This window comes from Gobio gobio (assembly GCF_949357685.1).
Source record: "Gobio gobio genome assembly, chromosome: 10".
Classification (NCBI taxonomy): domain Eukaryota; kingdom Metazoa; phylum Chordata; class Actinopteri; order Cypriniformes; family Gobionidae; genus Gobio; species Gobio gobio.
In genome coordinates, this window is record NC_137116.1 from 23,765,256 (window position 1) to 23,831,974 (window position 66,719).

At 39.5% G+C, this 66,719-nt stretch overlaps 2 protein-coding genes across 2 annotated transcripts; one reads left to right on the top strand and one right to left on the bottom strand.

Moving 5' to 3' along the window:
* Positions 1 to 6,104: 6,104 nt before the first annotated feature.
* On the bottom strand, positions 6,105 to 8,198 carry LOC307132145 (uncharacterized protein; the record flags this gene model as incomplete). Its single annotated transcript, XM_079826312.1, has 1 exon — positions 6,105 to 8,198. One exon carries the CDS (start codon positions 8,196 to 8,198, stop codon positions 7,359 to 7,361), a length of 840 nt encoding a protein of 279 aa, XP_079682438.1. The 3' UTR covers positions 6,105 to 7,358.
* A 10,012-nt stretch (positions 8,199 to 18,210) lies between these two features.
* On the top strand, positions 18,211 to 56,509 carry LOC307133138 (glycerol-3-phosphate acyltransferase 4-like). Its single transcript, XM_079827968.1, has 13 exons — positions 18,211 to 18,356; positions 19,902 to 20,406; positions 26,301 to 26,373; positions 26,800 to 27,139; positions 30,418 to 30,492; positions 30,659 to 30,748; positions 37,183 to 37,276; positions 37,348 to 37,463; positions 38,486 to 38,541; positions 44,586 to 44,671; positions 48,145 to 48,273; positions 49,601 to 49,680; positions 53,157 to 56,509. The coding sequence occupies exons 2-13, from the start codon at positions 20,239 to 20,241 to the stop codon at positions 53,263 to 53,265; spliced, it is 1,416 nt and encodes a 471-aa protein (XP_079684094.1). The 5' UTR covers positions 18,211 to 18,356; positions 19,902 to 20,238; the 3' UTR covers positions 53,266 to 56,509.
* The last annotated feature ends 10,210 nt before the right edge of the window (positions 56,510 to 66,719 follow it).

Sequence of the window (66,719 nt, forward strand, 5' to 3'; positions counted from 1 at the left end):
TCTTCATTTGTGTTCCGAATATGAACGGAGGTCTTACGGGTGTCCAACGACATGAGGGTGAGTAATTAATGACAGAATTTTCATTTTTGGGTGAACTAACCCTTTAAACCCTATGACGAGGGTCAGGGGTGGGAGAAGACGGACAGAGGGATTTTGGAGCCTGTCTGGTAGGGATGGGCGATATCTTATCGTTTGCGATATACCGGTAAAAATTCTCCCCACGATAAGAATTTGCCTTCCCGCGATAATAACGATAAAGCCTAGTTGATGGCGCGACCCATCCGCACCGTGCCACCGCTGGCCGTCTCTTGATGCCCTAAACGTTATTACTTTATGATGGCCGCGGTGGCTGCGTTCGTCACTCTGTATAGCTGAACGGGGGTTGGAGAGAGAATTTCTTGTGGTGCCCCCTCAGCACTTGGTGCTCTACGCGCAGTGCTTGATAGGAGCTGCGGCACTGAATCCGCATCTCACGTGCAGAACGAAAACAACTATGGTGGAAGCTGCGGAAGAGTTCATAGCTAAACGAGGGGCTACCTGAGGGCAATCTGAACCATACATGTCATGATACGTAATTAATGAGTCACCTATTGACACCCTGAAGCATAAATGTAATGTTGGGGTTACGGGGCGGGGCCAAGTCAGATAAAATGATGATGGCTAAAACCTTGAACAGCTCTCGTGTCTTCTCTTTACAACACAACAAAACATGGTGTCAGAAGTAAAGTACTGAATAAAACAAAGCAAGGAAAAGAATAACGAAAATGGAAGGATTAAAGCCACCTGCAGGACTTGATTTACTGCACGGTAATTTGTCAGAAAACTGGCGGAGATTTCGGCAAAGATTTGAGCTGTATCTAGACGCAACGGGAAGCGCTAGCAAGACAGACAAGGTAAAGTCCTCACTATTTCTTCATGTTGCCGGAGATGAAGCGGTTGAAGTGTATAATACCTTCACGTTCGAAGAAGACAACGATAAACAAGATCTGTCGAAAATAATGGAGAAATTTGAAGAGTACTGTAACCCAAAGAAGAACATAACCTATGAGAGATACAAGTTTTTCACGTGTGTGCAAGGTGACATGCCCATTAGCCAATACATCACAGAACTAAAGCTAAAGGCGAAATCATGCGAGTTTGGACTGTTGCAGGAATCTCTGATAAGAGATCGAGTTGTCTGTGGAATCACGTCAGATGCCATGAGAGAGAGACTTTTAAGAGAAGTTGACATTAGTCTCGAAAAAACTACTCAGCTGTGTATCGCGTCAGAAATGACAAAAGCTCAAATGAAGCAAATGCATGACGAAGATCGCAGCGCATGTGCCTCTGCACGTGAAAGCAAGCATGTTGATGCAGTGAAACATAAGCAGACACGCAAAAACGAGCAACGAAATAAATACAAACCGAATGAAAAAGACAAAGCAGGCACTTTTAATTGCAAAAGATGTGGAACAGAGCATGCATCACGCAATTGCCCCGCATATGGCAAACAGTGCAAGAACTGTGATAAAATGAATCACTTTGCTAAGATGTGTAAATCGAAAAAAGTGCACGCAGTGGATGATGACGTCACAGAACAGAGACCTAGTCTCTTCGTCGGTGCAGTGCAAACGCAGACAGGGACAGATGAATGGACAGTTGACTTGAAACTGGAGCACAAACATGTAAAATTTAAACTTGATACTGGTGCGCAAGCCAATGTAATCCCGTACAGCCTGCTGCGAAGGATTGGGAAAAAGAACATACTCAGACCCACAAATGTGAAACTGTCAACTTACACTGGAGACAAGATACCTGTGAAAGGAAAGTGTAACTGGACAGTGAAATACAAAAAGAGAACTCATGTACTGGAATTCATTGTGGTGAAATCAGATGCTAAACCAATATTAGGAATTAATGCATGTGAACAAATGGGGCTCATACAGAGAGTGATGGAATTGAGCAAAAGTGACAAGATGGATATCTTCACAGAGTATGCTGATGTGTTTGAGGGCATAGGTTGCCTGGAGGGCGAGCACACGATCCGAATAGATGAAAATGTGATTCCGAGAGTTCATCCGCCCAGGAAAATTCCAGTGACCCTGAGAGAAAACCTGAAAACAGAATTGAACAGAATGGAAAAAACTGAAAGTAATAGAAAGAATTGAAGAGCCCACTCAGTGGGTCAACCCCATAGTGATTGTGGAAAAGTCTAATGGGAAATTAAGAATATGTTTAGACCCCAGAGATCTCAACACAGCAGTAATGAGAGAACACTATCAGTTGCCAACGGTAGAAGAAATAACAAGTAGACTCTCAAAAGCCAAATACTTTACAGTGTTGGATGCAAGTTCAGGTTTTTGGCAACTCAAATTAGATGAAGCCAGCTCTCGCCTTTGTACATTCAACACTCCTTTTGGCCGCTTCAGATTCCTCCGTCTCCCATTTGGGGTCAACTCGGCTCCAGAAGTGTTCCACAGGACAGTGAAACAACTTTTTGAAGGAATTGAAGGCGTTGAGACATACATTGATGATCTTTTGATCTGGGGAGAAACAAAAGCGCAGCATGATAACAGACTGAAGCAAGTGCTGGAGAGGGCAAGGATCAAGAACTTCAAGCTGAATAAGGAGAAATGCAAGATCGGCTTAGAGGAAATCAAATATCTCGGTCACATCTTCGCACGGGATGGTTTGAAACCAGATGAGACCAAAATAGAGGCAGTCAGAAAAATGCCTACTCCTGAATGCAAAAAGGATGTGGAAAGATTTCTTGGTATGGTCACTTACCTCGCAAAGTTTATTCCAAACATGTCACAGCACACTGAGCCATTGCGTATACTGACCAGAGATGACGTTGCCTGGCAATGGAAGGAGGAACATCAGCGCGCATTCAACAAATTGAAAATAATGCTCACTGAGGCCCCCTTGCTCAGATACTATGATGTCAGTCTACCAGTAACACTTTCTGTCGATGCATCTAAAAGCGGACTGGGTGCTGTTTTACTTCAAGAAGACAAGCCAGTGGCTTACGCATCGCGTGCATTGACCGAAACAGAACAGCGTTACGCGCAAATAGAGAAGGAGATGTTGGCAATTGTGTTCGGAGCAGAACGTTTTCATCAGTATGTTTGAGTATGAAAAGTCATCTAGGCATTGAAAGCTGCAGACGGCGAGCGAGAGATGTGCTTTTTTGGCCTGGAATGTCACAAAGTATAACCGAGATGGTAAACAGCTGTGATGTGTGCAGCACTTACCAGAAACGCCAAACCAAAGAGCCATTACATCCACACAGTGTTCCTGAAAGACCCTGGCAGAAAATAGGAGCTGATTTGTTTACCTTTGACCAACAGGAGTATCTACTCTTAGTGGATTATCACTCCAAATTCATCGAAGTAGAGTGGTTGAGATCAGATACAAGAAGTACAACAGTCATTACCCATCTGAAGTCACAATTCGCCAGACATGGTATTCCTGAAACAGTAATTTCAGACAATGGGCCACAGTTTAGCTCACGTGAATTTCAAGCTTTTGCGAAGGAATGGGAATTCATGCACAAAACCTCAAGCCCCCTTCACGCACAGTCGAATGGAATGGCGGAAAGAGGAGTTCAGACTGTTAAACATATGCTAAAGAAGGCAAAGGCTGATGGAAAAGATCCTTACCTGTGTCTGTTGAACCTGAGAAGCACACCCATGGAGGATATTGGAGCATCTCCAGCCCAACTGTTGATGGGTCGAAGATTAAAAACAAGACTTCCGATGAAATCAGAGTTGCTGAAGCCTAGCATGGTAACTAACCCAGTCCAGCAGGTGTTAGAAAACAGGCAAAAGAAGCAGAAGGAATATTACGACCAAAGATCCAAACCTCTTCAGAAACTTCAGGTTGGTGACAATGTAAAAATATGGCAAGAGGGCACATGGAATCCAGCTGAAGTTACTGGACTTTCTGAGCAGCCAAGATCTTATGTTGTACAGACACCTGAGGGGCAGGTGTACAGAAGGAACAGAAAGTTTTTAATGAAATCAAAAGAACAAAGAGACACACCAAGGAAGGACGCAGACAATCAAAATGTGACTCAACAAAATGGGTGTGACAACAAAGAGGAAGAGCATGAAATGGACACTCAAACAGGGAAAGATGTCAGCCCCACCGAACTCTTAAGTCTACCTATGAAGACGGCGAGTGGACGAGTTGTCTCAAAACCAAGAAGGCTTATTGAGGAGTAGTTCTATGATTTTTTTTCCTTAAGTGTATACAGTCACAGTTCAAAGGACAGTGTTCGGTTAAATGAAAGCCTGACAGATGTAAAAAAAAAAAAAAAAATGCTGTATAGTTATGATGTGCAGTGATACACATTCGTTTTGTAATCGGGGGTTATATACAAGGTGACTGAAGTTTTTTTTTGTTTGTCAGCAGAATAAAAAACCTTAAAAAAAAAAAAAAAAAAAAAAAAAAGGGGAGATGTCATGATACGTAATTAATGAGTCACCTATTGACACCCTGAAGCATAAATGTAATGTTGGGGTTACGGGGCGGGGCCAAGTCAGATAAAATGATGATGGCTAAAACCTTGAACAGCTCTCGTGTCTTCTCTTTACAACACAACAAAACAATACAGATGTATTTTCACTCGCTGAGCACTTGGACTGAGCGCTTAAGAGATTCGCTCTGTCTCAATCGATCGGTAAAGCACACTATTTCAGTTAATCTCAATGAATGCGCAGTGTATATGACGCACATTAAACACTAGTGTGAGGCGCGCGACTGAGAGCGCTCAGTGTTTCACACACACTCAAAGAGAGAGCGAGAGAGTCTTATACCAAACAGAATTGACGTGCTACATGTAAACAATATCCTTTGTTGCATTTTCCTGTAAAGTAATGGCGTTTATTTGGAATTATTCAGCCTTTCGTGAACAGGAAGAAAGGAATGCACAAACGGGAATCTCATTGGCTGGCGCGCACCTATTACTGTGCCTGTTTTGATTTCAGCCAATCAGTTGGAATGAACGCTGACAACGTGATTAATATTCATGAACCCAGAAGCTCATTATTCCTTAGTGCAGTTTATTTTTATTAGTAGAATAATTTGTGGTATTATTATATTATCAACTCAAATTACTGAAGTTCTATCATTAAATCATTATTTTAAACTTTTTTGTAATCTGAAGACATTTTTGGGATAATTACTTTTGCTGTTTCTGCTATTTTTACCACTGTTTGCACCATGTATGAATAAATACAGAATCGGTTTACATGTAAAACTTTTCATTGATTTAAAAATTATTTTTGTTTGTATTATGTGACGTTTTTTAGCACAGTTGCACTATTTAAACATTTCCTGCACTTTTACAGAAGACAATTATATCTGCAACTTTTCAATTTCTGAAAAGGCTGGTGTGGAATTTTACATAAAAAAATTATTAAAAAATTTAAACATGGGGAATGATACTACATGTATCGTCATTGATATCGTTATCGCAATAAATACTAGAAAATATCGGGAATAATTTTTAAGTCCATATCGCCCATCCCTAGTCCATACATACCATTCTCATCTCTGTGCGTGCCATAACTCTGTCTGACCCACCCACCGCTAGCCTAGCTTAGCACAAAGACTGGAGGTAAACGGCTCCAGCTAGCCTACTGCTCAATAAGTGACAAAATAAAACCAACATTTTCCTATTTACATGTTGTGATGTTGTAAAACCCCTCCCACTGGTCCAATTCTCGGCGTCCAATGGCAGGGAGAAGGTGTTTCTGCGTATCGCTGTCTTTCCTTTTACACAATAAAACAGTTCAATTTAAACACATTCTTTTGTATGTATTTACCTTGTTGTTTCATCTGACTCCATTAAATGAAAATGTGTTAAATGATTTTGTTAACCATTAACTTTAGATTTATACTTTGTCTTTCAATTTAAATCGTTTATCTTATGTTATACTCAGCATTCAAGATTCCAGTAACGGTCTAGAGTTTCGCACCGGCCGGGTTTACGATCTCTGTTACGGACCAGTCAGTCTTGGTCATCTAGGCAGAGGCGACACACTGATATTCTGGACACCCGTGCAATACGTTTATCATTCCAGAATATTTTTATTCAGTTCCCTTAGATCTGAATTCACTTAATTAATGCAAAACTGTTTCTAATCAGAGGCCATGACCATTATCACAGAATCAAGCGACCAACTTGCTAATTCTGATGATAACTTTCTATAATCATGCCGTGGTTTCCCACGTATACGTTAATTAGAACAATATTGCAATAATCAGGAATTGAGGTTGCCCTATTTAGATTGGTCTAACAATTTACTATTGTTCTAAACGGAAAGACTTGTTTAGCCTATCAACCTCTACAGTCCAAGTATACGTTACCTAGTGCCAATGTGTTAGTCGGAGCTCTAAAGCATCGATCCGGTGTGCTCTTTAAGCTTCACCAAAACCGTGTCTTAGTCCGTGTTAAACTAACCTGAGCAGATATCCGTACTGTTATGGTTATAACATGAAATACTGAGTTAATAACACAAAATGCGTTGCAGTAAGTTTAAAGCATAACGATTTATTAACCAGGTAAGAAACATCAATCAAAAGTCAACTCAAAGAGTAAAAAAGCATCAATCAATCATATACAGAAACAATAATTCAAGAATCAAGGATTCTAGAAATGTTTACCTGGTCATGAAAAACTACACACAAGCAGTGTGGGAAATCTCAATACAGACTCCACGATTCTTGTATCACCTTCCCTTAAATACCCAGATAATTCAATAAGACCACAAATGGTGGTGTTTGAGGTTATAATTCGATTTTGGTCCCTCATCCAGGGGGGTCACAAATGGGCAACCAGGATCTGTGTTTGAATGGGTTCTAGACATCTGCAAAGGAGGGCATTTATTTACATACAGGAGGCACTTGAGTAGATGATCTGTGGGGGGTCACCTTTTGGTGAGACATAGTATTTTTATCAACTTACATAACTTCTTGGAGGTTTGCATTATGATTTAGGAGAATGAGACCATTTTACCAGACGCACTGATACGTTTCAAATGATACTAAACATGCATAGTTACACATTGTATACATTTAACGTTGCATAGATTTTGAATGAGTTTTCAGTGTGGGTGAGAGTGAGTTATACAGAGGGTGCTGTGCAGGGTGTGGATGTGTGGTGTGTGTGTCTCAGTGTGATGCGTCTCAGGTGGAGCTGTTGTGTATTTGGGGAAGTGTTCGAATGGTAATCTTTGGGAAAGTCCTTTGTTTCCGGGAAATCACGGTTTCTCTGTTCAGACTGAACGGCATCTCTCGGCCCAGACCGATCGGCACCACCTTACAGTTTGTCCCTCTTGGCACCGTGAGCCATTCACAAGGTTTCGACGGTGTCATTTCAGTCTTTGCAAGGTGGGTAGCTGCAGTGGGCTGAGGGCTAAGATCGTGTTGGTGGATGTTTTCACAGATTTGATGAGGTGTCTGAAGTAGCAGCATTGGAATACCGTGAAGATGAAGATGAGTGTGCTTCCAACAGCACATCCTCGAAGTATCCAGACCCACCAGGAATACGCACTCTGTGCCGATCTGGTGGATGTGCTAGACAGAATCTGTGCAGTCTTTCGCGCCAAGTTTGTTTCTACTTGCGCTTGGGAGAGGTGATACTCGGTTTGAAGAATAACTTTCTGTACCAAGTCCATCGTTTCGATCAATGCCTTTGTTCCATGTTCATAAAAGGTGTCATCCCACCAGGGGGCGACCTCTGCATCCTGTGGCATTCTTCCAAGGATGTTGATCTGACCCATAGAAAAGTCCTCTGTCACTTCCAAGCAGAAGGAATGATTGGCAGGGCAGGTTAGCCCCCCATATGTGAAGGAGTTCATCTCGCTGATGATGCACCACTGTGTATGAGACACTTGAACAGCATTCGAATGACCATGTAACGACTGAACATTTACAAGCTTGTTATCATTGGGAGAGAAAGGTTGTAATGTGTTACATGTACAGACAACATAATTGTGAGTTTCTTGACAACAAGTGCGGCTGGTAAATAAGGTCTCAGTACCCTTCAAAGTCATATAACCAGTGAGGTGATCCCATTTAATTACCTGATCTTTAACGACTATACCGATGGAGCGAATAGTAGTGGAATTTGGATAGACTTGGTCTGGGTGGATCAAAGGAAAAGTAGCAAAATTCAGTGCAAATGATACATTAAAAAAAATGGTACGCATCAATAAATCATAAAAGAAAAACAACAAATCAATCACATTTATGAAGGCATATATATAATAACCACTGTGTTTGTTCAGGAATCTTCCAATGTAATTAATGTAGATCTAAATATGTGTAGTCATACAATAATGGGTTTTCCTGGTAACAGAGTGTGTGTGTGTGTGTGTGTGTGTGTGTGTGTGTGAGTGTGTATGTGTGTGTGCGTGTGTGTGTGTGTGTGTGCGTGTGTGTGTGTGTGTGTGCGTGTGTGAGTGTGTGTGTGTGTGTGTGATTGTGTGTGTGTGTGTGTGTGTGTGTAGCTATCTGGATCTGTTAGTGTGAAAAGATGAGCAATAGATCTTTAGTGAAGTAACACTTTTAGACTCTGTCATCTTTGTCGTTTATGATGTGTAGTGTTCAGCCTGAATATATTTGGTCTATTCCAGGTGATGTTGTCGTGAGTGTAGGGTGTGTTCTGTGTTAATGTTTTGGAGATGGGTGGAATCTAATCAATATTAATCTGTGTTGCATAATTTAATTCCAGTTTTTTCACTGGGAGGTCATGTAGACATATTGTGAGGTGTGATTGACCCCATCAAATATATATAAAGATATTCGCACCCATCTCTCACATCTCAAGTTTTGAGATGCAGGGGGAGGGGGGCCTTTTGGCCGTCCGTCCTCCAAGGAATTGCAATTGTCATCCTGAGATAGAAACAAATTACAAATTTAAAGAGAAACAAATTTAGAGAGAAACACAGTTAATTGCTGCTGTAGTTTCTGTGTATTAACAATTAAGACTGTTCTGGCAGTCGAGCCTTCACAATCTGAGACTTCATTACAGTCATTTTGAGTGAAGGATGAATTGGTTATGAATTGGTTTTCTATTATCTGTGCCACATTTAACTATGAATTGGTTTTCTATTATCTGTGCCACATTTAACAGCACAATTCCCCTCCTTTTTGGCACTGGGAATTGAACCAATGAAGAGTATTAGAACTTGCTCAAATTAGAAATAGCAAAGGTCAGAGTTATTGAGTCCTGTTGTGATGAAGACATTTTCATGGTTAATGCAATTGTAATTCACACTGTAGCCACATGGCAATTCTATGTTCCTGTTTATGGTTTACTACAGCTATATTGTAAATAGCAGAGCTTCCACTATAGGAGACAAACAAATTCAACATCGACACATGCAACTTGAAATTGCTGTACAATTCCAGTATTAAAGTTATTCCAATTTACACAAGATACATGGCCTAGAATGCGCTGCATCTACAGCCTTTATCCTAAGTGTTTCATCACTTACAGTAAAGCAATCATGTGTTTTAAAGAATAAACTTGACTAGTCTATGTGCATCTTGTAGCACAAACAACCATAATGTGTAATCAATGCGCACAATGAGTTATACAATTACAAATTTGAAAATACAAACAGGATCATTGCAATCTGGATGTTTTACTATTAAACTCCTTGCTGAGAGGCTGCTAGCCTGCTCGCAAGTGAAGTTAATAGCTGAAGCCCTTGCATGAACACTGCAGTTAGCTCAAAAGTTTCATCCAGTGCTGCTTGTTTTACTGCGGCCACTGGAAATCCTGCATTATCACAACAATCTTCGAGAGCAGATATGTGATTACTGCCGGTTTAAAGTTTTCTTTGTAACTGATCGATTTTTGTCGCCATTTCGTCACGCTGTCTAGCCCAGTCTAGTTGCTCATATGAGACCGCTTCGACTTTTGATCTTAACTTTTGTAATTCGTCAGATCGCAATCTTTCAATTTCTTTGCTATTTGCTATCGTTCGTTCGTTCTCGACCATTGTCTTGAGATTGTTACGACGAAGCAAATAAACAATTGCAGCGGGGATTTTCTTGTATTTTGATTCAGATTTTAGTTGTGCGCCTTTAGCAGAATACCAGGATATCATTTCGTTGTTACTCCATTTCAGGTTCAATCCTTTATCGCTTAATCGAATGAGGAGTAATTGTACGCCTAAGATTGCCATAATTTCCTCATCTGCACTGCTGCTGTTATTTCCCTGAAAAGTCATGTTTCACGTCTAATTCTTACACAATATCGGATTTCCGTTCTAGAAATGTGTCTATATGTGTGAGTTGTAAATAACTTTCCCTCAACAATTCTAAAAGGCAAATAAAGTTTACTTACCACAGCATTTGAAGAGAGAGGAGAAGTTCAAACCTCATGGTCCGTATAGGCTACATGTAAACTGAATTTCGCGCTGGAAAGACGTTCCTTGTCTCAATGTTGACAAGATCACGTCGCGGTCACCACCTGTAAAACCCCTCCCACTGGTCCAATTCTCGGCGTCCAATGGCAGGGAGAAGGTGTTTCTGCGTATCGCTGTCTTTCCTTTTACACAATAAAACAGTTCAATTTAAACACATTCTTTTGTATGTATTTACCTTGTTGTTTCATCTGACTCCATTAAATGAAAATGTGTTAAATGATTTTGTTAACCATTAACTTTAGATTTATACTTTGTCTTTCAATTTAAATCGTTTATCTTATGTTATACTCAGCATTCAAGATTCCAGTAACGGTCTAGAGTTTCGCACCGGCCGGGTTTACGATCTCTGTTACGGACCAGTCAGTCTTGGTCATCTAGGCAGAGGCGACACACTGATATTCTGGACACCCGTGCAATACGTTTATCATTCCAGAATATTTTTATTCAGTTCCCTTAGATCTGAATTCACTTAATTAATGCAAAACTGTTTCTAATCAGAGGCCATGACCATTATCACAGAATCAAGCGACCAACTTGCTAATTCTGATGATAACTTTCTATAATCATGCCGTGGTTTCCCACGTATACGTTAATTAGAACAATATTGCAATAATCAGGAATTGAGGTTGCCCTATTTAGATTGGTCTAACAATTTACTATTGTTCTAAACGGAAAGACTTGTTTAGCCTATCAACCTCTACAGTCCAAGTATACGTTACCTAGTGCCAATGTGTTAGTCGGAGCTCTAAAGCATCGATCCGGTGTGCTCTTTAAGCTTCACCAAAACCGTGTCTTAGTCCGTGTTAAACTAACCTGAGCAGATATCCGTACTGTTATGGTTATAACATGAAATACTGAGTTAATAACACAAAATGCGTTGCAGTAAGTTTAAAGCATAACGATTTATTAACCAGGTAAGAAACATCAATCAAAAGTCAACTCAAAGAGTAAAAAAGCATCAATCAATCATATACAGAAACAATAATTCAAGAATCAAGGATTCTAGAAATGTTTACCTGGTCATGAAAAACTACACACAAGCAGTGTGGGAAATCTCAATACAGACTCCACGATTCTTGTATCACCTTCCCTTAAATACCCAGATAATTCAATAAGACCACAAATGGTGGTGTTTGAGGTTATAATTCGATTTTGGTCCCTCATCCAGGGGGGTCACAAATGGGCAACCAGGATCTGTGTTTGAATGGGTTCTAGACATCTGCAAAGGAGGGCATTTATTTACATACAGGAGGCACTTGAGTAGATGATCTGTGGGGGGTCACCTTTTGGTGAGACATAGTATTTTTATCAACTTACATAACTTCTTGGAGGTTTGCATTATGATTTAGGAGAATGAGACCATTTTACCAGACGCACTGATACGTTTCAAATGATACTAAACATGCATAGTTACACATTGTATACATTTAACGTTGCATAGATTTTGAATGAGTTTTCAGTGTGGGTGAGAGTGAGTTATACAGAGGGTGCTGTGCAGGGTGTGGATGTGTGGTGTGTGTGTCTCAGTGTGATGCGTCTCAGGTGGGGCTGTTGTGTATTTGGGGAAGTGTTCGAATGGTAATCTTTGGGAAAGTCCTTTGTTTCCGGGAAATCACGGTTTCTCTGTTCAGACTGAACGGCATCTCTCGGCCCAGACCGATCGGCACCACCTTACAATGTGTATAGTTACACCGTGTACTAAGGCCGACGGAAAATGAAAAGTTGCGATTTTCTAGTCCGATATGGCTAGGAACTATACGGACTACTGGCACATCCGGGAACTTAGCTGTCAATTTCGTCAATGCCCCTTTTTAGGGGAAAATAAACTAGACTTCCCATAGACTTCAATAGAAAATAGCGGCACAAAACAACGTCCGTACACAGCCGGCAGGCTTGAAAAAGAAATCACTAAGATTAAACATGTCAAGTAATTATATGTCCAGCCTGCCTGCCAAGAGCGTGAAAGATACATCCACAAACTTAATTTGATCAATTTAATGTCCCTTCATTCTCCCACCGTCAAATTGATGTAACAAGTGAATGATTTTACTTAGTTTTTGCAAGTAAACATCTTTAAATGTATATGTTATGTCTTTATATTTAGAGTACTGAGTGCACTTTTCTGTCCAGCCATACAACTAGCCTGATTTAGCTTCTGATACCATCATCCATACTTCATGATTCAAAAATGAGGTTAAAGGGTTAGTTCACCCAAAAATGAAAATTCTGTCATTAATTACTCACCTTCATGGCGTTCGACACCCGTAAGACCTCCGTTCATCTTCGGAACACAAATGAAGATATTTTAGTTGAAAGCTGATGGCTGAGAAAGGCTTCAGACAGGCCTCCATTGGCATTCTGTACATTTACACTCCCAAGACCCATAAAAGGCACTTAAAACGTTGTTACAAAGTCCATCTCACCACAGTGACTCTACAATAATTTTACGATGCGACGACAATAGTTTTTGTGCGCAAAAAATAAATAAAAATAACGACTTTATTCAACCTCTTCTTGTCTTCCGTGTGTGCCTCCACGACGCATGCGCGAGAATATGACGTAGCGCCGGGGTTCGGGAATCCATGAAATGCACACTTTAACCCCATTTTGAGAACTACGCCGAGACCTAAAGCACGATCAATGTAGAATCCAACAGCTTAGACACGCACGTCTTCCTCTGCTTGTAAACAAATTGCTTCTGGGTCTTGTGTCCGCATGTGTCCGCATGTGTCCGCATGCGTCGTGGAGGCACACACGGAAGACAAGAACAAGTTGGATAAAGGTGTTATTTTGATTTTTTTGTGCGCACAAAAACTATTGTCGTCGCATCGTAAAATTATTGTAGAGTCACTGTGGTGAGATGGACTTTGTAACGACGTTTTAAGTGCCTTTTATCGGTCTTGGGAGTGTAAATGTACTGAATGCCAATGGAGGCCTATCTGAAGCCTTTCTCAGCCATCAGCTTTCAACAAAAATATCTTCATTTGTGTTCCGAAGATGAACGGAGGTCTTACGGGTGTCGAACGACATGAGGGTGAGTAATTAATGACATAATTTTCATTTTTGGGTGAACTAACCCTTTAAATCATTCACTGGCTTACCTGGTGATTCGATGAGGTACGGGTAAATGTCCTCTGGCCACTGGGTGGGGTTGTTACACCAATTTGCCGGTGGGAGAATGAAGGGACATGTTTTTAAATTTACCAAATTAAGTTTGTGGATGTATCTTTCACACTCTTGGCAGGCGGGCTAGACATATAATTACTTGACATGTTTATTTCTTAAGTTATTCAAGCCTGTCGGCTGTGTATGGACGTTGTTTTGTGCCGCTATTTTCAATTGAAATCTATGGGAAGTCTAGTTTATTTTTCCCTAAAAGTGGGCGTGAATCTGTTCTGAGACATTCTATGACGTTACGCCGGTTGTGCGTATACTCTCATTCCTGCGTAATAATCAAGCAATGACATTACAAAGAGCCTGAAAATAGGCTAACTTCCGTCAACATAACCAATGTGACAACCTGCTTGCACAGAGAGCGTGCTGGGGACTATTTTCAGGCGCTGCGTAATATCAGTGCGCCTGCTGCACCCATGATACGGCAGCAGCAAAGTTCATTGATTGGTCTTAGTACACGATGTAACTATACACATCACAACATATAAAAAGGAAAATGTTGGTGTTATTTTGTCACTTATTGAGCAGTAGGCTAGCTGGAGCCGTTTACCTCCAGTCTTTGTGCTAAGCTAGGCTAGTGGTGGGTGCGTCAGACAGAAGCTGTGTCCCAAATGACGCACTATACACTATGCACTTATACACTTATGTACTCAACCGTGTAGTGTATGAACTTTACATGGTTATTTTGTCATTCAACATCGGAATCTGGTGGTGCCTCCCCCTCCACTACGTGATTAAATCTGCGACAGTTGAGTGCATGAAGTGTCCAACATTCCACACTTAATTTTTTCTGTCAATTTAGAATAACTTGCAGAATTATTCTAAATTAGCAGAATAACGATTCTAAAGATGCATTTAAAGTGCACTTTTTCTTTTTGGAATTTTCAGTGTGAACACACTACTTACACTATTCATCCTTAAAAACTTTATAGAATAGTGCATAAGCATAAGTAGTGCATAAGCATAAGAATGGTATGTATGGTGAATAAGCTAAAGTCCCAAAAAGTTGGCGTGTTCCTTGAAGACTGAAGTAATGATGCTGAAAATTCAGCTATACCATCACAGGAATACATACTATTTTAAACTATGTTAATATAGAAAACAGTTATTTTATATTTTAATAATATTACAAAATATTACTGTTTGTATGGTATTTTTGATCAAATAAATGCAGCATTGGTGAGCATAAGAGCCTTCTTTTAAAAACAATTAAAAAATGGAAGGTATAGTGTAAATTATGTGATCCTTTTGAGCAGAAATACAAAGTTCTATCATGAAACTCTAGATGGCGCTGGCTGATAGTCCTTAACTCAATCTGCTTGCAATCACATCACTCTCTATTGGGCACAGCTGATTGGTTCCTGCTGTATCAGTAGTTAATGAGCTACTCAACCTTCAAATACTGCAACATTTGCTGTAGAAGTTGCAGCGCATTTTCAGAAAACCCTCCACATCCCATAGCTCCACCTGTATAAACCTGCTACGGGTAATTCATGTATGCTATTGTACAACAGTAGCGTACTTGCTCACAACAGTGTGTTGTGTATGTATTGGCAGTAGCAGCAGAAATAACCTAGAGCAGTAGCAAAGAAGATCTGTTCCGCCAAGACCAAATATATCAACATTGTCATACCCATGCTAAACAATTTAAGAGTGGTCATGACAGAAATTATGTTTATTATTTGTGTTTTTCATTAGTTCGCATTATGGCACGTTTGTTTACATACCTCACACATTCACCAATATTGTGTTGGACCCCTTTTTGCTGCCAAAACAGCCCTGACCCGTCAAGGCATGGACTCCACTAGACCCTGAAGTGCTGTGGTATCTGGCACCAAGATGTTAGCAGCAGATCATTTAAAGTTGTAAGTTGCGAGGTGGGGCCTCCATGGATCAGACTTGTTTGTTCACAGCATCCCAGAGATGGTTCATTGGATTAAGATCTGGGGAATTTGGAGGCCAAGTCAACACCTCAAACTAGTTGTTGTGGTCCTCAAACCATTCCTGAACCATTTTTGCTTTGTGGCAGGGCACATTATCCTGCTGAAAGAGGCCACAGCCACCAGGAAATACCGTTTCCATGAAAGGGTGTACATGGTCTGCAACAATGCTTAGGTAGGACATACACGTACGTCAAAGTAACATCCACATGGATGGCAGGACCCAAGGTTTCCCAGCAGAACATTGCCCAAAGCATCACACTGCCTCTGCCGGCTTGCCTTCTTCCCATCATGCATCCTGGTGCCATGCACCTGGTCATCCACACGACGTAAAAGAAAACGTGATTCATCAGACCAGGCCACCTTCTTCCATTTCTCTGTGGTTCAGTTTTGATGCTCACGTGCCCACTGTTGCTGCTTTCGGTGGTGGACAGGGTTCAGCATGGGGACCCTGACTGGTCTGCCCCATACGCAACAAACTGTGATGCACTGTGTATTTTGACACCTTTCTATCAGAACTAGCAATAACTTCTTGAGCAATTTGAGCTACAGTAGCTCGTCTGTTTTATCTGACCACACGGGACAGCCTTCACTCCCCACACTGTAAAAAAAAAAAGTTGAGAAAACTTAAAGGAACACTTCACTTTTTTTGAAAATAGGCTCATTTTACAAGTCCCCTAGAGTTAAATAGTTGAGTTTTACCGTTTTTGAATCCATTCAGCCGATCTTTGTATCTGGCGGTAGCACTTTTAGCATAGCTTCACATACATCATTGATTCTAATCAGTCCATTAGCATCTCATTCAAAAAATGACCAAAGACACTTTCAATATTTTTCCTATTTAAAACTTGACTCTTCTACAGTTACATCGTGTGCTAAGACCAACTGAAAATGAAAAAGTTGCTACTTTCAGGCGCTGTGTTCCATCATTGCGCCGCTGCAGCCATGGTACGGCCGCGAAGATCCGCGACTATTACGCAGGAATGAGAAAGTAGTTCCTAGCCATATAGGTGTAGAAAATCGCAACTCTAGGGGACTTGTAAAATGAGCCTATTTTCAAAAAAAGTGGAGTGTTCCTTTAAAAGTTTAAGGCAACCAGCTGCAGAACATTTTTGAGTTTTCTCAACCAGGTTCAATTAGTTGTACAAACTTTTATTAGCTGCCAAATATATTCCACCCACAGGTGCCGTGATGAAGAGATAATCAGTGTTCTTCACTTCACCATAATGTTATAATGAATAATGTTATGCCTGATCGGTGTATGTGTTATATGATAATCACATGCATTATTGTAATTCATTTGGAGGTTGTTGTTTTTTCTACTATGATCATTGTGATTTCAGTCTTTTTTTTATTTACTTTTTTTGTGAATTGTGGAGTATTATCAAAATGTATTATGTTATTTAACATTATTATTAATTTTTAACATTGTTAGGACATGCTAATGTCTGTGAGGCAATTGCAAAGGCAATTGTTCTTCAATTGGCATTGACATCAAATACAGTCCTGCAGCAGCACAGGTGGGTTTTTAGTGCTCTTATGGTTTTTTTTTTCTCTGTTTAAATGTACCTCATGGATAATAACATGTATAGGTCTACCGTACTGTTGTTGTTGTTGTTGTTGTTGTTTTTGCTTTTTAAAGATATTTAATTTAGGACGAATAAGGTGTCACTAGAGGGCACTTTTAACTCGGACTAAACGGTAGAGGCAAATAATAGGCTACCATCTCTGGTAGGGGATAGAGGGTCGGAATTTGCCTGTAATTGGTAAGAAAATGAATAAATAATAATAATTATATTTAATTTATTTAATGTCTATTTTACTGAAATACTATTGGAGTTTCTCGATTTCATAAGATGTGAATTATTTTCCAACCTGTAGCGTAAGCAGCACAGAAAGAGCGCGATCACATAAAACCTATTACTTTTACCAGCGCTTCTCAGGATTAACCAATCACATTTGTTTGTGATTACTAGCTAAATGTTTTGAAACCTATTTTTACGACTTCTAAGGCGAATTTTAATGACATATAGCAATTATGTGATAAAAGTAATGATTAGATTTAGAGTACAAACTTCTGCAATGAGACAAAAACGTCCTGGAATTTGAATGCGATTGCGTGTTCTGATCCTCGATATAAACATATGCCATAGATGTATATACATAGAAACTACATTAGCGGCTGACATTCGTTCGCCATATTGGAACAGTCAAAGACGGTGCGTGAACATTCGAGAGCAAGTTGAATGAGCTTCTGAAACATACATGTATGAAAGATACATGAATGAATATCAATATCTGCAATAGACTTCACCGGATGATTGTGATAAAATAACACAATACAACAAGGCGAAGGCACCAGGTAACACAACAATAAAAAGTCACCATAGTAAAAGTAAAAACATAAAAAGTACCATAGGAAAAAGTTTTTCCACAAACGGTTTTATCGAGAACGGTAAATCTCGGCGGTTTCACAACCATAAGCTGCGCGATGTGGCATAACATTTATTCTTGAGTGACGACACGCTGACTGTTCCAAAATGGCGGGTGCACCGACGTGACTGGAGCAGTCGAGTGGAGTTTCCACGTATCTATCTATGCTCGATGCTCCCCCTGGTGAAAAGTATCCGTCTGCCTCATGTAAATCCGTTACTAACTGGTGTGGTCACAGACACGCGTCAGTTTCTACGTCACTCACGACATGCGGATCTTCTGTTTTGCATCCTTTCCGTGACAGTCTGTTCTGCCGGTGTCGGGTGAGCACGACAAATACGTGCCTTCAGCTTGAGAACGAAGCAGCTCCATTAAGCGCCGAGTAAGTGTTTCTATACATAACAGCACACGTGATGCTCGGATGAGCAGCATGTCTGTGTAAAATGATAGGTAAAAATTTCAGCCGATCCGTTGCTCTGGTTCTTCAACCAACTAACGTTAGCTGAAAGCTGAAAGCTTTAGCTGGCAAAGATTACTTGCTCATAAGTCATCTAGTGGATAAAATATGTCTATTTTTGAACATCGACACAACAGATTTTAACCTGAGACTTGAGCATTTGTACTTCATTAGCTAGGCTACTACTACTTCAATACATTGGATTATACTACTCGACTACTATTGAACTGATAACTTTTACGTTTCTATAGATTTTTTTCTTTAACTCGTTAAAATGTTATTTAAACATCAACATCATGACATTTGAGGTTCATAATAGTGATAGTTTCCTCTCTCATATTTAGCTGACAAGTCAAATTCATTTCCCTGTGAATTTTACTTAAGTTTTATTTAAAACAGCCAATGAAATGAACTTTAATAAAATATAATGTCATTCACTCCTCTCTTTTAACCTAAAGCAATGTATTTTATGTAATTTAGTACAATTAACTGCATGCCTTTTCTAATTACTTCAGTGAAAGTCTTCATTGTATCTCGATTTTCTTCAGTCTATAGTATATTTTGAATGAGCTTTTATTTAAATTTTAGTTTGTTATAATTTTGCTATGTGTTTTGTAGTTTTTAGTATTTATATATAAATATGTATAATATATTTCTATATCATTTTAAAATGATATTATTTTTATAATTTATATAATTATATTTCCATTTTATTAAGTTATTTCAGTTATTTATTTCAGTTAGTTGCCAAGGCAACATTTCTAAGTTTTGTTTAAGTTGTAAGTTTAAGTTTTTATTGCAATATTTCTTAAAGACGCTGTATGCCAAGCCAGTAGCTGGCAAGGTCACTTTTTAAAGTAACACTACACGCCTATAGACTGAACATGTAATACACATGCGTATGGCCGCTTTCACAAATGGACATTTTGGTACACAGAGACGATAGCGTTATTGTTTTCAAAAAACATGCCCCCAAAACGCTTAAAAGGGTTCTGTTTTTAGGTGAAAACGGTGTTGTATAAATGGCCCATAGTTAACAATAACAACACTGGCTTCAGATTATTTGGCTGGATACTTTCACCTATTAGAGTAAAATTTTGACATTATTGCATTAGTCTCCTTCTCTTCTCTTCTCTTCTCTTCTCTTCTCTTCTCTTCTCTTCTCTTCTCTTCTCTTCTCTTCTCTTCTCTTCTCTTCTCTTCTCTTCTCTTCTCTTCTCTTCTCTTCTCTTCTCTTCTCTTGTGTAAGAGTGTCTCCCACCACTGTACTCGTGGGAGCTCTATGATCTCAAATATCTCCTTGTTCGAGATCCCAGTGTAGCTCTTACTAAATGCAGGCCACTTTGTTTGGCTTTTTTGATCAACCGGTGGTATTTACTTTTCTGGGTGTGCCGCTATCTGTTGTGAATAAGGCTGTACTTAAGTGAACTGTAATCCTTTCCCTTTATGTGTTTCCTTCACATTCTCCAGGTTTCTTCATTTTAGAGCTCTGAGGGAAGAGCTGTCATGTTCTGTGAGTCTACAGGGATCTAAAGTTGCCAACGTTGAAGGATATGATTCATTAAAAGCGAAGTAAATCGCCTCTGGACAGTGCCACACACAGAATGATGTGTTTGCTTCATCCAGTTGTACACCAATGGATATAAAAAGCGTTATAATGTCACCAGTCTTCTTTACGGACTCATTCCACATCATGCTCTGGAGACTTTGACCCTAAAAGTGCTTGAGAAAGTTGCCTTTTGGGGTGTCCACTACCCTTTCCCAATTTATTTATTTTCTTCCTGAAAGAAAACCACTTTTTTAAAAAATGGGCCCTTTTATTTCTCCTTTCAATAATCTGCTCTGCATGCTGTTAGGCATTTCTTTCACTGTGTGGGTCACACTGCTTTTGGTCTTCATCATCGTTCCTGCCATTTTTGGTCTGTCCTTTGGCATCCGTGGGCTCTACATGAAGATGCTGCTCAAGGTGTTTAAGGTAAGTTGGAAGATTATCTTGTTCTGCATTTGTTTACCAGATACTATAGAGTTGACAGTAAAGTTGGGGTGAGAGATGAATAAACAAGATCATTCTATCCAATTAAATCAGTTTTAAATACTATAAATGAATGTAGGCATCTCAACATTATAATGCACAGTAGGAAAAATGTATATTCATTTGTGATATTTGCTAAATATTACATAAAAAAGTTACACAAGTTTTTTAATATTAAAGCGTTAGTTCACCCAAATATTAAAATTAGCCCATGATTTACTCACCCTCAAGTCATCCTAGGTGTATGACATTCTTCTTTCAGACGATTAAAATCGGACTTATATTTAATGTCCTGGCTCTTCCAAGCCTTATAATGGCAGTGAATTATGTCGTTTTTGAAGTCCATAAAAGTGTATCTATCCATCATATAACTGCTCCACACGGCTCCAGGGGGTTAATAAAGGCCTTCTGAAGTGAAGTGGTGCATTTGTGTAAGAAAAATATCCATATTTAAAACTTTATAGACTAAAACAACCACCTTCCGGCGGTCAGTGGTACGTGAGTCGACTTGCACTAAAAGAGTAACCCTGGACCCTTGAACCCTTCACGCATGTGTATTGATTAACGCAGAAGTGCTGAGGATAGAGCAAAACAAAACACCGCTCATGAATTAGAAGTCTAAAACGAGAATTTTTAAAGCGAAATGGCGGAAGATTTCGATATAAGAGAAGAGGGGCTTGAGTTTGTTGCCCAGCCTCTATCCGCGAGAGGTATCAAAGGAGCATCGCGTTAGGGTTACTCTTTTAGCGCAAGTCGACTTGCGTACTGCTGACTGCCAGAAGCTAGAGACGTCAGGGCTGTGTTTGGACGGCCATTAGACTTAGTCTTTTAAACGCAAAATTGCTTGCTGGGGGATGATACAAGACCCCACTGCGAAACTATCACGCTTATTATGCAGCTACTTGCCACATAAGTAAATAATTGAACACAAAATATTAATATGACATATTTTATTACCTCCAGATGATTCGCAGTACCCTCTTCAGCACTGTTAAAGGGTTAGTTCACCCAAAAATGAAAATTCTGTCATTAATTACTCACCCTTTTGTCATTCGACACCCGTAAGACCTCCGTTCATATTCGGAACACAAATGAAGATATTTTAGTTGAAAGCTGATGGCTGAGAAAGGCTTCAGATAGGCCTCCATTGGCATTCAGTACACTTATACTCCCAAGACCGATAAAAGGCACTTAAAATGTCGTTACAAAGTCCATCTCACCACAGTGACTCTACAATAATCTTACGATGCGACGACAATAGTTTTTGTGCGCAAAAAAAAATCAAAATAACACCTTTATCCAGCTTGTTATTGCCTTCCGCGTGTGCCTCCACGACGCATGCGCAAGAATATGACGTAGCGCCGGGGTTCGGGAATCCATGAAATGCACACTTAAGCCCCATTTTGAGCACTACGCCGAGACCTAAAGCACGATCAATGTAGAATCCAACAGCTGAGATACGCGCGTCTTCCTCTGATTGTAAACAAATCGCTTCTGGGTCATCTGTCCGAACGCCGGGTCTGCGTCATATTCTCGCGCATGCGTCGTGGGGGCACACACGGAAGGCAGTAACAAGTTGGATAAAGGTGTTATTTTGATTTTTTTTTCGCACAAAAACTATTGTCGTCGCATCGTAAGATTATTGTAGAGTCACTGTGGTGAGATGGACTTTGTAACGACATTTTAAGTGCCTTTTATGGGTCTTGGGAGTGTAAATGTACTGAATGCCAATGGAGGCCTATCTGAAGCCTTTCTCAGCCATCAGCTTTCAACAAAAATATCTTCATTTGTGTTCTGAATATGAACGGAGGTCTTACGGGTGTCGAACGACATGAGGGTGAGTAATTAATGACATAATTTTCATTTTTGGGTGAACTAACCCTTTAAATAATGATGCATGGTTCTGCACTAAGCATAGACAAGTTTGTGAAAGGACTGCCAGTGCCAGGTAAACGTAAGCAGACAATGAAAATATAAAAAATGTTTTTCTCTACAAAAAGGGGGGGGGGGGGGGGCTGTCAGAAAAAGTTTGTGAACCACTGCTCTAAGGTTTATCAAATAAAATTATTATGGTATTACGATGATACACAGTCCTATGATACTTTTTGATACTGTTTTATCTATGGAGTGCACTTGATAGTGTGAACGACTCATATGCTTCCAGAGCACATTGATATGTTTTGCATATTCTGTTGTGGCCATATTGATTTAAATGGAGTCGGGGGTTCACTGAATTGGTTCAGAACCTACTGGGATCTAAATATAAACATGGTTTCTTTGTAAGTAAGAGGCCTGAGATCTGGATGATGAGTACATGATGCTAAAGTGCACATCTGGTTAATGTTTCAAAAAATGTCTGAATTGTTTCCTTTGGTGACACTTTTACACCCTATATTATAATCATAAAGAAAGAGAGTTTCGAGACAGACGTGGAGGTGAGGTGAAGAGCGGAGAGCTGAGGGGCTGCCCCACTCTAGCTGTGGTTGATTTATTTCAACATTACCTCACATCCGTCTGAAACTGTTATGTAACTGGTCTTGCAATCTCACTGCGTGTGGCTTTCTTTCTCTTCCGGACACTGTGGCTCTTCTGCAAATGAGTGACATCCTACAATCCTACAATAGGCAGGTTCAGTGAAGCAGGGAAATGCATGAAATAAAGTAGAACCAACAACATTCAAGCTATTAAAATATCATTTGTCACATTTAAATGTCAGTAATGCAGCTTGGCCAACCTAGTAGCTGGGAAGTACGATAGAGACTATTGTTTCTGAACACCAGAAAAAAAACTAATAAGAAGAGTACAATATAAGTAAAATGCAAAAAAAGTTGTTTTCATGGCTGTGTGTAGCACCTACACTTTGCAGGATCTGAAGGATCCCACCTTTAGAAACAAACATCATTTTGTTGTACCTACGCTGCCTGGGGAAGGAATGTTTGGGACTTGGGGGATGGGGATAGGGTGGCAGGCTGTTATAGAAAAAATAGAAGGAAGGAAAGCAACTTTCATTGTTTTACTTTATGTTGACTTACTCCTTCAATAAAAAAGATATGTCAAGGTAATAAAATACTTGAGGTAATAAAATATGTAAAATTGAATGAAATATGTAAAAAATATACAAATTAATATTTTGTGTTCAATTATTTAGCAAGTAGCTGCATAATAATAAGCGGGATAGTTTCGCAATGGGGTCTTGTATCATCCTAAAGAGGTCCCCCTCCCCCCAGAGGTCGTGCCCCCCAGTTTGGGAACCACTCAAATCAGCAAATAATTTTACGTTTAAAAGACGTCTAATAGCCATCCAAACACTCTAGGCTAAAACAAGGCAAAATTTGAGCTGTCCATGAAAATTTAATAGATGTCTAACGATAGCCCAAGAATAGACTAGTAGTCATCTAGAACATGTCAGAGAACTAAAACCAAACACCTTGGAATCACTTTGCTGACACAATGGAATATCATACATCTTGAGTTATTTTGGCAAAAACAAAATAAGAAACATCTAAACAGTTTGAGCTGCATATTTAGGGGCTGTTTACACTACAACGTTTTCAAATAAATATACTTACTAGGGGGTTCTCTAACAGCTTCTCTGAGTGAAGTTGTCAATGGGGCACCAAAGGACTTTTTTCAGGATTTTCCGGAGGAGATTGGAGCTTTAGCTTTAATTTCTACATTTCCATAACTGTTTATTTCACACCAACATAATGAATTGTTCTGCAGTGAGAGTGTGGGCGGGCTTTTGATATCGCGGCTCTACTTACTGCTCTCTACTGCGCAGACTCCAGTCCCGCGTTTACTACTGTGCAGGTAGTAAAGACGCGTCGTCCATATTTTTTTACGGTCTATTACTGTTCAGTCTATAGGCGGTTATGCACATACACTCAAAAAAATGACTTGTTGAAGTTACTCAAAAAAGCAGCGTCAAGTGGTTCCCCGCAACTATATTGAGTAATTTTTACAAATAACAATTTAGTTATATGAACAAAAGTCAAGCGGACTAAATTTCTTTAAGTAAATACAAACCATTTGAATTTGTCACTGTTACATAATATTTATACATGCAGTTTACTTAATAATGTTATGTTCAATTTATAAAAATGTATTATGTTAAGTGATCACATTTATTGATTTAATTTACCTTCTTAAATAAACTACTTGCTCTACAAGTGTAAGTGTAAAACTATTAAATATCAAGCATATTTTTAGAAACAAAATGCAAAAATAAGGGCAGGAAGTCCATCCAATAAATGTGTATTTAAGTGCCCACCACTCTTCTGCATAATGGTAACCACAAAATTACAGAAACTCCTCTAAATGTCCAACATAACTGAAGATTAAACACTAACATAAACTAACAACATCTTTCCCTTTACTGAAAAACATCAAATAACACTTTAATCCCTAAATTTACTCTCCTAATGCAGTCCCTTGCAAAGCATGCTGGGAACTACAGATCCACTGCCCAGTTTGTTCGTCTCGCTCAGCAATGTTAAGTTGACCGAACAAACACTTATTTAGTAAAGCTGACAATACTCATTTTTAGTAGAAACAACTCAGTAAATTCAAGTTCATTTAGTTACATGAGTTTTTTAAGGAATGTGAACAAGGATGATTTGAGTGCAACTAACAACAGTGAAAGTTCTTTTTTTTTTTTGCATGCGTAAAGCGTTTTTTGTAGTCGTTTTGTGGATCTGTGTGAAAGGGGATCGTTTTGACAACATTGTCGCCTGTATGCAAAAAAATGCAAAAGAAAAATCTTTCTATTTTTAGTACATTGTTGTCATGTAAACATACTCTTAAAGGGATAGTTCACCCAAACATGAAAATTTTGTCATTTACTCACCCTCAAGTTGTTCCAAACTTGTATGAATTTTTTTCTTCTTCTGAACACAAAGGAAGATATTTAGAAGAATGTTTGTATCTGCTTGGTTACAAACATTCTTCCAAATATCTTCCTTTGTGTTCAGCAGAACAAATAAATGTATACAGGTTCGGAACAACTTGAGCGTGACTAAATGATGATAGAATTTTCATTTTTGGGTGAACTAAAAGTTTTACTGTCCCTTAAGCACCAGAAACAACATTATGACAATTTGTGACGTGTCTATATTCTGTCCTTAACCCCAAAGTACTCAGTCTTATTACAGATTAGAAGATTATGTACAGATTCCCTGGTTCCAAAATAAGACAAATTAATATGTTAACACTGAAGCATTGAAGTTCAAGAAAAACCTGTGGTAAATTTTGAAAGATATCAATACCAGCCCTTCAGTGTTTTCTGATTCAAATGAAGTCAATTGTGTGTATTGTGTGCTCCACATGCCTGAATTAACATACTGACATTATTCCTCCTCCCACAGCTTTCAATAAAGTGCTTGTTGTTCCTTGAGGGAACATTCAGAATGCGTATGCGCGTGTGTGTGTGTGTGTGTGTGTGTGTGTGTGTGTGTGTGTGTTGTGTGATGCAGTCCACCTCAATGTGTTTTCAAATCACAAAATAGGCAGTTTTATTTTAAGGGCCATTATGATAGAATCCACAGAGGAAGTATAACTTATTTATTTTGCAATGTATTATTTATTAATGACTAGCTGACTGCACATTATCCACTATATTACATACTAAATATTTTCCCTCATTATTTGATTTGTCATGCATAATCAGAGAGTTAAATATGAATATAAATATTTAAATAACAGAAGTATTTGTATACAATTAAATATTTAGATCACTCCTAATTCTTTACTAATTAAGACAATTCTTAACTAAATTGTAAAAACTATAGTATGTTGCAGTGATAACATTAAATTGAGTTTTTCTTTTCTTTGTTTTCCAGTGGGCCACAGTGAGGATGGAAAGAGGAGCCAAGGAGAAAAACCATCTTCTGTACAAGCCCTACAGTCTTAATAGTACGTATGTCAGTGTCTGTGAAAACACTGTGTACTGTTACACCTATGGGAAAATGATCTATTGTTCCTGTGTGCTCATCTGCTTATTAATCTGAGTGACATTGCTTGTTTTGGTGTGTCTCCAGTGCTTGGATGATCTCACAGGACTTGTACCGTGGTTGTTTTTGTCAGTTGACTTGTTGAACGATCAGGCAACAATTAATGACGGTCACACTACACACAATACATGCGTGTCCCATTTGCTTGTGGTGTTGCGAGTGTATATAATATGTTACATTTTTAGAAAGAAAAAATATTAGATTAAATAAATTTGCAAATAAAATATTTTTATTTACATCCTAGACTGTGACATCATGTGCTGTTATATAATTTCCTGGATTTTGCTCTTCACAAAGATTGTATGTTTGCATTATCATTTTATCTCAGGCATTATCGCTAAAGAACCTACTTCACTGGAAGAGGAGCTCAAGGAGATTCGGCGAAACGGGAGCAGTCGAGATTTGGATGGTTCCTCATCCACCTCCACCGCCACAGGCCCCTCCCCTTCCGCATCAGAGTTTGAAATGTCAGACACCTTCTACTTTTGCCGCCGTGGCATTGAAAGCATCGTAGATGACGAGGTTACCAAATGTTTCTCGGCAGAGGAGCTTGAGTCGTGGAACCTGTTGACCAGGAGCAACAATAACTTCCAGCACATTAGCACCAGACTGACAGTGCTGTGGGGTTTTGGCGTCATCATCCGTTATGGGTTCCTGCTGCCCCTCAGGTGAGGCATTAAACGTCAGTGATAGTAAAATTCAGGCTGATGCTAATTATTATTCTAATTTGATGGCCAATAACCCATAAATGGCTGATATTATAATTCTATGCTGTTTTGTTAGAGAACAGGGATTGAGCACCACAATTAAATATCCATATATTGGAAGGTATCAACTGATACCAAAAAAAATTATATAATGGATGTGATACCAATATATTGTGCATCCCTAGTAAAGTAAGACAAATAAACCCTTATTCATGGAATTATCGAATGTGAGGTTTAGAGAAGTATGCTAAAATGAAAAAGGCGGCTAATGCTAACAACAAACAAGTACTAAAATGCTTGAGACACTGAGGTATTACCATGTTTTTTGACATGTACCATGCGGATATGATGTGTTTTTGGAAATGTACCATGGTAGTGCCTTGGTTATGTTTGAAGTACCTTGGCGTGCTAAGTAATACCAAATTATTATGGTATTGCCCTCTGGTGCTACAACAGTATTTAAACAGTATGAATACAAAAAAGTATTCAAATTAGAAACTGCTGCTTCATGAAGAAAGGAGCAGAGGGCACTGCTGTTACTCTCATTTACATGTCTGTGATAAATCTATCAAGCAAAGATACATGGTATTTTAGGGCCCTATGATTTCCGTGATGCAGAAAACGTGGACGGAATCGCGGAATCCAGTCATAAAAATGGAATGTATTGTATAATGCGGAAATTGTCAAATTTTTGATGAATAAATAAAAAGCAGTTCAGTACACCTAAATCAAATCGCGATATAGATGTTTCTGTGAATATTAAACCGTAATAAGACAATTTAAATACGAATCCTGCATGCTCTGCGTGAATGAATGGCGCAGGGGCACGGTTACACGCACACACACACACACACACACACACACACACACACACACACACACACACACACACACACACACACACACACACACACACACACACACACAGAAGCACTCGCTGTGTTTTCAGCCTCTGTAGCCTTACTATATGAGGAAATGAACTTCATCTCCAGAGCCGCTCTCAGTCACTTCATTAGCATTATACGGTTTATTTGAGAAAAAAAAACTATCGTCATATCATATCAACACACAGAGACTCAAAGGTGGTGGTGTTCATGGCAACCCATCAAAATAAAAGTTCGGTTTAACTTGACAGAAATATATTACTGTTGTACAGTAGTATTTAGATACGTCTCAATGTAATAATACTAACACTAATAATGATAAAATATTATCAAAACTTTATTTAAGGAATAATCACAATTTTTCCTCCATGTTTTAATTTTATCAGTAAAGCTCATTGTGCTGCACGTTGTTTGACAAAAAAAGTCAAATGTCTTCATTTGATTACAAGATCTGGCGTAATCCAGAAAAATTTAAACGGGGAAAAAAAGGAATTAGGAAAAATATCAAATGGAATTTGGGAAAACATAAAATTTCATTTCATAGGACCCTAGTATTGTGATGTCCACTGTATGTCATACAAAAAAAAAAAAAAACCTGCAGCACTTGTAACCTTTCAATGGCTTTGTAGAGTGCTGTCAGAATAATTATTAAATGTTAGTTTAGGTTTGCTGATGTTATAATTTGACATCATTCTAATTGGTCCATTCTGAGAAGCTTGCTCTGCTCTGGCACACAAGTCTGAATTTAGCGTCTTAAAATACAGGCTAATTCTGCTGCCCCTCAGGGCCATATGGAGCTTCTGTAGGATTAATGTCAGTCAGGTCAATGACCTTAGCCCACATTCCTTAATAGAAACTCTTCACCATCCTGTGTGCACATTTGAGATGAGGAAGATTGCCTGATATCTGAGCTCAATTTAATCAGATACGCCTACCTGGCTAATGTGGGATTAATTGAACAGCAGCATTCATTAGGTCAAAAGTTATGGTACAGCGCATCTAAGGCTGAACGATTTTGTAAAATAATCTAATTGCAAATTTATTTTTACCAATATTGCGTTTGCAATTTATATTTTGAGCTTTTTGTCTTCTGTATTATTCAAGACAAACAATAAATCATTGTGTGGTAGGGGTGGGAATCTTTAGCGATCCGATTCTGGGAGTAACGATCCGATTCCAAAACTATTCTTGATCTTTTTTTGTTTTGTTTTTGTTTTATTAATAAAACTTAAAATCTTTTTTTATTTAATCACATATGTAATTATAAGTACTTTTTAAAATAATTACACATTTAAAGAAATGTATTAAAACAATTGCATGGTAAGAATATTAAATATGTAAACTAATATAGCTTCAAAACATAAAAGTAAATAATGAAGAGGAACAAAAAAAGCTTATAACAAGCAATAAACAAAGAGTGCTTACAGTATTTTAGAGTAGCCTGGCTATCTGAACGTTTTCCATTCATCTTTAAAACTATTTGATTAAGACTGATGACATCATAGACCGTGGGAGATCTAATAAGCTGCGTTCACACTGATGTAGATCTCTTTTGAATTATAAGATGTGGTTTGTCCTGTCTGTTTAATACATTTAGTCTTGACATAATGGTCTGTATTTACATACATTTTGCGTCATAAAAGCATTTTGAGATGCAAGTACATTTTAACCACTTTAAGACAAAACAGACTGTTTTTATGAGGATATTGTGACATACTCTGTGTGTATTTGTGCATTCAAGCGCAAGAAGATGTGTACGAGAACTTAATTCTGTATCGCGCACTATATGAAAGGCTAGAGAGCTTTTGATGTGTGTGCATAGAAAATTTGCCAAAGTGAGTCATTTTTTGCGTCTTCTTGCGCTTGAAAATGGTTTGAAATCACATTTTAATGTGCACACAGGAATCAATAAGCAAAAATGAAATTTATATTTGATTCCTGACCTTAAGTATTTGATTCCAGAATTGGAATCTATTTTCAATTCCCAGCCCTATATTCCAGTCACTCTTTTTCATTCCATCAATTCCCTTTCTCTCTACTTTGTATTTCCAGTCAAAATCAAAAGGCAGAAAGTAAAAAACTTGACTTTGGTATTAAAAGCGCTTAAAAAGTGTTGCGAATTAAAAAGATGTGAACATTTTAATTAAAATGATAAAATATTAAAGTTATATACACTTGTATGAGATGAAGACAGACATGGAGCGTATCATAACCTCTTTGGCACGTTTCACAAAACCTGAGAAATCCAAACAAAACTTACTGTGCAACTTTAAGGTTTAAATGGTAAATTTAGTAAAGATTGTTCCAATGTTTGAGTAAAATGTTTGAGAAATATCTTGTTTTTTGGTTTATCAGGGTAACATTAGCAATCACAGGAGTAAGCCTATTGGTTGTCTTCACCACCATTATTGGTCTTCTGCCCAATGGGAGGTAAGAAACTGGATTAAAAAAAAGAGTTTTGTTGTCTTATACTAGTGCCGGACCAACATATCTGAGAACAATAAATTGTCAGATATTTTGAAGTTAGTAGTAAGTTAATATTCTAGACTAGAGTGTGATTTGATATGGATGTTAATGCATCCCTGTGTGTTTGCAGGGTGAAAAATTTTCTCAGTGAGACAGTGCACCTGATGTGTTACCGTATCTGTGTGAGAGCGCTGACTGCTATCATCACATACCATCACAGGTAAAAAGCAACAGATAATATGCAGGCTTCCTGGAAATCTACAACCATCCAGAGCCTTGGCATTATGCATCAATGTGCATCTGACAATCGCATGCTTGCAATTGCACACAATCATGTACAAATAAACAAACACTCACAAACAAGCAGAATCACACACTCTCAATCAGACAATTGATATTCAAACAAACACTCACACACACTCACTCATACTCTCACAATCAGATGCTCACAATCACACAAACACTCACATAAATTGCACGGTTAAAATCACACACATACATGCTCACAATCAAACTCACACATACATGCTCACAATCACACAAATACACATAATCAGGCACCGTAATCAAACACTCTCATACATGCACAATCACAGTCATACTCTCACAAGCACACAACCACAATCACAATTAGACTCTCACACAAATTCACAATAAAAAAAACACTCACAGATACGCTCACAATCACTCTCGCAATCTGACACTACAGCCTCTTTTCCACCAAACCGTTTTAGTTGCTTAAATGTTCCATTCCGTGCCAACCCTGCCTAGTCAGTACAGATATGGTTTCATTTTCCACTGCATTTTTATTTTGACTACAAATGCGTCAGTCATTGCCTTGGTAATTCAAAAGTTTACAGATGTTTGCAACTGCGTTATGGAGGATGATCAGATATTTCACAATCTCACAAATACTTACAATCACATGCTCACAATTACTCTCTCACAAATACACACACTCACCATTGCATAGCATCCGTCAATCACACACACACACACACACACACACACACACACACACACACACACACACACACACACACACACACACACACACACGCTCGCTGTCAGACACACACAATCAAACACTCACATACATGCTCACAATCACACACATACAGTACAATATAATATGACACCCATAATCAAACACTCTCCATAGCTGTCAACATTGAATATTGAAAATAAGGGAGATTTCCCGGAATCCATCCACAAAATAAGGGATTTTTTTTCATGATTCTTACCCACAAACTTAAAAAAAAGTCTAAAGAGTTTATAACTACACAAAATATTTCGATTTTGGCCGTCAGCATCCTGATCCATCATCGCACATCACACTCATCTACTCTACTCTCCTTGAAGTTTACTTCCCGCTACTTTTTCCCTCTTCCTCCCGCCCGCGGCTGCAACTGTCTTCTTCTTCTTCGATAGTAGCCTAAGCCAGTGATTCCCAACCTTTTTTCAGTCATTTTATCATACGTTACGTTAGGGGTATAACGGTACAGATTGCTCACAGTTCGGTTTGTATCACGGTTTTAGGTTCACGGTTTCGGTACTGTTCAGTATTTGCTATGTTCAGGGAAAAAAGGACTACTGTCAAATTAAAAAAAAATAATAAGAAGAACAAATCATTTAAATACAGGCAGCAGCACAAATAAATACTACTGAGCAAAGATACTAATAAAATAAACTATGCTTTTCAGGTTTTTCAGGTACGTCTAACATTAGTTTTCAGGTACAGAAATTTATCAAATGTAGAATAGCATTGCATATTTGACTGTATAAATTAAAGATTAATCCTATTAAACTTACAAAAGCTATTCAATCAAGAGCAGTGAGTGATGCCCTTGTCTTTTGTTTGACATTAAACAGACAGCTGTAAAGGCTCCTGCCCCTTTAAGACCTCGGATATGCGTCGTCTTTCCTGGACTGTATAAAGTTTACTTAAGCCATATACAGACTATGTCTGCTAGAATACTCATCAATATGGACATGTTGACATACTTTTTGCATGAGTTTGTCCGTTCAAGAGCAAGACTTGAAAGAGAACTCAATATTCACAGCGCGCACCACTTCTCATTCGCGTCTTCTGGCACTAAACCAGATAGTTGCGTGTTCTGAGTTAACACAATCAGAACGTAAAAATACGGGATATTTTACGGGGAAATACTAAACCGGGAAGACAATGGGAAAAGAGCTAAAATACGTGAGAAACCCGGAAAAAACGGGAGGGTTGACAGCTGTGCACTCTCATACATGTACAATCACACTCATACTCTCACAATAACACAATCAGACACTCACAAACACTCAGTGTAGGCCTACTCACAATTACTCTCGCAATTGGACACTAGCTATCAATCAGCCTATAACACACACAAACAGATACAATCAACCCTTTCAGAACTTTCTTTCTCAAGTACACACACTTACGAGTGCATAGCATCCGTCAATCCCACACATATCCTCAAAATCAGACACTTATATTCAAACACATACATGCACAATCATACACACGCATACTGTTACATTCACACGTTCACAGTCACTCTCACAATCAGACGTTCACAATCAAACACTCCAATAAATGTACACATACACACACTCACAATCACATGCTAACAATCATTCTCACAATCAGACATTCACAATTAAACACTCCAATAAACACACACACACACACACACACAAAATCAGAGGCTCACAATCACACATACACTCACAAACACATGCTAACAATCATTCTCACAATCAGACATTCACAATCAAACACTCCAATAAATACACACACACACACACAAAATCAGAGGCTCACAATCACATACACACTCACAAACACATGCTAACAATCATTCTCACAATCAGACATTCACAATCATACAACTTGTGTTGTGGAAAAAATAAACTTATAAAACACAAGCAAAATGTCTTTAAACGCTTTTATTCTTGTCAAGGTCAATTCGGACATATAGGTTGTCGGCAGTCAGAAAAGACAAAGTGGAAGCCTCAAACTAGTTATTTTATACTCTCATTTCAGTGGGTGAGGACTTCTAATCAATAACAAAAAACACAACAACAAACTCCTTAGTTGGTGTTATCTGCAGCTGTGTCACCTTGAAGTTTCTGAGAACTTGTACAAGGCTACAGACAATGAATACTAGTTCTATTATCAAAAAAAATGTTTATTACAGAAAACTAGAGTTCCCCTTATATTTAACAAAAACATCGTATATGAGTTTAATATCAAAAACACATTATATGGTTTGATATAGTTTATGTTCAAAATTTCCCTTACAACACACACTCACAATCAGAGGCTCACAATCACACACTCACAAACACATGCTGATAATCATTCTCACAATCAGACATTCACAATCAAAATCTCCAATAAATGCACACACACTCACAATCACACATACACACTCATAATAACATGCTAACAATCATTCTCACAATCAGACATTCACAATCAAACACTCCAATAAATGCGCACACACGCTCACAATCACACACAGTCAGGTGGTCACAATCACTTCCACGGTCAGACACTAAAAATCAGTCACATGCATGCAATCATTCAATCACACACATGCTTACAATCCAACACCTTCACAATCACACACTCACAAACACATGCTGTCAATCATTCTCACAATCAGACATTCACAATCAAACACTCCAATAAATGCACACACACTCACAATCAGAGACTCACAATCACACATACACATTCATAATAACATGCTAACAATCATTCTCACAATCAGACATTCACAATCAAACACTCCAATAAATGCGCACACACGCTCACAATCACACACTCACAAACACATGCTAACAATCATACTCACGATCTGACACTAACAATCAAACAAATACACCCATACTCTCACAATCACACACATGCACACTTAGAATCAGATGCTCATAATCAGACGCTTACAATCACACAAACTCACACACTGTCACAATCACACACAGTCAGGTGGTCACAATCACTTCCACGGTCAGACACTAAAAATCAGTCACATGCATGCAATCATTCAATCACACACATGCTTACAATCCAACACCTTCACAATCACACACTCACAAACACATGCTGTCAATCATTCTCACAATCAGACATTCACAATCAAACACTTCAATAAATGCACACACACTCACAATCAGAGACTCACAATCACACATACACATTCATAATAACATGCTAACAATCATTCTCACAATCAGACATTCACAATCAAACACTCCAATAAATGCGCACACACGCTCACAATCACACACTCACAAACACATGCTAACAATCATACTCACGATCTGACACTAACAATCAAACAAATACACCCATACTCTCACAATCACACACATGCACACTTAGAATCAGATGCTCATAATCAGACGCTTACAATCACACAAACTCACACACTGTCACAATCACACACAGTCAGGTGGTCACAATCACTTCCACAGTCAGACACTAAAAATCAGTCACATGCTTGCAATCATTCAATCACACACATGCTTACAATCCAACACCTTCACAATCATGCACTCAAATGACACTCCTGATAGCACACCTAGTCATACATTCTACTGTAAATCACATGCTCACAGTTCTCTCTGAAGTTCTTCAAACCTGTCTGACTATTCCTTGGGACACAAAAGGAAAATATTTTGGAGAATGTTCTATTCACTCTTCTCCATGTAATTATAGTGAATGAGAACTGGTTCTTGTTAACTCCCCTGGTATGTTCTGTATAGAGGGTGTGGGCATGTTTAGGTTTTAATGTCAAAACCCAGTTTCAAACAGAGATTACGGAAAATACACTGAAACTATATTGATTTTGGATTTGATTTTGGTTCATTCACACTGCCAGGGATTTTTTGAAATCTGTGCGTGCGTTCACTCACATCCCGTAAAGACGTGACGTGACATCAGGATGTGTCGTGTAATGTAAGCATCGAAAACGCTAGTGTTGTGGCACAACAGCAGAAGTGTTTGCATCACTTCCTTGACGAACACAAACTTTTTTTCTTTGTTCCTTGACGAACACAAACCTTCTTTGTTAATGTGCAACATGAACATTGATCTGCATTTAAACCCCCCGGTCAAAGAGTCGCACAATAACTACGTCATTGGATCAATCTCGGGACGTGTTTGTGTTCACACAGAAGGCACTCTATGGCGATTTACTAGGATCAAAACTCTGTGGGAAAGGTGCTAAACAGAGTGGGGTCATAGTTCATGACACCGGAAGGTAACAATGAGGTAACAGGCTTTGTGTCTTAGGCTGTGTTCACGCTTTGCACTTGGTGATGTAAGGCTTGGATGCATCTGCTCAGCCATGGAAACCCATTCCATGAAGTTCTCTACGCACTGTTCTCGAGCTAATCTAAAGGCCACACACATTTTGAAGGTCTGTGGCTATTTACTGCAGAAAGTTGGCGACTTCTGCACACTGTGCGCCTCAGCATGCGCTGACCCCGGTCTGTGATTTTACGTGGCCTACCACTTCGTGGCTGAGTTGCTGTTGTTCCCAATTGCTTCCACTTTGTTATAATACCGTGAAATATTTAGTAGTGAGGAAATTTCACAAATGGACTTATTGCACAGGTGGCAACCTATCACGGTACCACGCTTGAATTCACTGAGCTCCTGAGAGCGACCCATTCTTTCACAAATGTTTGTAGAAGCAGTCTGCATGCCTAGGTGCTTGATTTTATACACATTTGGCCATGGAAGTGATTGGAACACCTGAATTCAATGATTTGGAGGGGTGTCCCAATACTTTTGGCAATATAGTTTGTATGTGTATAGCCTATATATGATGGTATTTTGACCAGCTGGGAGCTTGTGAAGAGCTTCAAAAATGTGTAATGGAGTCAAAACAACGTCAGGAATTCCTCCGTCACACAGACAAATTATCTGCTGTGAGGAGACACAGATCTGATGCCTGTACTGAACTGTGATGGCAACATCACGACTATGACGAGAAAAAACAGGTGTGCATGAGCATTCTGTACTTTTTAGGGCCTCATCTTCCTGTTTTTGGTTCGTTTACATGTCTTTCGTCCGTGTTGCATTCATATATCATTCGAACTGCAGCAGAGTTCGTTTGGAAGTGGACCGAGGCCTATCTTTTTAGCGGTCTCTGTCCACTTGTATATTGCGCACCAGAGTTCAGATGGCAGCTTTCACTCTTATTCAAAGATCCGCACTAGCAGAGCAACTGCACCAGGGTATGTTTTAATCAAACCAACATGTCGAGTGTGAACACACCCTTAATTACAGGTCAGGTCAGCTAGATTTAGCATGTTGGCCTGAATTTGAACTTTTCTAGAGCTCTCTTTGTCTTTATCTCTGTCATTCCTGCGTCTCCTAAACGTGACCTACTGTGCATTCTTTCTTTCTTTCTCTTCTCTTCTCTGCCTAAAATGTGATAAGAATAAAGAGTATTCTTTCTCTCAAGACCTCTTCCTTGACTAGTCAAACTGGTTCCTTTAATGTGAAGATACTACGAAACTATTGGATGCCAACACAAACTCTTTACCTGTTTACTTTAACATAAACAGTGCTCTCCGTGTTTCTCCTGTAACTATTTACACTCTCTGCTCACAATCTTTTCTCTGTGTTTTTCTCTGGAACAGTGAAAATAAACCCAAGAATGGAGGCATCTGTGTTGCCAACCACACGTCACCCATTGATGTCATTATACTGGCCAGTGACGGATGCTATGCAATGGTGAGTGTGTGCATTTGTGTGTATTTGAGATAGAAGGTCAGAGGGTAAATGTGCCTGTGTGTGTTTTAAAGGTGGGTCAGATCCATGGGGGGCTGATGGGGCTCATTCAGAGGTCTATGGTGAAAGCTTGTCCACACATTTGGTTTGAACGCTTAGAAGTCAAAGATCGCCATCTAGTGGCTAAAAGGTAACACAACATCACCTGTCTAATTTATTTGGCTTTTGAACAAAAGTGCTGTGGCTAGTTCAGTTGCATAAACTCAAAATGACACGGAGAACAAAAATTACACTTTTTTTATTTAATTTTCAGAAATCTTACATCAATCTGTTGTGATAAAAAGTTATCCCTACATTTCTGCATTTTTTAAATATCTTTTGGTGATTATTTTTTCCCTCCATATTCTTTAATTGTATTGTTTTAATTGAAAATAAGCTTTTTTTTTTTTACATTTTCACAAAAAGGACCTCATTCCAGTCCGATTCTAGTGATATCATCAATAATAAATCATGCTTTCAGTCATTGAGTGTCTGCTGACCTCTTGTGGAAAGAAATTATATTAATCTGCATTTTATAAATAGTGCCACTACAGGAGAGCGGCCTATAGTTTCTCTATTGAGATTATATTTAGAGCAAATAAACTGGTATATGAGAACATAACTCCTATTTTAAAATTTCTATGCATTCAGAGATATATTTAGACATTAGAAAATCAATCATTTGAAAAAAATTGTTTTAATTAATTGTATGTATTTCTATGTGTGTGGTGTACGTGTGTGTGTGTGTGTGTGTGTGTGTGTGTGTGTGTGTGTGTGTTTGTGTATGTTTGTGAGTGTGTTCTGAATTGGGGATTTTCTATAGTCTCATTCTTTAGAGATTGTATATGACCAAATTGACCTGTGAGGGAAGGATTTGTTACTATTTTCATTTACAACTACAATTTTTTGTGTGTATTCCCATTTCAAGTGTGAAAGTTTGAAACAAGCTCTTAGACCACTGATGAACACATGATTCTTAAATTCAAAATAAAATAATTTTGTGTCAAAATGACCCAATGAGAGGAGTAGGGTTAATATAGTTTTTAAGTTTATGCAACTGGCGCCTGGATTCAGTTAACATTATTAGTGCAAATAGCTCACTGGATCTTGTTGTTTTTATAACTCACTTATTTATTGTTGTTGTCATCATTAATCAAATGGGTTGTATTTCAGGTTGAGTGATCATGTAAAAGACAAAAGCAAACTGCCGATCCTCATATTCCCTGAAGGTAAGTCGAACTCATTCTCAGAAAAGATTATTGAAGTGAAAGGGAAACTAGATGAGTCTACTCATTTTTGTTCCTACATACACTTCCATTTAAAACTTTGGGGTTGGTAAGATCTTAAGATTGCTCTGCATTTATTTAATCAAAATTACTGCAAAAACTATTAAAAAAATATTTATATTATAGCAACTCAAAATAACTTAGTTGCTGTTTAGTTTCTAATAGTTTTTTTTATCTTTGAATATATTTAAAAATGTTTTATATATATATATATATATATATATATATATAATTTTTTGTTTAACTTAATTAGCCCAAACTATTGAACGGTAGTGTGTACAATTAGGGTGACCAGATTTCTCAGAGTGGAATATGGGACAAATGACAACAAAATAATTCAGTTTTCACACAATATTACTTGTTCCCTTTCGAAAAGGAACTCGCACTTCATCCTGAGACACTATGGGGAAACACCTCGGTATCTGAAGCAACTGTAAAAACACGGCAATCATATTGGCCGGCGACAGCCTATGACATCATGCTAGTGCAACCAGGAAGTATATAAGGGGCATCTAGAGAATATGTCATCCTCTTTTGTTTGAAACAATCTTGTTTGTCTATTTTCCTGAGGAAAGAGGGACAGGCATCTGTACTCAGCGGCTTGGGTCTCAGATGAAGCTTGTTGAAGAGTTAGAGAGAAGTGTTATCTCTTTTGCTCTTCAGCGGCTGTAAGAAGTGAGAGACAGTTGCCATCAAGCCAGGAAGAGCAGGAGATGGCTGTCAAGGGTGAAGAAGGCAAGACATCTGAGCCCTCACAGCCGCCCTGCCTCGCCTATGATGACTTTAATCCCCCCCCACAGGCATTCAAAATATCAGGCTTGAGGTTGGGCCAATGATGAGTTTGTTCCATCATTTGAACCCTTCTGTGGGTCCGGCGCCGGGCTTGGTAGTGAGTGCATCCTTTCAGGCTATAAGAGTATGGCATTTACATTAAGGTCTCCGCTATTTGAAGTCTCAGGTTGAGCTTTATAGGTCGCCTCACCATTGGTGGAGAGCCGTTATAAAATCAATGACCTCAGCTCCCTATAGAAAGGAATAAAGGGGGCGTTTTGTCATTTATTTTATAAAGTATTATATAGGGGTATTTAGACTGAGGCCCTGGAGATCCCATTATTGGGGAAGATTATCATGACACCCTTAGTATGTACCTCCTCTCCTCTGAGAGTAGTTTTTGCAAAGGTTTTTATATAGTAGGTATTTATATAGTAGTGAGTGGTCTGGCCAAATTAGAGAGTCGTTTTGCTAAGGCTGCCGCTCTTTTGAGCTACCAGATAGTTGATGTTTCAAAGTATTTGGCCCCTAGGGCCGCCTTAATAATCATTCTGTGGTGTGTAAGCTGGTTTCCTCATGAGAATCATTCTGTTGAAGCTGTTGATCTATCAAGCTCCAGGCAAGTTCACGATTTCAAGTGTATGGCTCTCTGTGAGGCCTTCTTGATAACCTCCCTAGGCTGAGTGAAGTGGTTTCCTCTCACTGAGAGAGTAAAAAGCACTACACTGAAGCCTTCGCTCCCCTGAGATCCAGATAGATCATGACTTCAGGTGTTGGCCCATTGTGGGTGGCCTTGACAATCACCCTGTGGTGAGTGAGCTGGCTTCCTCTCAGCCGAGAGTCAATATGTTGAAGCTGCTGCTCCACTGAGCTCCAGGCAAATGATGTTCGAGGCATTGGCCGGTTGTGAGGCCGCCTTGACTGTAACCATGTGGTGAGTAACACCCCTTTTCCACCAAGGCAGTGCTGGTGCTAGTTCGGAGCCAGAGCATAGTTTCAAATCGGTTCTTTGTGTTTCCACACCCAAAGCACCAGCTCTGAGCCAGGAAAAGTGGTTCTTAAGTAGCACCAAAACATTGCTGGACTAGAAGTAAGAACCGATTACGTCAGGTGCTGGGGGCGGGGTCAACAAGACGAACACAAACTTGAGATCCGCAATTTTTGAAATAGCAGCTAATGGAGTTAACAGCTGCTGCTCGTTTGTAATCTCCGTCTATACAAATTACGGCGAACTGCATGAATGCGTTGGATTCGCTGTGTTTTCGTTGTGTTTTAATGCCGATGTAGGAGCGTAAAGCCATGTGAATCAATAGTTACGCAACGTTTGCATTGTTGATGGAAGGCTTGTTCGCAGCGGTGCTGTGCAGACCAATCGCCGTATGACAACGAGTCCAGCGAGAGCATACGACTCCTTATGCTTTTGATTCACTCACGCATTTTTTTAATATCATACGTGGATCGGTCTGCGCAGCGCCGATGCATCTCGAACAAGCCTGGTGTGTTTGTGTTTCCCGCTGCCTCGCTAGAGTTGCTTAGAAAGATGAGACGTATACAGTGACGTAAGATCTGGCTCTGTTGTGGCTCTCAGCATGTGGAAAAGCAAACAGTTCTTAGAAGGCTCCTCAGTTGTACCAACTATGAACTGGGACTAGCACTGGCTCTGAACTAGCACCCGGTTCATTCTGGTGGAAAAGGGGTATAAGTGGACTTCCTCTCATTTAGAGAGTCATTATGTTGAAGCCACCACTCCACTCACTGACCTCCAGGAAGGTCATGAATGCATGTATGCTGGCCCTCCCATATTTGGGCCGGCCCGATATTCGGCCTAGGCTTAGTACTTCAGGAATACGTCTCAAGACAGAGGCAGTTTTTGCTGTAGTATCTCTGCCTCCTAGCCAACAGTAGCTCAGAGTAGGCTACTCCTAAAGGAGATACTCTCCAGCCCAAGACTGATAGCTAGTGATCCTGGTATGCCTCCTCTCACTGTGAGAGTCGTCAGGTCGGGGGCCTGCCTTCTGTATTAGGCTAATAATGCGAGTTGCAGGCCTTCAGCTTCCTCAATCTGCCTCGGTTGAGCTGGACTCCTCTTGTTACTAGAGTAAAAAGCTATATGCTGAGCTACAGTTCCCTAGTGGTGTTAGGCACAGACAAATAGCCTGGCATCGCAGGCTACTTCTGAGAAAACCTCCCAATTGGATGTCCTCTGGGCATTGTTAGGCTTCCTCTTGCTTCGAGAGTGAAGAGCACTATGCTGAAGCCTCAGCTCTCTAGAGCTCTGGTTAGTAGCATTATCTAGCTTGTGGCCTTTCAGAGCAGGCTCTTCTGTGAAAGCTCCTTGATTTTAACCATCAAGTCGTTGGGTTGAGTGTCTTAGGCCTCTTCCGTGGAATTTCATCCCATTGAGGCCTCCACTCCTCCAGAGCTTAGCTCATACAGCAACCTGTCTTGGAACAAGATGCATTGTTTGTTCAGGCCTCCACCCTTGGGCTTTGTCTTTGTCAAGCTGATATTTGCTCCCCTTGTTCAGGGTCCTCTAAGAGTGCTTTGCTCCCAGAGCTCTGCGCCCCTTGTGTCAGACACCAATTATGCTCAGATTGAGCAGCTTCACAGGAGCCTCCATGACTATGGCACCAGGGGCCTCATTTATAAACGTTGCGTACGCACAAAAGAAGGCGTACGCCGCTCTCTACGCAATAATTGGTATTTATAAAAAGCAAACTTGACGGGAAAATGTGCGGTCCTTCACGCAAGCTCTGACCCAGGCGTACGCACAAAAACGGATGAAATGAGAAATGGCGACACCGTCGGCAGATGGAAGAAACACGTGAAAGTGTGTGAAACTGTAGACCGTTGTGTAAAAGAAATGGCAATAGGCTATGCCTCTCATAAATAACTTGAAGACTTCACAAAACAAGTATTACAATTAACAGCCTACACGAACACCCGTTTGATCGATCTGCAGTGTAAAACAAACTAAATCAAACGAAAATTACAACAGAAATGCAAAAAAAAAAAAAGGGAAATATGTTCTGCAACAATATTGGCATGTTATGCAATTCATCCTCATATATAATATGGTAAACAGAACGAAATAATGTACAAATCTGATATTCTCGTCAATGTGTCCGTCTGGCGGAGCAGATATAGATGCAATTAGATAGACAGATAGATAGATTTAGGGAGATAGATAAATAGATAAATAGATAGATAGATGTATTAATGGTCCACTGGGGAAAGTTGTTTTCATAGTAAAAATTTCTTCATCAGCTACGGAATCATGGTATTCATGCAAATGCCTTTAGTTTGTTTTATTTTCGATAAAATAACTGACGTATGTCTCAACCATTCAGAAAGCTGCAAGAAATTACATTTGCACTGAACTATTTCCCATTTCCACGTAGATAATAGGGATAGGGAGGGATTCCCCAATAATTGCCGCCAGTCTCTCATCAAGAGGGGTCAGCTCCGGTGTCCCCTTTCCCCCACCCGTGGCAGACACACTCTGGCGATGCAGCGCCAGACTTTGATGTCCGACCATTTCTTTTTTTTTTTGGCCACGGTCCGAGGTTGTGAGGCTACAGCATTTACGGCGTCTGCAACCTTTTGCATTTCAAGTGCCTTTTTGGCATTAGTAATGGCCACACTGTGCCCTCCAAAAAATATTTTTCTCCTCTTTTCCACCTCGCCAACGATAATTTCTACTTCACATTGAGTGAAGTTACGTTTTTTTGATTTCCTCTCTGTATTTGCCATGATTTCGCAATCGATGAATATTAATTTGTGGGCGTTTCACGGACTATTTATGGGCAACTATGGGCGTGACATGAAGCCGCAAAAGCTGCGCTACATTTAGAATTGATTGTGATTTATTAAGGGAAAACTGCGTAGGATGTGCGTGCGCACGGTTTTATAAATCCGAATATTTCTGTGCGTACGCACGTCCTATGTTTCATCCGTACGCCACTTCTGACGCAAATCCTACGCAAAGTTTTATAAATGAGGCCCCAGAGCTTGGTTGATGCTCTGCTTGGTCAAGCCTAGGTAGTACTACCCTCGTTTCAGAGGGTCATTCTGTAGAGTACTTCGCTCCCTGTGTTTGGTCAGAAGGGCGAAGGACTCCCATGAGACTTCCCTGGTAGATCAGCTTTTCTAGAGCTGTAGGTATTCCCTCATTTGAGAGGATCATCCTATTGAGAAACTCGCTCCCTGAGTTTGGTCTGAAAGGTCAAGAGATTATTATGAACGCCCTTGGTAGATCACCTCCTGTTAGAGCTGGAGGTACTCTCATTAGGGACCCAATGTAGAGCACCAAGCCTCCGTAGTGCTTTGAAAGAAGTAGGTCTTCTGTAGGTCCCTGGTGGAGCAGAGTAACTCCCCTCATTTGTAAGGGTTTGGAAAGCGATATGCTGAGTCCTGCTCCCCAGGATGCCTGTCTCTTTGTCCGGTGTGTGAGCTGGGTACTGCATTTTCTGCAGTCCCTTCTGGTTACCACTCATGAGGTAAGTAATGATAAGAGGCTCCATTTAGGAAACAGACAAGTTGTTGGCTAGATTAGGTCACAATTCAGACCGGGTCAGCTTCACTGGTGGCTCTGGGAGTTGACACAATGTCTCCTATAAATGACTGGCCAGGGCTCCTTTTGGTCCCTTGGCCATACTCCCTTAAAGGAACCCCTTCCTAGTGAAGATGCTGGTTCCAAGCCTTTGAGCAGCCTTTGACAAGTCCTTCTGTTACTTTACGGAGACACTTCCTCACTGAGGCTTGATAACTCGGGCAGTGACCTTAGGGAGTACTCTCACTGACAGTCTAGTGTGTGACCAGAAGGGGTGAGTGGTGTTGAAACTGACATTATTTGTGCATAGTCACAGCCATTTCTTGGCATGCACTCCCCTCAGCATGGAGGCGTGGGTATTTCGTTCTCAGAATGCAGTGTGAGTTCCCTTTGGAAAGGGAACGTCTAGGGCTACGACTATAATTCTGGTTCCCTGAGAACAGGGAACAAGACTCTGCATCTCATTGCCATGCCTCCGGGCTGCCTGTTCAGAAATGTTTTTGGGTATAGAAAATATTCTTATCTTTTTTCTTAAGTTTGAAAATGAGAAGAAAATGGCAGTTAAGAAGAATTTTATTCTTAAGAGTGTTTTGTGAATCCAGGCCCTGGTTTTTAATATGGCCTTCTGTTTGTTTCATCTGTTCATCATATAATTTGTGTCTAGGTACCTGCATTAATAACACATCAGTAATGATGTTCAAGAAAGGAAGCTTTGAAATTGGCTCGACTGTCTACCCCGTTGCCATAAAGGTCAGAAAATCTCACTTCTCTAACAAAGAGGTCATTAGGGATGTGAACAGATCTTGAAACTTAAGTATTAAACTTTGATACATAAGTCGTCCTGGGTTGTTTGTGCAGGGTTTTACTACATTGAAAATATTTTGATGAATTTTTGTGATGATATCTACTGTTCTTCAGGATGATTTAAAATATTCCTGTAAGTGTTTGTGTAAGCACGCTGTGAAGAGCATCAAAGGTTTCTATTTACAACGTGTTCACAGACCTATCTGTTGAGCATGTGGCAAATCAGATGCGTTTAAGTTAGTCAGAATCGAGAAGGGTATAGCTGCAGCCTGGAGATCTTCAAATGGAAGTGGGAGCTCCAAAATAGGGCGTGGCTTCCTCCCATTGACAGGCACATGACACGCATGCAATGTTTAATTTACAAACATTTATTTTGAAATGTAAGTCAATGACAATTGGATGAAGCCAGAGCCAATAGCGAAAGTCTTTGCCCTTGGAGACCCCGCCCCCTTTTGGAGGTTCTGCCCACTTTTGGAGTTTACGCCACATTTTGGAGCTCTCCTGTCTGCAGTTATACCCACTTGGCTTTGTGTGCCTTGCTTTGTAATTGACAGCTTCAGTGATTATAATGTCTGCGATTTTTATAATGCCTTTGCTCACTTTCTGTATATAATATATATTTTTCACTACACATTATAAAGATTCTTGATTGACAACTGTATTTAAATGCAATGGACAATCTGAGACTGTATGTCAAATGATCTGTGCATTACGTCTCGGAGTGTAAATGCAAAATAACAGACACTTTTTGCGTAATGTGTTTGTTGTTCGTTTTATTACGAACATTTCAAATCATTCACTCAGTGACTTTTACATGTACATTTACAGATTTAAAAAATAGTTCTAAGCATTTTGTTTTATGATCTCTACTTCCGATGATTATTTTTTATTTAATCAAAAAATAGGATAAGTTAAAATGACAAATTATTTCTTTTAGGGCTAGGTAAAAAATATTGACTTCTCATTTTTACCGACCGATATCGATTCTTCGATCCCAAGAATCAATTAGTCATCCTGTTTTCAGTTGATGAATGAACGGGAAATTGTAGCGCGCCTCCCATCCAATAAATCACAATAATCTTTGTGCTTTGTTACTATTGATATGAAACAAAGTCTCAGATTAACAAATTACGTCCAATTTATTACGAAATTCAAACAAAATAAAGGTTATTGCTTTTACTTGGGTTTTATGCCAAGTTGTATATTTATATTATATCAAAACAATGGCATTAAGCGATTAATAACTTATTGTTGTGCAAAACAAACTAATAAAATAACAACATAAGACAAGAAATTAGTCAAATGTTAAAATAAACTTTTTTAATGTAGGCCTATACCAGCAATATAACAGGCCTATAAAATGTATTTCCAGTCAGTCTAATGTCTAACAGGTGAGATAAATATTATTCATAAATTAAAATGAATGCAGTCAAATGTAAAATATAATCATTTAAGTTTTTTTTGATGAAGACAATGTGCTATTTTATTAAATAAAGCTAATAAATGTATCCATCAATAGCAATGAGTTGTATTCCTGTTTTCTTGACAGTATTGTTAAAAATATCACATCAGCAGCCGACAAGTCTGTAATCCTTTTGTCACGCAAATCTATTTTTCTGCATGTTATACAAACCAACAAACTACATAATAGCGCAAAAGACGGGGACTTTGAGCGCATAATCGTTCTGCCAGTTTCACTTTCACTGTAACTTTTTCTAACTTCAGTTGTTCTCGGAGCAGCCTCAACTCTGATTGGTTCTGTTCACTAATTAACCATCAGACTACACCATTTGTAGGGAGGGGGGAGAGAAGAAATTTGGAAAACTTCATTAACTAGCCTAAATCGCATGTTTTTGCATGTTTAATTTAACTCTCAGGCATACAAATGAATATATTATAATGATTCATAAGAGTAGGGGAATATCTAGTATAACTACTGGATTTAGTGGGCCCCCTGGGCAGTGGGGGCCCCTATAATTGTCACCACCTTTAATCCCACTTGCGACGACCCTGCTTGTAATCAATCACATCAACGTGTGGGCGGCCCTTAGCATATCATCATTACTATGCTGCGAAGCAGGTTAAACCGTGTACTAATCACTAATCCAATCTTCAGTGTCACATGATCCTTCAGAAATCATTCTAATATGATGATTTTTCTACTCATTTATGATTATTATCAATGTAAAACATATTTTTAGGATTCTTTGATGAATGGAAAATTAAAAAGAACGGTATTTATCTGAAATAGAAAGCTTTTACAACATTGTACTACCATTCAAAAGTTTTGGGTCAGTAATTTGTTTTATATTTGGGAAATAACTTATTAACTCATTAACTCATTAAACTGATGAAAAGTGACAGTAAAGACATGTATAATGTTTTAAAAGATTCTATTTTAAAATAAATGCGGTTCATTTGAACTTTCTATTCATCAAAGAATCCTGAAAAAAAATGTTTTACACAACTGTTTTCAACATCGATAAAAATCATAAATGTTTGTTGAGCACCAAATCATCATATTAGAATGATTTCTGAAGGATCATGTGACACTGAAGACTGGAGTAGTGATACTGAAAATTCAGCTTTGCATCACAGAAATAAATTACATTTTAAAATATATTCAAATAGAAAACAGTTTTTACATTTTAATAATATTTCATAATCCTGACAAATGTCTCGATTATACAACATCTGAACAATGTCTTGAGGTGTCGTAACCGTTGTATAAGCAGAATAATGGACGATCCATTGAATTATTAGAAAATAATGCACACCAGAGGTGTAACAGCCACACATAATTCAGCTTTCGGAAATGTCATAATTCCCACTTCAGAGGTCGTGATTATGAGCTTGTTAAGTGCTTTGGTGTCAAAATGAACAGGAATCATGGAGGACACAGGTTTATTTTTGCTTATTTATTGGGAAAATCTTATTAAAACAAATTATATGTAGTGTCACATGCACTGGCCACCATATAAACATTCACAATGCTATCTGACGATTCTGTAATTTCGGTCAAATGCAGGCTATTTTCGCTGTGTATCAAAAAAAATAATCAAAATTATTTCCGAACTTCCCAGTGGTAAACACGACATCAGAGGGCGTTCATGTGCAATTTATTTTCTTGGAAACTCGTATTTACAATAATTCTGATTGCACGTGAAGGCAGCATTAATCCTTGTGGAAAACACATATTTTTGAAACAATTCACAATGAAAGCAAAACTTAATTCAGGAAATGTTATGTGAAAACAAGTGTTATTGTCTACAGTTTATTTTCTTGAATAGTAACTTGTTATAATAATGTTTAGATATGTTTACAAGAAAAAAAATAATTAAGAAAATTACGTTTTGTCTTTTATCAACATTGTGATGGGGATTGCAGTGTATTTTATTTGTGTCTTTGTGCTTTTCCAGTATGACCCTCGGTTTGGGGAAGCCTTCTGGAACAGCAGTAAATTTGGGATGGTGAATTATCTGCTCAGAATGATGAGTAGCTGGGCCATCGTCTGCAGTGTGTGGTACCTGCCTCCGATGAGCCGTCAGGTAAGACTGGCACGCATCATCTCTGTGAATGCAATAAAATCTCTGTGGTATGAATGACTTGCATTGGCTTTCCCATTTTTGCATTGGTACATTTAATACACAAATCAAGCACAAATGAGCCTGAGTGGGTTTGGACACCTGTGTGAAGTTTTGTCCACCCACCACAGATTGGAAATAGGCATCTGTTTTTGCATGTGGGCATGCAAATAAACAAATACATCATTGTTTTGAATGCATGTGTAGGCTCTCGGCTCTAAAGAAAAAAAACAGAAATAGTCACCATAGGTAAATCATCGTGCTAATGTGATCTGCCCCACCTCAAATGTTACTGAAGTTCTCTGGAAAATCACTGGAAGTATGTTGAAGCCCTTCCTTGGTATACTTACTGCTTGTTTTAAAGTGCTACAATAATGCTTTTTAGAATATTATCTTTAATGCTGTGTTTAATATAACTGTGAATGCAAAAGGTCCGTACATTTTTAAAGATTAAAGTACATGACAAATAATGTTTTTGTCTTCGAAAAGAAAGAATTGAGTTTGAACTGCTAAAACGAGTCGTCAGCAATTCCAGTCTCGCTTACTGTTACATACCTACGTAACATTGTTACAAATTTGCCAGCCTATGCTCATCCTCAAACACTGTAGTTGCAGCTGAGGCCTGGAAGAGTTTGGTTCGTTTTGTCGAAATACCAAGAAGACGCTGTTATCAGCGCTACAATCCACATTGCATGCATTTCAAAATGATGAGGACTCGAAATTCCGGTATGGTAATAGGCGTTACTTTTCCGACACATGCTGTAAGAGGTAGACCAATCACAACAGACTGGAACGTTTGACCAATCAGAGCAGAGTAGGTTAGGTGTTTCTTCAAACAACCACATTTCTCAAAGAGTCTGAAAACGGTTTATGTGCAATGTACAGTATATTATGAGAAAATTAAAGTGTTTTTTTTTTTACCTTGAGTGCATGTAAACCTATAGCAAAACTGAGACTATTGAGACCTCCAAAACAAGATTAGGAACATTTAAAATAGCATAATGGGGTATTTTAATATTCAAACAAAATTGTTTTTGATAAACATGCTAATAAAGGGATAGTTCACCCAAAAATGAAAATTCACAACGCACTTACATTAAATTTTTGTTTGTGTCTGTTTGTTTGTGAAAGTCATACACATCAGGGATGACATAAGGGTGAGTAAATGATAAGAGAATTTTGGGTGAACTGTCCCTTTAACTGAAAATAATTGTAACAAGTATGAAAGATACATTTTAAACACTTAAAGCACAAGAAGGTTTTTGTCAAGGTCTGTTTTGTCCCCCTTTAGGAAGATGAGGATGCAGTGCAGTTTGCTAACCGAGTAAAGGCAGCCATTGCCAGACAGGGTGGTCTGGTGGACCTGCTGTGGTAAGTCTGACTCTGCTATGTTGAGGCCAAAGAGAAGTAATACAAATACTAATATAAGCTGTAGATTGAGAGATATGTGACAACTGGCTGTCTTAAACTAGAAAATGTCTAGTCTTGGCTGGTTTAAGCTGTCTCCCAGCCTGACAAGTGCCAAAAACCATTCTAAAACCAGACCAGACCAGCAGACTAAAGCCCAATGTACACTTTGGCTGTCCGCGATTTGCGACGGTTCCACGTGAGGTAATTTTCATCACTTTTCGTCATCAGGAAGATTAGCAGACGTCCACGCACACCATCTGTGTGCAGCCCAATTTTTGTGTTCACACGGACAACAGAGAATGTGTGAGCGAAAACAAAGTCAATTAGATAAATCCAAAGGACACATATTTCCATGCTTAAAGGGTTAGTTCACCCAAAAATGAAAATTCTGTCATTAATTACTCACCCTCATGTCGTTCGAGACCCGTAAGACCTCCGTTCATATTCGGAACACAAATGAAGATATTTTAGTTGAAAGCTGATGGCTTAGAAAGGCTTCAGACAGGCCTCCATTGGCATTCAGTACATTGACACTTCCAAGATCCATGAAAGGCACTTAAAACGTCGTTACAAAGTCCATCTCACCACAGTGGCTCTACAATAATTTTACAATGCGACGACAATAGTTTTTGTGCGCAAAAAAAAATCAAAATAACACCTTTAACCAACTTGTTCTCGACTTCCGTGTGTGCCTCCACGACGCATGCGCGAGAATATGACGTAGCGCCGGCGTTCGGGAATCCATGAAATACACACTTGAACCCCATTTTGAGAACTACGCCGAGACCTAAAGCACGATCAATGTAGAATCCAACAGCTTAGACACGCGCGTCTTCCTCTGCTCGTAAACAAATCGCTTCTGGGTCATCTGTCCGAACGCCGGCTCTGCGTCATATTCTCGCGCATGCGTCGTGGAGGCATACACGGAAGTCGAGAACAAGTTGGTTAAAGGTGTTATTTTGATTTTTTTTGCGCACAAAAACTATTGTCGTCGCATTGTAAAATTATTGTAGAGCCACTGTGGTGAGATAGACTTTGTAACGACGTTTTAAGTGCCTTTCATGGATCTTGGAAGTGTCAATGTACTGAATGCCAATGGAGGCCTGACTGAAGCCTTTCTCAGCCATCAGCTTTCAACTAAAATATCTTCATTTGTGTTCCGAATATGAACGGAGGTCTTACGGGTGTCCAACGACATGAGGGTGAGTAATTAATGACAGAATTTTCATTTTTGGGTGAACTAACCCTTTAAGGCCAAAGGAGTATACTTTGAAAGGCTCACACTCTCAACTTTGCGTGTAGTCTCAGCATCAGATGTCACGTCCACGGACCGCTGGCTGATCGTCTGATGCATAAGGCACACTTAACTGGAAACGCTTCAGGATTTTCAAAGTCGTCATCTGATTGGTTGGATTCTACAGGATGTCCGGGAGACGTGTGTCCTGTTCTTTTACGGTCCAACTGGAAACAAAGATGCCGTGATGCCAAAACCCCTCATGGAAGAAAAACACCATTGTGTTTACATCCGTGACATTCAGTGCGTTTTCATGATGTACCCTCATATTATAATAGGTTAGGGTTATAATGGGATTTTGGAAATATTGCGATTTAAACTTTACCTCATGTAAACGCAATACTTTGATCAAACTAATGCAAATTAAACTGTGACGTACACCAGGGCTGCACGATATTCTAAAAAAACTTACATTGCGATATTTTGTTTTTCTGCGATATATATTGCGATTATAAAAACAATTACACCAGATGAATAGCTCTATTTTAAAATAGTTAATAATTCTAGAATAATTGGGGTGAATTTGTAGGGGAGTGAATCTGCATAGAAAATATTAAACTACTTACAAGCATAGATAAATACAATAGAAGAAAGATGCTAATGAAATAAGCAGTGCTTTATGTTTTTCAGGTAAATCTAACAGTATTCCGATACAGAAATTGAATAATCAAATGTAAAATAACAGTCTTCACTGTATAAATTAAATATGACTAATATAATTAATACTTTATATTTTCTCTTTCTTTTTTGTTGTTTGAGTTTTTTTGTTGTAAAGTTTGCAGCATAGACTCTTTAAAATACGTCCAATTACACCAGTCTGTTATTGTAGACATCGACGTTACATTTTCACGCCCCTAAACATGACGCGGAACAAAACGATCTGTGATCGGCAGCTTAGCCATATTAAAGGGTTAGTTCACCCAAAAATGAAAATTCTGTCATTAATTACTCACCCTCATGTCGTTGGACACCCGTAAGACCTCCGTTCATATTCGGAACACAAATGAAGATATTTTAGTTGAAAGCTGATGGCTGAGAAAGGCTTCAGATAGGCCTCCATTGGCATTCAGTACATTTACACTCCCAAGACCGATAAAAGGCACTTAAAACGTTGTTACAAAGTCCATCTCACCACAGTGGCTCTACAATAATTTTACGATGCGACGACAATAGTTTTTGTGCGCAAAAAAAAATCTAAATAACACCTTTATCCAACTTGTTCTTGTCTTCCGTGTGTGCCTCCACGACGCATGCGCGAGAATATGACGTAGCGCCAGCGTTCGGGAATCCATGAAATGCACACTTAAGCCCCATTTTGAGAACTACGCCGAGACCTAAAGCACGATCAATGTAGAATCCAACAGCTTAGACACGCGCGTCTTCCTCTGCTTGTAAACAAATCGATTCTGGGTCATGTGTCCGAACGCCGGGTCTGCGTCATATTCTCGCGCATGCGTCGTGGAGGCACACACGGAAGACAATAACAAGTTTGATAAAGGTGTTATTTAGATTTTTTTTTGCGCACAATAACTATTGTCGTCGCATCGTAAAATTATTGTAGAGCCACTGTGGTGAAATGGACTTTGTAACAACGTTTTAAGTGCCTTTTATGCGTCTTGGGAGTATAAATGTACTGAATGCCAATGGAGGCCTTTCTCAGCCATCAGCTTTCAACTAAAATATCTTCATTTGTGTTCCGAATATGAACGGAGGTCTTACGGGTGTCGAACGACATGAGGGTGAGTAATTAATGACAGAATTTTCATTTTTGGGTGAACTAACCCTTTAAAGCTGGTTTTCTCAGATAAATGTCCTTTTATTTTTTTATAAATAAAGGGAAATCCCGCACACTATCAGTACTTGCAAAAAATATGAAAACTTTTTATTAGCAACGTTTCGGTCTCATGACCTTCGTCATATGGCTGATGAAGGTCATGAGACCGAAACGTTGCTAATAAAACGTTTTCATATTTTTTGCAAGTACTGATAGTGTGCAGGATTTCCCTTTATTCGTTGAGATTTTTGGATTTGGTTATCCTTTGTCCTACGCACCTATCCATTACCTACAGGTGTGCGATGGTAATTGTGCATTTTTTTTAATAAATAACAATTTAGTTGAAACTGGGTTTGTGTTTTTCTTTAGGGATGGTGGTTTGAAACGAGGGAAAGTGAAAGACGCTTTCAAAGAGGAGCAACAAAAAATCTACAGCAACATTTTGGTTGGAACGCAAGCAGACCGCAGTCGTTCTTGAGAAGAGGGAGATGATTCAGGTGAGGACCTGGAGGGCAAGAGACAGTTCCGAGCCCTGGACAACGACGTTATGGATTTCACGTCAAATCACAAGAGCTGTCCTTGTTTAATTATGCCTCTTTGTGAAAAGGATCAACGCTTGTTCCAGTGTTAGGTCAGGTCGGGATCAAAACACACCACGAGACGTGTTTTGATGCGCAATGTTCCTTTGACCGAAGTCAGCGTATAGCGTGTTTCAGTCTATAGTGGCCGGGTTGCTCATGAGGAGTCATAAGGATGCAATGTGATGGTTTCTTTATCTTTTATGTTTTTTACTTGGTTAGTTTTTTAAAAATCTTTTTATTTAATCTTTTTCTTTTCTTTCTTTTTCTCTTATTATCATTTACTCTTAACGTATCATTAGGATGCAATAAACTATTAAATTTGATGGCCATGAATGGTTCAAGGAAACGCCTCATCAGGCTACACGTATGTGTCCGAGAGTTTTCCGTTATGCACTTTCATCTCTCTGCTATACTTCTGCTGCGCGAGTCACTTTTATCCTGGATTGTAACAGGAGAAAACAGCAGAAATATGCATGGCAAACCTGCAATTTAATTTGAAGATGACTTTTGCAGACAAATAATCTGCATTAACCTTTCAAAATACCTCTGTGTAAACAATCAAGCCTGTGTGAAGGGTTTGAGAAGAATTGATGTATTGTTATATTTTTGTTTTCTCGTCCTTGTGTGACACATCCAGAACTCTGCCATTTCCATTCATATCTGGAAGTCAATCCTTAAGAGTCTTAATGATATTGGCCAAGTTGCAGCCAATTGAAAACTCAATGAACTTTTCATGTTTTTCAGGTACTGCATTATTTGTAAACCATTATTTGTGATGTTTAAACAACACTATGCAGCATGTACTGTATATGTTTCCTAAAGGATTTATTTTTATCTTCAGATCAACACACAAAAAAGTAGCCTGTTCACTCCACAATTTGATCAGATTTTCCTGTTTTTTTTTTTTCCTGAAATGATGAAATTTAATGAACATGTTAAGTCACAGAAAGGAAGGAACAGATTTTGTGTTTTTTTTAAACAACTGTTTACAACACCAAATACAAGAGTACAGGAGACCTATGCTGCGTCCCAATTCTACTTATATTATGCCCTTAAAGAATGCACTCTTTTTGTGAAGAAAATGTACATACTTTTGAGTATGTAACATGAGATTAGACAAGCTTTCGGGCGTACTATCACATCATTAACATCTTCAGCTCTGGGACCATTTTTGGGGATTTCCGTCTGAATTTGGCCTACCCAAATTGAAAAGCTTCCCATACCCACAAACAGGGGTCAAAATACACAAATACACAAACCCTTTGAAGTTACATAAAACGATGCTAAAAGTGATAAACATTTAAGTGTATGTTGCCCCCAAAAAAGAGGCACTTTTTGAATTTTTTAAAAGTGTATAACTCAGGCCCTGTGTGCTCTAGCACCCTGTAGGGATGTGACGGTGAGGAAATGTTTCCACCGGTTAATTGATGTGTGACAACACCGGTAATACCGGTATCACCGGCGGAGGCTTTTAAATCACTAATTCTATCTAACCAAAAGTAACATGCACACGACCGCTCTGAACTGAAAACGTGCCAGTGCGCACACACCGTGAATGACAGCTCGTCTGTAAATGCGCGCTCTGTGAGGCCATGGGTGCGTCTCAATCAGTTCCCTAGTTCAGTAGTACATTTTACTTTCGGTTTTGAATTAGCGCCAATTCGGCTGCGGGTTGCTTGAATTGGGGGTTCATTAGCCTATTATTTTTAATGAAAAACACAACAACAAAACAAATGACAGACTCCCTTAAATAGGCGCTTTTACGTTTCGCTTTGAAACCAAATCTTCCGCGATCATCTCAGTCAGCTCCTCACTCTTAAATCTGATGAATGACTCCTGTCGCTGCCGAGACTCACGGTCGGATCCTGCTTTATTAAGCAGATACGTTCAGTTTTTATTTGTATTGTCTGTTCTCTAACTGAACTAAATTATTTTATTACTATAAAAAAATCAAAAAGACGGTTGGTGGTGCCACGGTGGGCAAGTGATGTAACCGGTGTTGAGTCTGGACACCGGTAACACCGGCAACACCGACTATCGTAGCAAGCCTAGCACCCTGCAGACAGTTTTGGCTGTTTCCATTAGATGGCAGATCATAATTTTGTCTGTGTTTTATGCAAGATTTATTCAAATAGATCTGAAGGGAGGAATATTACCTTTTTATGTAATTTCCACCTACCCAAATCAAAAGTCTCCCCATACCCATATACTGTGGTATAAATGCAATATCCTCGAGCTCCTACACAGACATTTAAAATTTTAACTATATACTTGATGACGTCATTCTGAACCCTGATCAGGGTCCTTGGAGTTTAGGAGGTTAAATTGTGCAAAGTCGCATAGTTACGTGATTTCTGTCACCGTAAACTGGCCAATCACTAACTTGTCACAGTTAACATCCACATTTAATTGAATTTCCTACCGTGTTGGAGAGAAAAGAAGTAGCTTGTTGATGTGCCAGTTGTGGGTCTTTCATGCGGAGAACTCTCCTCATATTTTTGCATAATAAAAGTTAATGGCCAAACAGATCTTTATAAAAGTTCACATTGTTGTGGCAGATTAAATATAACACGGATGACATTTAAATAAATATTTTTATCAGGGTAAATGTTGATTATTATTCACTCAAACCCCTTTATCTAAACCTCTTTACTTAACAATCGGTCAAGCACATCCGCCATGTTTTTAGTTTTTTAACACTTTTTATTCTTGTTTGTACTTCGAATCCTCCTCAAAGTGCAATGTGTTGTGGGCAATATTAGCCATTTGAGTGTGCACGGATACACACTTAGAAAATCTACTGGAAATAGACCATCCGGTGACTTTTGGCATACTCTTTTCAATATAATGTGATTTGGGACACACTTATTCTAATCTCATATACTATTTAGGTTGGATTTGGGAGGCAGAGCCACTGCCACGGATTCTTCCTCTGCTATTCACTGTCTTTTAGCAAAATTGAAAGTTTGTGTGTTTGTGAGCGCCACCAAGTCACAGCTTGTAACAGCAGCGGCAGTTTTGGATTGACGGCATGCCAATGTTTGTGTTGTTTAAATTAAAATATTTATCACATAAAATTTTCACACAGAACTTTAGTCTTTAACAGGCCTTAACTCAGCTATGAAATTGCCATGCTGTTGCAAAAAAACAAAAAAAAAAACAAACAAACTATATATATATATATATATATATATATATATATATATATATATATATATATATATATATATATATATATATATATATATATATATATATATATATATATATATATATATATATATATATACTAGTACAGGAGGAAACACTGTTGGCAACTACTGTATCTAGCTCTAAAACTAAAACACTAAAGGGCTCATAATGAAATATAGTATTTTCACAACGTGTCATGTTTGGTTAAAACCACTGACAAACAAGATGTTGCTTGTTTAGCTTATTGTGGTAAAGCTTGAGTGACACGAGCCAAGCTTTATCTGAGTGACTTTAGCTTTTTGGCTTCTAATGAATAAGATTAGTTTATATCGGATGATATCTCATTCTCAAATAACACTCAAGCTGTGAAGTTCTGAATATATATATGGGTGTGTGCAGCCATCTTGCACCAACCTAGATGGTTATTATTGGGATTTCTCATTCAACTATCATAGTCATTTCATTAGTCGTTTGTAAGAGCAGCATCTCTCACATTAGCTCAAGGAGGCATGTACAGTACAATGGAGTTTTGATTCAAGAAAGTGTGAAATGTATTTAAATATAATTATACCTCATCTACAAGCTTGAAAGTGGAATTGAATTGGCCCCATGGTGTGTAGTTCTCCACTAATTCCATCTTTAAAGACAAGTCTGTCTGTAATAAACAGTTTGATTGAGTATAATTAAAGTTTTAGATCTCAACTGTGATCTGAAATGGTACGACCGGTCGACCGCATACCAGCATGAAACAATTCGGCTGCTGGGCTCAATATGTGGGAATGACTTTGTTCTCGACATGTCTAAACCAGTTACTGAGCGCATATAAATGGCTCTGTGGAAATGTAGTGAGAGAGTTTGTATAAACATGTCACAGATTACAATGTACCATACAGTTGCTTGTTTTCAAAGACCCTGATGTAGTTCTCAGCTTTATGTGGAGATTTCATTGAAGCTCAGTGCAGAGGGAGGCATTGATGATGTAAGACTTATTCCAGTTCACTGACTTGTGCTCTTTTCTCTAATATTTTTGCAATTCATCATCAATTTAGTATCCTTCTGGGATCCAGCAATTCAATCTACTCTTTAAAACCTAAAACTAACAGGCTTTTCTGAGACACAAAATCCTGTCCGTTTTGGCACGAGAACTTCCTCTCATTGTTCTAAAAAAATTCTGACTTCAAAAAAGCATCTGCTTCTGCAAAATAATGATTGTATTGAAATTACTGTTTTTCAAAAACCTTTATTGAAAAAGTAGCAGTTGTACAGTATATGGTTTTTTGTAATTCCACTACCATTCAAAGGTTTTTGAAAGAAGTCTGTTATGCTCATTATAGCCACATTTATTTGATAAAAATACAGTAAAAACAGAAATGTATATATATATATATATATATATATATATATATATATATATATATATATATATATATATATATATATATATATATATATATATATATATATATATATATATATATATATATATTATTTTTTTTTTTTTAATTACTATCCTGATTTATTGTATTATTTATATTTATTTTTAGCAGCTATTGCTCCAGTGTCCAGTGTCACATGATCCTTGAAGGGATAGTTCACCCGAAAATGAAAATTAACCCATGATTTACTCACCCTCAAGCCATCCTAGGTGAATAAGACATTCTTCTTTCAGACGAATACAATCAGTGTTTTATTTAAAAGCTCTATAATGGCAGTGAATGGCAGTCCAAAATTTGAAGCCCAAAAAAGTGCATCCATCCATCATTAAAAGTAATTTACACGGCTCCAGGGGGTTAATAAAGGCCTTCTGAAGCGAATCAATGGGTTTTTGTAAGAAAAATATCCATATTTAACATGCTATAAAGTAAAATATCTAGCTTCCGGCGGACAGGCTTCCATATTTAACTTATGGAAAAAGCATAACTGGCGCATTTCGTTTTATACACTAACCCATAGATTCGCTTCAGAAGGCCTTTATTAACCCCCGGAGCCATGTGGAACACTTTTATAATGGATGTATGCACTTTTTTGGGCTGCCATTATGAAACTTGGAAGAGCCAGGACATTTTTTTAATATAACTCAGATTATAATCGTCTGAAAGAAGAATGTCATATACACCTAAGATGGCTTGAGGGTGAGTAAATCATGGGGTCATTCTCATTTTTGGGTGAACTATTTCTTTAAGAAATGTTCCTTGAACACCAAATCAGCATATTACAATGATTTCTGATTATTATAAATGCTGAAAACAGTTGTGCTGCTGAATATATTTGTGAAAACCATGAAAATTATAATTTTTTTTTTTGGTAAAATTTTAAATGTCTTTTTTATGTTAGGTTAATCAATTGAATGCATCCTTGCTAAATAAAGGTATCAATTTCTTGTAAATATTGCCAAGCCCAAACTTTTGAGTGATAGTACATGTGTACATTATTATTTATACTTTGAGTTATTAATTTTGTAAGTTGTCAAAAGTAGAGTAGGATTTACTTCTCACCTGTGGGGAGATATTGTTATAAACTCGTTTTCTTGCCTTCATTTTTTAATAAATAGATGCTGATGTCCACTAGGAAAGAACAAAACTGTTTCTTTTTATGAATCAAGCGTCATGACAAAAATCTTAAAACAAACAAACCTTTTGCTGGCTCTCATGAGGATATGTAACATTTGCTGTGTCTATGGCATTTTCTTTGATGATGTAGTAAACCGTGCTAATTTTATGCACAGTAAACAGTACACAAATCTTAATGTCAGTTAGATTAGTCCAGCCTACAAGGAGAAAGTGTGAGATTTGTATATTATCATTAACTTGGATAAAAGCTAAAAAAAATTGATTAAATCCACATTAGTTGAGTGTGTGTGTGTGTGTGTGTGTGTGTGTGTGTGTGTGTGTTGACGTCATGCCGTTTATCTGTCATAACAATGTTGCCAGTGATTTGACTGCTGCCACGCTCTAAAACAGCACCTTGCCAATACAACCACCTGTTCGTCACTGTTACTTAAAAATGTTCCAATGTGATAGTCATGTACAACTATATAAATATGCCATATATGTAAATAAAATAACTTCAACACAACATTCTGTCAGTTTCAAGTTTATGATGGGAAGGGTTTCTATTACCCTTTGCTTTTTCTCAAAGGAAATGAAGAATACACTTCAAGGCCCACTAGTACAGTAGCCGAAGTGGCACATCCATTAAAAGCCTGTCGTGGGCCTGCCCAGTAGTGATGGTCGATCATGAACGACTCGTTCATTTTGACGAAACATCCCATAGGTTCTGTATAGGAAACAGTAATGATTAGTTCCTCTCCCAAGCCTTCGAGTCGGAGTCGTTTGTTCTTTTGTCACGTGACGTATTGGATTGGATTTGGAAATTAGGTAATAGTTCCCAACCTTCCTTACAACAAGCACATTATTAGATTTTTACTCTTACAGTTACATGATGTGTTTCTGGTCTAAAATTTCTTACACATTCTTGAATTTCTGTCACAATGGTTCTTTTTCATAACTCGTGATGAACGAACGACTTAGACCTGAAGACTCAAGAGGTGAACTAATAATTTCTGTTTCCGGTAGAGACTGCATTGCCTTAGCCTATGGGGCTGTGACGTGACAAGAACAAACGACTGAGCTAAGCAAAGAATTAATCATTTCTGTTTCTCATAATTTGCCCTGGCTGAATTTTAGTTTTTTCTTATTCTAAATGTGATCAACGATTGCGTAAGTTGATGTGTTGGGGAATTTGGCTGTAATCGTGTAACCAGGGCCTAAAACTGTCAGGGGTTTGGTTTGATTTTTCTTGTTTTCCTTTCTCTCTTTACTGCTCGTTTGCTTTCTCACAGCTGTCTGCTATCTTAATCAGCAGTCGCGCTCCGCGCCTCTCACACCTGTTCCTCGTTTTACTTGATCATCTTGCTATTTAGTTCTCATGCTTTCTCTTCTCTTTGTCGGGTTATTGTTTAGTCATTCATGTCTGTTACTTATGCCTTGTCTTGCTCGTCTAGTTCTGCTTTCTACTAGTCGGCTCTTCAGCACCACCGTGTCCGCCAAGTGATGTGAGAGTTCGGCGTTTATCTGTGAGCACTCTCTGGCAGCAGTTTCTCGCACCAGGCATCTCGCCTGTTTGATGTCTGGTCTCTTGGTTACCTTCTCCTGATCTGCGTCCGCCTTGACGGCCAGTTGATCTGCTGTTCAAATAAAGACTGTAACCTGCATTTGCGTTTGGGTCCTTTCTCCATTGTGACTGAATAACCCCACCACCTATGGACCCAGCGAATGAGGCGACCATCCGCTCCATGGTCAAGCTGCAGGGAGCTATGCTGGGCAGACATGCCGAGGAATTATCAGTCGCCAAGCACGCAGTGGATGCACTCACTGCCCAGATGACGGATTTGACCAGCCAGCTGCTCCACCTGCGTCAAGATCAGCCCTCATCTCCTAGGACACGACAAGCGGCTGAGCCTCGCATCAACAATCCTCCCTGTTATTCCGGTGAGCCTACTGAGTGCCGGGCATTTCTAACCCAGTGTGAGGTGGTGTTTTCCCTTCAGCCCGTCACATATGCTGTGGACCGCGCCAAGGTTGCGTATGTGGCAGGAGCTGATTGTTGTAACCGGTACACTTCTTTTAAAGAGGAGATGTTGAAGGTGTTTGATTGTTCTGTCTTTGGTCGCAAGGCTTCCCGCCAGCTAGCGGCTCTTCGTCAAGGAGGGCGTTCCGCAGCCGACTTTGCTATTGACTTTAAAACTTTATCTGCCACCTGTGAATGGGATGAGGCTGCACACACCGCACGTTTTTTGGAGGGCTTGAATGATGAGCTGAAGGATGAGATTTTTGCCTGTGAGTTTCCCTCGAGCCTGGATGAGTTGGTGGAATTAGCCATTCGTTTAGACAAGCGTTTTGATCTGCGCCGACGCGCTCGTGCTGACGTCACGGGATTCCGGGGTTCCCCATTCACACCCTCAGTGTCGACTGAAGCACGCCCAGAGCCTGAGCCCATGCAGCTGGGTAGAATACACCTTTCCTCCGCTGAACGTCAACGCCGCATCCGGGAGAGGTTGTGCCTGTACTGTGGTGGCACTGGACATTTTGCTGCCACGTGTTCAGTAAAGGAGAGCTCGCCAGTAGAACGGGGAGTATTGGCGAGCGCTACTTCTTTTTCCCCATCCTTCAAGTCCCGCACCATGATTTCAGCCATTCTTCGTTGGGGAACCTTTTCTGTTGCCTGTTCTGCCCTGATTGACTCTGGGGCGGAGGGGAATTTTTGTGATGAGACGTGGGCCATTGAACACGGCCTTCCCCTTAATGAGTTAAAGGATACTCCCACAGCTTTTGCTCTGGATGGTCGTGAACTTTCTAACATCCGGTTGACCACCGCCCCGGTGAATCTCACCACATCTGGCAACCACCAAGAGACAATTTCTTTTCTGGTTTTTCAGTCACCTACGGTCCCCATTGTCCTGGGACATCCGTGGTTAACACAGCACAATCCTCAAATCAATTGGTCTGATAGTTCTATTATGTCATGGAGCTTATCTTGTCATACTAATTGTCTTGTCTCTGCTGTTCCCTCTGTTTCATCTGTGTCTGTTTTTCAGGAGGAATCTATTGATTTATCTGGAGTTCCCGAGGAGTACCACGATCTGCGAACGGTGTTTAGTCGTTCCCGGGCCGCTTTTCTCCCTCCCCATCGACCGTATGATTGTAGTATCGACCTTCTTCCTGGCACCTCTCCTCCTCGTGGGCGTTTGTATTCCTTGTCCGCTCCCGAACGCAGAGCACTTGAAAAGTATCTTGACGAATCACTCATGGCTGGTACCATTGTCCCTTCCTCCTCCCCTGCCGGTGCAGGTTTTTTCTTTGTGAAAAAGAAGGACGGTTCCCTGCGCCCCTGCATTGATTATCGGGGGCTGAATGACATCACTGTTAAGAACCGGTATCCTTTAACACTGATGTCATCGGCCTTTGAGATCCTGCAGGGGGCTAGGATTTTCACAAAGTTAGATCTCCGTAACGCAGTTGGTGTGTATTAAGGAAGGGGACGAGTGGAAGATGGCGTTTAATACCCCGTCAGGGCACTTTGAATGTTGCGTCCTTCCTTTCGGGCTGGTAAACGCCCCAGCCGTTTTTCAAGCACTCGTGAATGATGTGTTGAGAGACATGCCCAACATTTTTGTCTTTGTGTACCTGGATGACATCCTCATTTTCTCTCCATCTCTCCAGGTACACACCCAACACGTTTGTCGCGTTTTACAGCGATTATTAGAGAATCGTCTCTATGTCAAGGCAGATAAATGTGCTTTCCATGTCCAGTCGGTTACCTTCCTTGGTTCGGTCGTGTCTGCTAAGGGCATAAGCATGGACCCCTCCAAGGTTCAGGCTGTCACTAATTTGCCCGTTCCTGAGTCTCGCACTGCACTTCAGTGCCTTAGAGATTGTTTACTTCTGCTCCCATTCTGATTACGCCAGATCCGGGGAGCCAATTTATCATTGAGGTTGATGCGTCTGACGTCGGGGTGGGTGCTGTGCTTTCACAGCGTTCCGCTCTTGATCATAAGGTTCACCCGTGCATTTTTTTTCACAGCGGCTCTCGTCTGCGGAACGCAACTACGATGTGGGTAATCGGGAAGTCCTAGACATTCGGCTGACCCTGGAGGAGTGGCGCCATTGGCTGGAGGGAGCCTCCTCTCCGTTTATCGTCTGGACTGATCATCGAAATTTAGAGTATATTCGCTCTGCCAAGAGACTTAACTCTAGGCAGGCGCGCTGGGCTCTTTTTTTCGTTTCAATTTCACGATCTCTTTTAGACCTGGGTCCAAAAACGTTAAACCTGACGCTCTTTCTCGCCAGTTCTCTTCCTATGAGGGTGGTTCCATCACGGAGTCCATCCTACCGGAGGGATGCGTGGTTGGCTCCGTCAGGTGGGGTGTGGAATGGTTGGTGAGAAGGGCTCTAGCCCACACTGTCGTTCCCCGGGGGTGTCCTGAGGGTAGACTTTTTGCCGTCGAGTCGGTTCGTCCAGCGGTTCTTCGTTGGAGTCACGCCTCCAAATTTGTGGCACATCCGGGGGTGGGGCGCACGCTGGCAGCTGTTGGCCAGCGATTCTGGTGGCCTGCCATGGAACGTGAGATACGTCGATTTGTTGCGTCATGTTCTGTCTGTGCTCAGCAGAAGTCCGGTAATTCGCCTCCCGGCGGTCTGCTTCGTCCCCTCTCCATTCCCTCCCGCCCCTGGTCCCATTTTGCCTTGGACTTCGTCACGGGGCTCCCCCCCTCCTGCGGTAATACAGTGATTCTTACTGTCGTTGACCGTTTTTCTAAGGCGGTTCATTTCGTCCCTCTCCCCAAGCTTCCGTCGGCTAAAGAGACTGCGCTTCCGGCCGTGGACCACGTCTTTAGGATTCACGGGCTTCCTACTAATGTGGTTTCGGACAGGGGGCCCCAGTTTGTCTCTAACTTTCGGTCTAAAGCTCCTAGGTATGTGTGTGGTCAGCGAGTTTGGCTCTCCACACACAATTTACCCCTTCAGACATCCGCTCGGAAATTGGCTCCCCGTTTTATTGGGCCCTATGCTATCACTAAGATTATCAGTCCGGTGGCAGTACGGCTCAGGTTGCCACATTCTCTTAAGCGCGTCCATCCTATTTTCCATGTCTCTTGTATTAAGCCTGCGGTTCGCTCTCGTTCCCCTCCCTCTCCTCCCCCTGCTCTTCTCGCTAACACCCCTGTCTTAAAGGTTAAGAAGCTGCTTGATGTCCGACCCCGTGGTCGGGGGCATCAGTATCTTGTCGATTGGGAAGGATACGGACCAGAGGAGAGAAGCTGGGTCCCGGGAAGGGATGTTCTGGACCGCTCGCTTATCAAGGACTTCCTCCTCTCCCGTCAGTCTTCCTCAGGGGCACCAGGGGGCGCACATCAGGGAGGGGGTACTGTCAGGGGTTTGGTTTGATTCCTCTTGTTTTCCTTTCTCTCTTTACTGCTCGTTTGCTTTCTCACAGCTGTCTGCTATCTTAATCAGCGGTCGCGCTCCGCGCCTCTCACACCTGTTCCTCGTTTTACTTGACCATCTTGCTATTTAGTTCTCATGCTTTCTCTTCTCTTTGTCGGGTTATTGTTTGGTCATGCATGTCTGTTACTTATGCCTTGTCTTGCTCGTCTAGTTCTGCTTTCTACTAGTCGGCTCTTCGGCACCGCCGTGTCCGCCAAGTGATGTGAGAGTTCGGCGTTTTCCTGTGAGCACTCTTTGGCAGCAGTTTCTCGCACTAGGCATCTCGGCTGTTTGATGTCTGGTCTCTTGGTTACCTTCTCCTGATCTGTGTCCGCCTTGACGGCCAGTTACCGGCAGACAGCCTAATTTGCCCATTATCTGCTGTTCAAATAAAGACTGCAACCTGCATTTGCGTTTAGGTCCTTTCTCCATTGTGACAAAAACTAACTTTTTGCCACACCTTCCAATGGCCGGTGAAAAGTTACACGCCATAAATATTTTTTATCGACCATGAAACTGTTTTTGCAAAAACAGGCAGTATATACACTAACATTTTAGATACCAATGAAAACTTATAGGAGGAGAGTATTTAAATGAATCGCGCAAGGTGATTTACTAAGGTTTGCGCTCGCCAATTTACGGTTTAGTAAATATGGCCCTATATTTACTAGGATACTCACTATTTTTGACAAAAATATGTCCGCTCAAGTGCAAGAAGATGTGAAAGAGCTCTGTTTAGTATTCTCGCGCTGTCTGAGAAGCGGCTTTCTGGGCGCGCGCTTCGGATGCGTGCGCACAAAACTTTTGAACAAAAATTAGCTCCCTTTTGCGTCGTCTTGTCGAGGCTTAAACTTTCATGACGATGAAGAGCTGGCCCGTCAACTGTCCCGAGCGTCGTTCACGTTTGTTCATGTTCATGCATTGTTAGAATTCATAAAAATGTTACCGACCAACTGGCAAGTGACACCGTTTCATATACTCGCCAACTCCGATTTTTAATTGCTTTTGCATGTAACATGGCCCAGCGTGTAACATTTTCATTATATTCTGCTGAAATTAACAAAATGACCTGAAAAAAGATTTGTTCAAGATCCGAGTCCAAACTTATCCAAACTTTCCATCACAGCAAATGGAGAACTGGACATTGGTTTTAGGCTCTACATTGACATATGACTGGAGAACTGTGTCAAGCGCTGAAGCAGAGGGACAAGTTGTTCTGCCAGAGTCCTTTCACTTAACATGAATTATAAACATTCATTCAGCCTGCCACTGCTGGGCTGGAGTCTGACCTGAGAAACAGAGAATTTCCTTCATGGTGACATTTCACTTGAAGAGGGCCAACTCTTAGGTAACAGCCTATAGACCAAGAGAGGATACAATGACTTCACCCAGCCAAAGAGCTGATGGATAGATCACAACACAAAAAACTGCATGCTGAGAACACTAGTAAGCCTAGTAAGCTTATTGTTTTCTCATGTTTGGTACAGAGGATTCAATTTCGATATAAACAGATCTTCAACACAATAGTTTTCATCTGGTAAATGTAACCACGGGAACCATGCATTACCACGGGAAGAGTTCCAGATCTTCAAATCAGTTTTGGTGGAACATTTAAAACAACAAACTCCAATTAAGTGTCACATTTAAGTGAACATGTGCATCAGTTTCTGCACAATTACCTTACCTTTACCAGCTCTAAATCCATCAAACTAACTAGATTATGAACTGCTGTGTTAATTTATCTAATTTGTGGTTCTGCAACAGGACAGATGCAGAACAGAAACTACATTCATCCGTTTTTGTTTGTTTTGCGAAATATTGCCATTGGGATTTTTTTAAATAATATATAAAGTGATGCAACAAATATTGCATGAGATGCAGTAAATTCCATATATATTCTTATTACACAATAACACATATTGTAGCTTAACCTGAGACCCAGAAATTTGTTTTCAATTGCTTTATGTTTGCACTCCACATAAATTTTTGTTAAACCTGATTATCATGTTCTCCAGCATGATTTAAGAATGCTCCAAATAGCATATTGTCCTTCAATGGAAGGAAATTTGACCTTATGAACAAAAGAGTTCACATGATCCATGTTACAAAATTACTTATTGGATTAGTGACCTACAGTCTCCAAACTCCAAAAACATATATATATATTAAATCTG

Excerpts from the sequence above, each read along its gene's own strand:
- LOC307133138 (XM_079827968.1), top strand. The coding sequence starts at position 20,239 with ATGGGCCCTTTTATTTCTCCTTTCAATAATCTGCTCTGCATGCTGTTA. Across the intron at positions 20,407-26,300 it reads TGCTGCTCAAGGTGTTTAAG|TGGGCCACAGTGAGGATGGA; the intron begins GTAAGTTGGAAG and ends TTTGTTTTCCAG. Across the intron at positions 49,681-53,156 it reads GGTCTGGTGGACCTGCTGTG|GGATGGTGGTTTGAAACGAG; the intron begins GTAAGTCTGACT and ends GTTTTTCTTTAG.